This window comes from Arachis hypogaea, chromosome 18, assembly GCF_003086295.3.
Source record: "Arachis hypogaea cultivar Tifrunner chromosome 18, arahy.Tifrunner.gnm2.J5K5, whole genome shotgun sequence".
NCBI classification, from domain to species: Eukaryota; Viridiplantae; Streptophyta; class Magnoliopsida; order Fabales; family Fabaceae; genus Arachis; species Arachis hypogaea.
In genome coordinates this window covers 128,707,990-128,780,078 of record NC_092053.1, presented here as the reverse complement: position 1 = coordinate 128,780,078, position 72,089 = coordinate 128,707,990, and the positions used below count along the sequence as shown (strand labels likewise).

Here is a 72,089-nt window from a genome sequence, read left to right as displayed (position 1 = left end):
AAATATTGTTTAGGCCTACTGCCTTGTCAGTCATAATCCACGTTAGGGCCTCCTTTGTTTCAAAATCTCGAATTTTCAATATGAAGTTTTGGTATTCTTTCCAGATTTTGTAACCCACTAGAGCACAATAGTATCTTGCCCATCATTAAATAACACGTAAAAATAGCTCTTTCATCTTTCGTTAATTCTCTCATCTGTGACCAAAACCTCACCATTCTTATCCTTAATGCAATTAATGCGACCAAAATCTCATCCTTTTTTCTCTGCTCTTTGCTATCCTATACATGTCTCTTTTCCCTTCCTTCGTACCCAAAGATTGATAAAGACTCTCATAAGTTCTTGTTCTAACTTCGGTTGCTTCCACCTTTGTCTCCTTCTTAGCTGTCTTATAAAGACCACTCTTTAAAGCATTGCTTCTTAATCTTCCCACCACCACAACTTTGTTTCTTTCTCCAATACATCTAGATCTAGTTTCTCCAAGGCTTTCTTTGCACTTTTTTGACTATTTTGTCATCTCACTCTACATCTCATCTATAGTTCTATGTTTGTCACACCTTGCTTATTCTTCTATATGTCTTTGGATTTTTTTTTTGTTTCTCACTTTTCATTTGCTAGCACTTAGTCCTCAGGTTTTTTTCTTGATGTCTTTTTTCTCACCTTTCACTAAATGTGAAAATCCATGAGAAGCACCCTATGTTGTGTGGTCAATCATTCTCCTGGAGTAAATTTACTTGTCGGCCCAATCTTATATGCTATAGGGTGTTCATCTTGCTTCATAAAGCAATTGTTTGCTATAAGAAGATCGAAACTTGAAGAGAATTCTAAGATGGTTTTACCTTAATGTTGACAACCCCCGAAAACACCCCAATGGTTTCCTTCATGTTTGTCACATCCTTTCCGACATGTCAATTTAAGTCTCCACCCAAGAAAATTTTAGTTACGTCTTGCATTAAACTTTCTAGATGTTCCAAAACTATCTCATGGTGTTCGTCCAAACCTACTTATGGTGTGTGGTAATCACATGAAAGGCCTCTTCTCCCACCACAAATTTTATTGAGATGATCTGGTCGTCCACCTTTTAACATCTACCGCATCCTTCTTCTAATGTCCCTCAACGATAATGCTTACCCCATTTTTATTCTTCACCTTTCTTGTGTACCAAACCCTAAACACGGATGTAACAACCCTTTTGTCTACAACCCGACCCACTTTGTTTCTTGCAGGCACATAATATTAATCTTTCTCCGTATCTTGGTATCCACCACTCCTTAGATTTTTCTGTAAATATGCCTATATTTTCATGTTCCAAACAACAACTTTTTATTGACTTTATCTATACCTTTTTCTCTACCTTGAGCTTTGTAAACCAGCTTGTTTACCCTCGTCCAAAAAAAAAAAAAATGGGAACCCTTGCTCATTTTGCACTACACCCAGGCACCAATTCAACGGTCCTTGCTTATTTGATACTGTAATCAAGTTATACAGCATGTTGTTTCTGAGCAACGACCTAGCTCTAGTGAAATATGGTCTTTGATCTGTCATGAAGATTCGACAAAATTTTATGTTGGTTGTCGAGCGCCTAATTCAACCCTCCTCTTTTATCCGGATTTGAAACCAGTTATGTAATATAGACGGAGTTAAATTATGGACGGAAAATATATAAATACGTTAATCTGATTTTAAAATGTGTACTATGATAGAGTGATAAACAATACATTGCTCCTATTTACAGAATAATCATGAAATAATGGAAAATAAGAAAACTAATCCTGAGATATTCTTGGATATTATGGGATAAGTTATATTATAAGATATTTATCTTTATTTCCAACACTATTATCTAAAACAAAATTAAGGAACTTTTTGTGGGTGAGCCTTGGAGCAACATTTGAGTCGTTTCCATGTGACCTTGTATGGGATTCAAGCCATTAAATTAGCCATTGATGCTTACATCTTGTTAGGATACCTCCATTACACTCTTTGGGTGTGGTTCTTCCTTAGATCTTGCGTAATGCAAGATGGTTTGCACTAGGTTGCCCTTGTGGGTGAGCTGGAAGAGAGAGAAGTAGGAGAAATTACTTACATTATCCTAACACTCAACAGGTTTTTGTAAATGTGTTCTAAACATACTATAAATTGAACATGCATTTGGAAACCTCTGACTTAACTTTCGTAAAAATAGAATAAGTTACTCTTGTGCAATTGTCAATAATGAAACAAATCATTCTCCGACATAAGTATCTATGTCCTGGACCCCAAACCTTAGAATGAAAAGAATCCTTACTTACAACAGAATTTGATAACTTAGTCACATTTCAAATTCAAGCTAGAGAGAAACTCGGGTTTTGTTCCTTCCAAAATCAATGGTTTCTAGGATGTCTGATACATTACATCTTCAACCTGTAGTATTAGTCCAACTAAGTCCACATATCAATATTGACCCATATTAATTTGTCACAAACATCGCACTTTGCTATGTTGAGAATATATTAATCTTTTAACTCACAGCAAGTTGCAATATTTTGTTTCTTAAAGTTTAGCAAATGACATTCCAAATCTTGCAGGCGGTGAGGAACATGACTTTTTTTTATCACATAGTAGTAGTTCCAAAGCCTTTTATTAGAGAATCATCATCATCCCATACCACACTTTGGTCATTATTGGATGAGTTTCCTCCATGTGGATTAATTGTTAATGATGTCTAAATATGTCTGATGCCTTGAGTTCATTACAGCAGTTTCTCCAATTTAGGTGATAGGTAAGATTTAGGAGTCACATTGGGGCTTGAGGATGTGGGTTGTGTTAGGGTTTTTCAGGTTCAATCTATGTGGAAAGGAGGATTAATAAAAAGCTTGGGTTAGGCTGAGAATGATTTGAGACAAAAGGGCACTTAACACAGTATCGTCCATTGCAGAAGCAGCAGTATGTGGATTTACATGTCGTGGACAAAGGCAGCACATGCAACCTTTGTCAGGTGGTAATTATAGTTGGGCTCTGGTGAGTTGGAGTATCAAAGGGTGGCGACAGTAGTAATAAGGGTCAGTAGTGGTGAAAAGGAGAAACAAGTGGATATAAAATGAAGGTCGACAGAATACATCCTGAAGGCAGCAGTGCAAAGAAAGTTTGGGAGCGTTTATACCAACTTGAAGGAAATATGGAAGAAGCTGATCATAGAGCTTTGCAGATGATTTACAATATTATAAACAGTTAACAATTATAACTTAGTGTTTAGTATCAATCTGCTTAGCTTAAGGTACTAATACAGGCAACACTTCTATCTCATTAAATGGAAATAAATTTTTACATTAGTAAAATATACAATAATATATTATATCTAAACATGAAGTTTCACACACTGCCACTTGAGGATTTTCAGAGAAGGTAGTATGTGTATGACACAATAATTCCATGTTATGCGTTATTATGCATCTAAAGTACATTGTTTAGTACCTTTGGTGTTCAGCACAAGGTCTGTTCAAGGGTGTTTTGTTAACTGACTCAAAGGAATTGGCATATTTTGTTAATGATCTAATCCAGTAGGTCTCAGCCATATATTTTGTATCCATGTGAGGATGTGTCATCCTCTTCTTTTACACACTTTCTCTATTACCTGAAATTCTTTGTGTGAAATAACGAATACATATCTGTAAAACCTGAATGTTTTGCTTGTGTATTGATATTGTAGTTGGTGGAGCAATATAACGGTGTTTGGCACCACAGTAGAGTAAGGAGATATCTTACTTCGGAGGATTGGCCTGGTCCTGAATCCAAAGGGAAACCTTGGTATGGTTTACTTATGTTGTTAAGGAAGTATCCTGAGCATTTTGTCATTAACACCAGGTCCAAAGGCCGAGTCACCTTGGAGTTTGTTTCTCTTGTCTCTCTGCTCTCTTGAATTTTCTTCCCTGCTTGTTCTTCGGCAGTATTATATGATCTCCTGTAGTTTATCAATTAGAGAATTGCTGTCTCTTCTGTTGTGAAATATCTGGTAAAGCATCAAACTGTATAAAACTAAACTGCTATTGCTTTTTCAGTTACTGGGTCCAAAATGGTACTCTCTTTTTGCATTTGCTCTGTGTGGAGTAATATGTTTCAAATGTTGATATCCTCGTTCATAAATTAGCTGAACGGCTGCTGTTATCTCTTGCCATTTTTTACTATTATATAGTGAGGTTGACTTCAATCGTTTTTCCCATTAAAATTCCCATTTAAACATTAAATGATACTGGTCTCTCAAAATTCAGTTTAAAAATATTTTTAGTATTTAATGATTCAATTCTACGAAATAAGTTTTATTCTAGTTCATAAAATTAATTTCTTAACAATTTATGAGGTCAATTTGTTTTACTTGCTTTACCCCTGTCATCATCTCTATTATCACCACCTTCGCCCCATTTCCTTGTCCTCCTTCTGTTTCAATCCACCAAGACCTGTTCGCAAAATATCCCAACCTCATTATTTTTTGTTTTTATTTATTTCTTTCTTACTTACACAGAACTCCACTCATTCTCACTAACACGAAACAACAATAATAGATCCAAACCCTCACATACCCATCAACCCCCCCCCCCTCTTTTCTTTCCAAAATCCTGAGATCACAATCCAAGATTAAGACCAGCATCCACAAGAAGAAACTCCAGCCAGAAATCTGTTTCCAAGAGGAAGAAAAAAGCAAAGCAAACCACGCAGGAGAAGCGTAGTGAAGAACATATTTTTAGTTTTGAAACTGAAAAACACATTTGCCGGTGGTTATGCTAGTGGTGATGGTGAGTTTGTTGAGGAAAAAGAAAATAGACCTGGTGGTGATGGTAGAGCAATCAGGGGACGGTAGTGCTGGTGTCATAGAGATTGATGCAGTTGGGGCCTTGAAGGCAGTATAACTAGAAATTTGATCATTGAACCTTGGACAGGTCAAGGCTTTAAAACCGTCACATTTTCTAATTTCCAATTTTCCATAAGCCAAATATGTTTATTTAATGCGCATAATTATATATATTATATAAAAGCATGGATCATATTATTTTTATTATATTTTTTACTTTTATTATTTAATTTTTAATTTTATTATAATTTTATATATTTATTTAATTATTACTAGTTAAACCAAAGTTGTCAGAACCGAACCGGTGATCGAACCGGTGAGGTTACTGGATTACTGGTTCAACCGGTGGGTCACTGGTCGAACCGGTTAACCCGGTATAATTAAGTAATTATGTAAAATTTAATTATTTTTTCTTTATTATAAGTACTTTTATTTTGTTTTTATAAAAATAATAATTATTTTCAAATTTTAATACTTTATTAATTAATTTATATTTATTGTATTATTATATTATTATAAATAAAAACTTATATACAGTTAATTTTCATGTGAAGTTGATATTTAAAAACAGTTAGATGATTTGACAAGTTTAACTAAATATCATCTAACGATTTTCAATTATTAACTTCATATGAAGATAACTGCATGTGAGTCTTTACCTATTATTATATGCTACAAGTATTTATTGAAAAAATAAATTATGGTTAATAATTTTTTTATCTTTTTAATATATATATATATATTAATAAAATTTATAGTTAAATAAAATATAATTGATTTAAAAATGAGTGACTTTAAAATTAAAATTAATTGAATATAGTAAAATAAAAAATTGCTATATGTATTTATTATATAATTATGAAAAGAAAAAATAAGTGAGTTTATAATTATTGTTAAATAAAAATATAATTAATTTAAGAATGAGTGAGTTTATAACTAAAATTAAAATAAAATAAATAAAAGTAAACTATTTGATGAAAGATATCTATATATATTATAATTTACATATTTATTAATGAAAATCAACACAGCTTAGTGGCAAGGAGAAGTTTTGATTTTCCAGCAGATAGGGGTTCGAACCCTATATCATACATTTTGGAGATACGATATATATATAAAATATAAAGTATTTTTTAGATAAATTATAATGATATTTTGATATTTTATTGATATAAAAATATAAATTTTTTAACTGTTTTTAATATGTTCTTTTAATTATATAAAGTATTTAAAATATTTTTTGTTTTAATAAATAATAATATATATTATTTCTAAACTCATATCAAGAATATACGTAAAGAATAACTACGAATACGCGGACATGTGAAGGTATTTAGGTGTGTCCAAACGTGTTTGTAGAAAAAGTTTTTACTTTTTATAAGGACACGGTTGGACATAGCAGACACGCGTGTCGGACAACTATCGATGAGTGTCGTGTTCGAAATGTATCCGACCTGCAACACAGTAATTCAACGAAGTGTTCGTACTTTATAGCTTGTAATTTACCAGTTGAACTACTAAACAGTAACAATAATTTGATTGGGACGATTGTCGATTCACATTTGATATCTATGTTTGAAAGCACTGAAGTTGTTGATGAAGGAGATATTTTTCAAATTTAATTTTGATAACTATTTCTATAAAATATATTTTTCGTTAATCTGGGTATTATTTGCTGTCATTATTGTTAGGGTTATACTACTATGCTAAAAGGAAAATTTTTCTGCTGGTACTAAAAGTACGTGGTATGGGAGAAGAAAGAACACGTATTTAGATTGTTGCTAAAGTCTCGGACAATTTCTACATGATAACAGAGTATAATGTACGAGGATTAAGTACAATTAATCAGTTGATGAACAGAAATTCGTTAATGATGGTGATTATGGTATTGGACTTTTTTTTAGGATTCAGAAAATATTTGGGCTCACACTAAAATTTGGTTTTTTCGATTATTGAACAAAGATGAAGTGAGTAAAATATATGATGGGTTATATTGGCTATGGAGTTATAAATGAGTTTTTTTGTAAATATATTTTTGGAAATTTTTTATTGAGTTGTTAACTTTTAGTCAGTTTGACATAGTATGCCGTTCATTTTTCTTTTTATTGAGGGAGATACTAATTGTTAATTTAGATATTGAAATTGTCATGACAAAAAAAAAAAAACAAATTATAAAAAAGAATTTATTACTACTTAAGTGTATATTTAGATTGAAGTCTGTAGATAAAAAAATTGATGTTGATTAAAAGTGAGCTAGGATTAACATAATTTATGTTTAGCAAGTTTTTATATAAAAATAGATCATAGTAAATTAAATATTGTTTGGATTATATTACTCAAAATCAATTTTAGATAAAAATTATTAAAAAGACATGAATTTAAATAGTTATTTGATATTATCTTATTTTTTTATTTTAGGTATTTAAATTAATTTTATTAATCAAGTTAATAATAAAAATTAATATTTACTTATGGAATTAAAATTAGCATAAAAAATTGACAAAATATACTTTATATCAAAAACATAAATAATATATGAATAATATATAAAAATATATTTTATTAAATTAGATTATTCATGATTTATTTAATATTATTTTGGGTTATAAATTTTTTATTGGTATGATTCTATGGTTAGTTATAATTAATTTTTTATTTATTTTACTCTTTTTAGTAGGGTGAATAATTTATATTATAAAAAAATTACAATAATAAATATAATATACAACTATTACAATTACAAGTTTTAACTGAGTTAAACAAATAATAAAAAAAAATTTGTACATATAAAAAATAAAGTATAACAAAAAAAAATAAAAGACAAGAATTCATATAAGTAAAAAATAAAAATTTCATAAAAAATAATTATATACACAAAAGATGTGAGTACTAAAGAAATTACGAGAAAGAAAATAAAGTACAAAGTAAATAAAAACTAACTATAATAACTATAGAACAAAGTAATATTTATAATCTAAAATAATATTAAATAAATCATGAATAATCTATCAAATATTTTTTATAAATATTTATAATCCAAAATAACTTGGTGTGAGCCCAAATATTTTCTGGATTCTCAAAAAAAAAAGCCCAACACCATAATCACTATCATTAACGCATTTCTCTTTATCAACTGATTAATTGTACTTAGGGTCTGTTTGGATAGGTTCATAAGTGATTTTTTTAACTTTTAACTTATGAAAAAGTGTAGTATTAATGTCTAATACAATTTTTCAAAATAAAATTACAACTTTCTAAAAAATTATTTTAGTGTTTAGGAAGAAGTTAAAAAATAACTTCTCTCATAATAAAAAATTTTTTATCACTTTTCTCTTAAAATAAGTACTTTTAGAACTAAAAAATTAAACATAAAATAACTTATTTATAAATTACTTTTAATATAAATATTTATTGTGTAAACTATTTTTTTAAAAGTAACTTAATTAAGTTATTTATCCAAATTGGGTCTTAATCCTCATACATCACATTCTGCTATTATGCATGAATTGTCTGAGATTTTAGCAACAATCTAAACACGGGTCCCTTCTTTTCTTATGTCACATACTTTTAGCACCAGCAAAAAAGTTTTCCTTTCAACAGGTAGTATAACCCTTATTGTTATTGTTGGTGGTGGTCGTGGTTTTTTGTCATTGATGATGATGGTGGCGTGACGATCGAGGGATAAGGTAAGGGATGATGGCGGTGAGTGGAATAGGGGATGGTTCTTGCTGAAGATGAAGAATGTTATTGGAGGGATATAAGTAGAAAAAAAATATTAACTGTTTGTTAACTGTAAAAAGATTAATGTAATTTATAAAATTGAAACTTATTTAAGTTGTTGGTGGAAACAGGAGATTGAATCAAATTAAATGATAAAGAATATACTTAATTTTTTTTTAAATTTTCAAGGACAAAATGTAGACTTAAGTTCTACAATTTATTGTTACATTATAAATTGTGATGCTCTTTTATTTACAAAATACCACAAACTTTTAGAGCTGTCAAAATGTGTAGTGACACGTAAATTGAGTCAGTTCACTCGAAAAACTAGATGAGTTGAAATAGTAAAAATATGACTCGCATATAAATAGATTGTTTTAAATTGGATCGAATAAGTGAATGACTCAAAGAGAAAAGGATAAATAGGTCCCTAACTTTTTGTCACGCGGATATCTTCGTTCCTGACCATTGAAAAATACTTTTAAGTCCCTGACCTTCACAAAATTTGGACGGATCAGTCCCTCCATTTGAATGCCTCCGTCAGGGACTGATCCGTCCAAATGCCTCCGTCGGGGACTGATCTGTCCAAATTTTGTGAAGGTCAGGGACTTAAAAGTATTTTTCAATAGTTAGAAACAAAAATGTCCGCAGGACAAAAGATCAGTGATCTATTTGTCCTTTTCTCTAATTCAAATTAAACAATAATTCGAGTTGAGCGGGACAGAGTTGGTGGAGCCGTCAAAATGAGTTAGCTTTCTTTGCTTATAAAAATGAGTGAGTCGAACCAGTAAAAATATGACTTGTTTATGACGGGGTTATTGTGACTTGGCTCTAATAGTTCGTTTGGTCTTTTTTTTTTTTAAATAAAAAATGAAAACACTCTTGTTATTGCAATATTTATATTTCCACAATTTAAGTTTTTATCTATGTTCTGCAATATTTTTAATTGTCATTAATATTCAATTTACTAGGAATATATTTATCTTGTGCTTATTGATTAACAACGATTTGATGTATATCCTATATTTTAGAATATATTTAATATTGTTGTTCTCATACATATTTTACCTTATATATCAAACATATTTCACCTTATATATCAAATATTATTTTTGAAAAGGAACGAAATTCTTAAGATTTTTTTTTGAAAGTAAAAGAGTTCAACACATTAAAATGGAGCAAACAGTATCAAACAAACAAAAAGATAGGCAACTCCCACAAACTCCTTGAACAGAGGAACAACATCCCCACGTCATCTCCGGCATAACCATCAACAACTCTAGGGATGCACACCTCCCCACTCATCACAGCTAAGGATGGTCAACGTAATGATATCTTCTACGCCTTTCTTTTGATCCTGAAATATCCTCCTATTTCGCTCCATCCAAACATGCCAAATGATCGCACAGAAGACCTTAACCGCTGCTTTCGATCCTCTTTCCTTCGTGGCTCATCTGTCCAACTCAGGAAATGGTCCTTCATTAACCCCGGGACAACCCATAGCCGGCCAGCCATAGATAAACATGCACTCCACACCTGCCAAGCAAAATCACAGCCAAGAAACAAGTGATGGACCTGTTCAACATCCTTATTACATAAAACACAGCTCTTATCATCTTGGCTAATAATCCTGATCCGACTTAGCCGTTCTTTGGTGTTCACCCTGCCTACCAGGACGAACCAAGCAAACAGCTCAACCCTTGGTGGAACCAAACCTTTTCAGATGGTCTTTGTGAAGCTGTAACTGGTTACCCCCTCCGATAGCATTCCTTCTTGTAGCACCTGCACAAAAGAGTTAGTCGAAAAGATACAAAGTTTATCATATTTCCACACAACTCTATCCTCCCTGTTATTCGCTAGCCTCACAGGTTTCAAAGCCTCATTTAACTGACTCAGAAGGTCTAACTCCCATTGAACGAGCTCCCTCCTCCATTGGAGATTCCAAACCCACTCTAACCCATCCCAAAACCCACACTCTCCAATCACCGCCCCACATTCGTTTGAAACAGAGAAGAGCCTAAGGAATCGATCTTTCAAGGAACCACACTACAACCAAACATCCTCCCAAAACCGGGTCTTTTGGCTGTCCCCAATCTCCATTGCCAGACCTGTGATAATCTTATCCCGTAGATGTTGCTCCTGAAATTCTATATGGCATATATCCCTCTATGGGCCTCCTCTAGTAGGCAGCACTTGAGAAGACAATAACTCATTTGGCCTCAAGTTATTACAGGAGCAGATCACCTTCTTCCACAATGGGCACTCTTCCTTAGCAAAACGCCACCACCACTTAAACAATAGTGATAAGTTTCGAATCATAGCATCCCCTACTTCCAGCCCACCATATTTCTTCGAGGCCTGTACCAACTCCCATTTCACCAACGCCATTCCCTGCCTCCCATCCTCCCTACTCCATAGAAATTTTTTCTGTAGGAAAATTAGCTTCTTAGCAACTGCCTTTGGCATCTTGTACAAGCTCAGATAATACACTGGTAAAAGCTATTCAAGACTGATTTTATAAGCACCAGCTTACCCGCTTTATTTAGCACCTTAGCTTTCCAAAGGCTTAGTTTCTCCTCTACCTTATCAATTATTGGCTTCCAAGTCTTAACCAATCTCGGATTAGCTCCTAAGGGGACTCCGAGGTATTTCACAGGGAGCGTACCTTCCTTGCAGCCCCACAAACTACACATACAGCGCACCCACTGCTCTTCACAGTTGATTGGAATCAAGCTGGACTTATCGAAATTGATACTGAGCCCTGACATCAACTCAAACCATTGCAGCAGCCACTTGTAATTCTGCATCGTCTCATCGTCTGGTGGACAGAACAGAATGGTATCATCAGCAAACTGAAGGTGTGAAAGCTCCACACTATCTTGGCCAACTAGCAAAGGAGAAATACGTCCGTTCCTGACCACCTCACCAATCATCCTATGCAGTACATCGACAACTAGCACAAACAAGAAAGGAGAGAGCGGGTCACCTTGTCTCAAGTCCCTTTCCATTTTAAATGGTTTAGACGGCGAACCATTAATCAAAATCGACATCGAAACTATGGTCACACACTCCATCACCCAAGCCCTCCACCTGCGCCCAAAACCCATCTTCTCCAGCATAAGATCTACAAAGCTCCACTTGACTCTGTCATATGCCTTTTGGAAGTCTAACTTGATTATGGCTGCCTTCTTTTTTCTCCTTTTAAGCCAGTGTACCGTTTCACACGCTATGAGAGCCCCATCATGAATTTTCTTACCCTGCACAAAGGCACTCTGAGTCTCTCCTACTAGCCCAGGCATCACTGCTCTCATCCTTCTAACAAGCACTTTTGAAATGACCTTATACACACACCCAACCATACTGATAGGTCTGAGGTCTTTGATTTCCTTCGCACTAGTGAACTTAGGGGCCAACGCCACCCACGTAATATTGGAATCCACAGGTAGCCTGGAAGTCTGAAAGAACCCCGTAACAGCTCCACTAAATTCTGCCCCAATCTCCTCCCAGCACCGCTTAATGAAATTCATGTTGAACCCATCATACCCGGGTGCCTTTGAAGACTCACAATCCCACACTGCCTGCCTTATTTCCTCAGCTATCTTAGCCACCAGACCATCTCTGAACCCCAGCAAAGGAGAACTCTCCTGATGATACAGATCTTTATAAAACTCTCTTATGGCTATTTTTATTCTAGCTTGGTTCCTAACCAATCTTCCATTAACCACCAAAGCATCAATCCGATTATTCTGCCTTCTTGCCGATGCTATATTGTGGAAGTATCTTGTGTTTCTGTCCATTTCCTTTGCTTGCCGAGATCGAGACATTTGCTTCCAATGAATTTCTTTCCTCACATACCATCTCTCACAGCAGGTGACTAACGCCTTCCTTCTAGCCTCCATGGTTGCATCATACACTCCAGTACTTATTAAGTCATCAATCTTTTTTATCTCTTCCTCAAACCTCAATATCTTCTTGTCCATCTCACCAAAGTTGTTCTTGTGCCAATTTCTCAAAGGACCCGCTAGCGCCTTCAATTTGTCTATGAATTGCATCTCCCCTAGACCCCTCCAATCCTCCTTGACCATTCGGAGAAAGCCGTCATGTGTGAACCACGCGTCAAGGCTTCGAAAAGGCCAAGGACCTCCCTTCATCCGTTGCTCTTCCACAATAATAGGGCAGTGATCTGACAAGCCCCTTGGACCCCCTCTTAACCGAGTCTCAGGAAACTCTTCTAACCATTCCACACTCACCAAAGCTCTGTCTAGTCGACTGCAAGAACGACCTCGAAACCACGTGAACTTGCGATCTGTAAGCGGCAAGTCCACTAGGTGCATATCCTGTATCCACGTCTTGAAGTCCTCCGCTGACACCAGTAAGTTAACAGTCCCTTTCCATTCCTCGACAGTTACTATCTCATTAAAATCCCCTATAAAGCAGTAAGGGACTTGACATAACCCACCAATGTAACTCAACTCCCCCCACACCTATCTCTTCTCATCTCTAGTATGTGCACCATAAATCAAGACAAAAGCACAGTTGAACCTATTCTTTAGCAAAACACCTTCAACACATAACCACCTTTCCCCTTGTAGCAGTTATTCATATTAAAATACGTGTCATCCCAAATCATCAAAAGCCCCCCGGATGCACCGTCCGACCCTACATATTCCCATCCTGCCCCAGTACACCCCCAAATCCTGTCAACGTCAATCCTTGTCACAATCTGTCTCTTAGTCTCAATCAAGCCTACCAAGTTCAGGTTATGTCTATATTTTAAATCCTTCACCATTCTCAACTTCCCATCACCACGTAACCCCCTAACATTCCAAGAACAGAAAGTCATTTAGAACTAATTTTACACACCTGGCTTTTTATTTTTAGGTCTGCATCGCCGCAGCTTCGCTTTTTGTTTTGCCAATTTTTTCTTTTGTGCTATTTCCTCATTTTGAGCCTGAAGGATGGCCATGATGTCATCTTCCTCGTTGCACAGCACCGCTCCTGATTCCAAAACCAGCTCCAAGGTCTTCTTATTTTTCAACAATTGTTCCTCCAAGCACTGGGTATCCGACTCCCCCTGTTCACTCCGGTTTCCGTCTGCTCCCCTTACCCCGGCATCCCCATCAGCCACGCTCACCTCTCTCTCTTCCACAGCAGCGTGGTCGTCTCCATCCTCCTCGGCTTCCACCCTCCTCAACGCATCTTCAATCCACTCCTTCTCAACCGAATCGTTGGTTGGAGCTGTGGCTTCGTCGAACTCAAGATCCGCCACCCCGTCATGGCCTGCACTAGCTCTGCCTCCAGCCCATTCCCAGTCATCATCATCGCAGCCCAGCCTTCTCACTGGATCCGAGGCCAGCCGTCCCTCTCCGTTGACAGACGTGAAACTGGTGTCGCGCTCCCCCTCCAGGCAGCGCAAGGTGTCCCCAACGGATCCCTGCTGCGCGTTCAGCAACGCCTTGGAGGGTTGCTTAGCATGCTGCCCCTGACCCGGTTCAAGCCCAGCGGCTGAGGGATTGAGGCCCAAACCGGTGGAGCCTCCTTCCTTGCCCATAGAGCTATGCATGGCCCAATTCTTAGTGTAGCCCCCTTTTTTTGTTTTTTCCTTTCACATAGAGTTATGTCTGGCCCAATGCTTAGTGCAGCCAGCCCTTTCAGCCCTTTCTTTTATTTTTTTTTATTTTTTCCTTGTGATTAGATGAGATACCTTCCAGCCCATAATTCAACGTACAAAAATCACCAGTCACGGTTCTATCAAAATCTGCTTCATAACTGGTACAGTTGTCACACTCAAAATTAGTAAGCCCTTGAATGCCGCCGTTATTTGGATACGTTACTAATTTTCTACGATTCTGATTTTCACTGCCCTTAACCCACTCATTTAAAATATCAGCAGAAATTACTAATCTTCCCTCCTCGTCTGCCCCTCCATGGTTCACCGCCATTAACGAGACTTCATCAAGCTCGACTCCTTTTGATGAATTCAGCCGCCTTTTCTGCCACTTATCTCCCTCGGTACTCGTACTTGCTATGCTATGATTCAAATTCCCACCGGTTTTGAACCCACTATCCAAAAAACACTCACTGCCCTGCATGCCCCCCATTCCATGTCCATTCTCTTTCACCAAAACGTCAAATTTCCCGGATCTAACAGAGACATGGATCCTCTCCTGAATTGCTTCCATAACACCCGTATCAACCAATACACAACCTACAGTGAAGGAATCGCACAATTCTGTCTCTTTTGTACAGCCTACTACTGCACCCCATTTACCTCCTATCAAATTAAAAGTGTCGACTGACCATGCATGCAACGGGACTTCGTAACAGTCGAGCCACACCCTTCTGGTATCACTACGCTCCGACTCGTTCCACCTTCTCACCTTGTGAAAAATTTGCAGGAAATAATTCAACTTAAAAGTGTAAGCTTCGTCTGCATTCAGAACACTATCAAAGGTCAAGAGAACCTTAAAAGCTCCCATTTCCCGAACTTGGACTACAGAAGGCATATTCTTTGCTATTAAATCCCTCAAGTAGTTAAGATTGATCGGCTTCGTCGTAATCCCTACAAGGCTTCTCTGTAACCATTCCATATTTTCTGGCACTACGGCAACTTCCAGCATCTTAGTCTCGCCAGTCCCATAGCGCGGTTTTACAATATCCTTCGTCCGTCTCTCTTTCTCAGTTCGCAAGAAGTCTTCATCGCATATGATCCGATGTGGTTGCTGTGCCGGTGGGTCTGGTGTACGAACTTCCCGTCGTTCCTTGTCACCATTCGTTGGTCCCGACATTCTTCTGTACTTCGCCTCGCCTACAAAGATGATCTTACTTCTCAGCCTCAGGTAATTCATTTTCGCTATAGCTTTCAACACCCCTCCTTTTGTCGTGTACCGGATGAAGGCAAACATGTAAATGTCTCTTTTTTTTCCATTTTCGGGATAGATAAATATCATTGATGCGTCCAGTCCAGTTGAACAACTGAAATAGCTCTCTTTTTGATATATCTTCTGGGAGATTATCCACAAAGATGGAGAAAGACTCAGATTCTAGCCGTCGATACTCTTCCCTGTTCCAAACCCTGGGATCCTTACCATGATCCTTAGACCTACCCCTCACTGTGTTCCCTCCTCGCTCTTGCTCTCTCACTCTCTCGCATTCTCCCCTATCACGAAATTCTTAAGATTACATTTGATTTGTCATCGTAAGAAAGCAGAAAATTTTTTAGCTCTATATCTCAGATTAAGTTTTGATAATTAACAAATGATAATAAAATCTTATAATTTTCATATTCATTTCTAACGGTTTGCTTAGTTTTTGAAGTACTAGAGAAATTTTTCTAAAATAATTAATGCACAAATACCTTAGAACATAAGTATGAGTTTATAGAGTAAACTACCATTTCTATCCATAAAAGTTGAAAATGTTGACATATCTACCCATAAAAAACAGAAATTACCATTTGTACCCATAAAAAATAGTTTTTACAAGCAAAATTATCCAAACCCTAAAAAATTAAATAAAATTCCTAAACTACCCTTCTCTCCACCACTACCTCTCCACCACTACCACTATCATCTCCGCCCCCTCCTCTCTCTCTCTCAATGTTCCGCTAGGGCAAGTCTTGCAGGCTTCGATGGTGCAACCAGCTCTCCCCACCCATGGAGCATCGGGCCTTCACTCTCGAAGAGGACGACACCATAATCAGAGCTCAGGCTCGGTTCGGCAACAAGTGGGCCACCATAGCTCGACTCCTTTCTGGCAGAACCGACAATGCCATTAAGAACTACTAGAACTCTATCCTCAAACGCAAGTGCGCCTCCATGGGCCCCATCGACGATCCTCACTTTGCGCAGCCACTCAAACGCTCCGTGAGCACCAGCGCCTCCGTACCCGTGTCAACGGTGGTGGTGAGGTACTCGTTGCTGACGGTGATGGCGACGACCAAGGTGGCGGCCGTGGCCCAACTCATCCATGCCCTTCACCACTTTGAGTTCTCTATTTTTTATTTTCTTCTCTCTCCTTTCCATAACTCAATCTTCAACCTCCTTAGGCAAAGACCCGAACTTTAGCTTCAGCTCCTGCTGCATAACAAAAGCATCAACTATAGTGTTGCTGTTATTACTTAGTAGTAGTAGTAGCGGCAGTTTCGACTGGAAACCCTAATCTCCTGAGATCGTCGATTCCAATATTGGAGTTGGGAATTGGGGTTAGGGTTTGGGGTATACTAGGAGGAGGGGCAAACGGATTATGAGTCAACCTGAAGAGATTTTGCAGGTAAGAGATATTGTGGGGGCAAGGAATCTGAAGATGGTTCTATTATTGTTGATGATGGTAAAGCCCTTTTTCTGGGTTGAGAATTCGAAGAAGCAAAAGAGAGAGAGAGAGAAAAGCAAAACACAGAAGGAAAGCGAGAGAAAGAGAAAGAGGATAGAGTTGGCAGAGTTGACGGATTATGGCGGCGACGACGAGCTCAGAAAATGGAAGGAGAGAGAGAGGATGGGTTAGTGGTGGTGGTGGCAGTGGTGGGGAAAAGATGAAAACATTGAGAGAGAGAGAGAGAGAGAGAGAGAGAGAGGGGGGGGAGGGAGGAGATGATAGTGGTAGTGGTGGAGAGAAGGGTAGTTTAAGAATTTTATTTAATTTTTTAGGGTTTGGATAATGTTGCTTGTAAAAACCATTTTTTATGGGTACAAATGGTCATTTCTATTTTCTATGGGTAGATATGTCAGCGTTTTCAACTTTTATGGGTAGAAATGGTAGTTTACTTGAGTTCATATTTATCATAAAAGCTACAGATGCATTGGTATCTTTAGTAGACTTTTTCTCTTAATATCAGTCTATAAGCTAATGATTCTTATTATTTTAAGTAATCAATTCATAATTTAGTTCATATTAGTTTGAGTGTCTCCAGTCGTCAGATTTGGATATTCAATAGCTTCCCTATGTTGAAGACTCACATGAGAAGAAAGTATACGGTTAAATTCGTGGTATGTAAACCTTTATTATATTTTCCTTGTGTTGTCTTCTTTGTCCCATAATGCCCCCCGAACTTTTACTCCGCTTGTGGTGTATGTGTTTTGGGATAGTCCAATTTTTGGCAGAATAGTATTGCAATGGTGGGCCTGTTGTCTTTTCAGATGCCTTGCACCTGAGCTCTGGATCTTCTTAGTAGTAACTACCGTTTCACGTTGACCCAGCATGATTTAGTCACACAATTGCTTTTTAAGTTTCTTTTTCTCTATTGGGCTTAGGCCGCATCACATTTAGTCCAAAAAAAAAAAAAACAACGGGAATAAAATAGCCACAATGGAAACTTCAGTATGGCCAATGAGTCTTAGTTCAGATGGCATATGTCTCCCTTTCTTACTAAGAGGTTCCGGGTTCGAGCCTCATCTAATGCAAACTTGATCAACAAAAAGGGGATATCTTGTGTGTACGGGTGTGGTGTGTGTGAGTGTGTGTAATGCCTAGAATTGGGGGTTGTCCAATCCATCGACCAAAACAAAAAAAAAAAGAACTTCAACATGGTGTGACGTTGAAGTGAGACAGAAATTAGTCCGAATTTTCGGTAGGGGTGGCAAAACGGGTCGAACCCGTCAGGTCAATCTGCCAAACTCCCACTGCTAAATTTGTGGGTTTTGGTGGGGCGGGCCGGCCCGCCGGGCCAAGGATTTTTATTATTATTTTTTATTAAACAAAAGAGTGATTACTACTACAAAATTAATAATTATATAATTTTCAAACTTTTTTTCATTTTTTATTTTTATTCTTCTTTTGGTTATTAATTTTATTTATTTTATTTTACAATTTCGTATATATGCTTAAATTATGTGACTTATTTTTTAAAATAAAGATGGTTCTATTGATAAATATTATTTTGAATATTTTATTAAAGTTAGAAATTAAAAAAAAAGATAGTAAAAAATTTTATATTATAATTTGACTATTTTTATTTGTAATTAATTTTTTAATTATTATTTTTTGATTAATTTAATTAATTTTATTTTTCAAAAAAAAAAAGAGTCAAGCGGGCTAGTCCGTTGGCCCACCAATCCGCCATAAAGCAGAGTGGGCTAGCATTTTGAACTCACTTTAGTCGGTGGGGCGGGCCGGCCCGCCCCATTTATGATACGGGCCTAGGCAGGGCGGGGCAGGTAGGGGCGGACCGGCCTGCTTTGCCACCCTATTTGTCGGGTAGGGTTTTGGACTTAGCCCAAGACCCATACTGCGTACAAAAAAAATCATCATGTTATACCGTGTTATTTGCTTTCGTTTTGCAGGCCAGGGTTTTGGACAGGATCCTCACCACCATGTTCTCAAACATCGACGTCTTAGGAAAGAGTCCGCCCCTATTTGAATGGAATCCGGACTTCATCCTGGGGGTCCCGAATTAGAACAACTGGTACAAATTTATGTTATGTCAACCATAAGGTGTAGTTACATTTTCGGGTATTGCCAATTAGTTACCCTTTTTGTTTCTGGGGGAAGCCACTGGAAAAAGCTACAAGGACAAGCTGTGGATGATGTTGTGGCTTCAAATGGAGCAAATGTTCACAACCAACCCTGTTTCACAGAAGAAGGTAGTTACTGATCTTCCGCCGCGCTATATGCATGTTAGAGCGCTTCCCGTTGTGTAGAGATTTCTTACTAAATCCATCCATGTATTTTTTTTTCATGTTGCAGAGCATAGACCAATTATCCAATAAGATATAGATTGACACTGCAATAGCCAGTGAGAACGAGCATTTCAATGAGCTCCAGGATGATATCTGGCAGCGGGCTGAGGTGGATTGGAATGGCCGTAGGGCGATGGCCGCTGTGCTCCCATGACCCTGTTATCTTGTGCCCTTCATTTTGAACGTACTGGGCTGTTCATGCCCCTTTTTGTCGAGGTTAGGGTCTGCCGTCACTTTGAAGTGGTATCAAAGCATCGCTGAACAGGACTCCACTTCGACGTCGAGGCTACCCGGCCCACCTTTTTAAAATTCTATGTCCTGACGTTGAACTACTATGTATTTTGTTGCATGCATATGCACCCTATATACCATGAACTCACGTTGTTGAACATATAATCACCGAGCTAGGGATAAATTAGCGCGGGTTACCTTTTATTTTCTTTTCTATGTGTCTGGCAACGGATCCTGTAATAAACAACACAAGTAGTTTATGGATCAAGACGACCTCATAGACCTTCCCTCGGTGTTTTTTATTTTTTGTCTGATATACACCTCCGCAAAACCCGAAGAGTGCCATAATCTTCAAACTAAACAACCTACGACGAAACAAAATAAAAATGGTTGAGCACTAACGCGCGATTTTTTTTAAGGAAGATTCACCCCGCACGAGAAGGAAAACAACCCAGAGACTTACAAGCAACGCTAACTGACGTTCCCAACCGCATGTCCTACCCTACCGTATACGCCAATCGTGTAGTGTGCCACAATAGAGGGGTTACACCCACTCGCTGGATAATGTATAATGCCAGGATAATGTATAATGCCCAGCAATAATCAGAATCCCTGAACATTGTTACTCAGCTGCGACGAAGATCGCCAGTGTAAATGAATGGCATCACGTAGGCCATTTCGTCTTCGACATCGATTAACCATTTAACTCATCACCAACATAACGTTTCTAATTTTTCTAAAACAACAATATCTAGTCTAGGCTTGCATCCCAATTGCTTAACCACTTGACTCGTTTTTCATCAACATGACATTTCTAAGTATTCTAACACAACAGCAACAAGTCTTACAACCCAGAACCACACAGATAGGAGGCACACAGCACAAGCTGTGTTACCTATGCAGTTATGGTTACCCTAAATAATTTTACAGAAATAAAGCGAACCTCACACCTCATAACCTATGCATACGTCCGGATGTCAATTTAACATGTGGAATAAGTAGCAGCCAACCATGATCATTCCCAACGATGTGTTACCTCCGCCAAGATTAGTTCAATCAACTCACTCAAAATCGAAGTAGTCCTCACCTTCTTCTCCTACTACCATGCTTTTGTAAGCCACCGCTGCCTCACAACTATCAATGTTCTCCCCCAATTGTGATTCATGACACTTGCGAGAATTGTGTCCAGCCTTTCCACACATTCGACACCTCTGAACACGGCAGAACTTACCCCTAGAAGTGACAACTCTTCGTCTGCATCCTTTGTACCTTGTTCGCAATGGGTCCTGAACAGAAACCCTACTGACTTCCTCAGCAATCCCTAGCCTTTGGCGATGTTTGTCCCGCAGGGATTGGTGCTCCTTTCCCAACCTTGTTTTCACGTCCAAGTAGTCCTCGAATAATCGGCAAGAGAAGTTCACCAATTCCCTGCAATCCTCCAGCATCGCCGCGTGCATGCTCATGTATGCTGCGTCTGGAATCTCCCCAACACGTACTCTGTCACTAGTCGCACTCAGCTGTTTTGCCCTCTTTGTCCACCGATTAAGGATGAGACTTCTGGGGATAACTATCATGTTCAAATAAACCAGAACCCTAACCATGTGGACACAAGGAATCCCGAACAACTCTATGCGCTGACAAGAACAGCTGAATTAGTCGTCTTCCTGAGCCGATGACACGGCCCATGATCTCTGCTTGCAGTACATTGCAACCTCGAACAAAACACAAGCATTCGTTCTTTTGGTGAACACAACTCTCACATTGCTGGCTAGCATCAGCACCTCCCGAAACAGTTCGAAAACCTCTTTTGTATAAACTGTCGCCGCGAACTGCTCAATGGCTTCGAGTTTTGTTTTTACTATAGGTTCACCGTATGCAGACTTGTAGTCTGCCACCAATTCTCTTCTTCTCATGCATTCCAGATAGTGTTGGAAGTGCTCCACAAACTCTCTCAAATTGTACCCGTTGTGTATAAATTTTCCAATGTGCATATTCAAAGCCTCGCACCTCGATGTTGTCTTCAGTCCTGCGAAGAATTTTCCCCGGATGTGCGCATTAGATCATGAATGCTTCCTTGCATACATGTCAGCTATCCACGGATGGTTCTCTAACCCGAACTGTGCCTTGCTATATGTCCATATTCTTTCAAATTCGTCAAACTCTAGATCGCCCATCAAGCATAAACGGAATTTTCGAAGAAAATGGGGTCGTCCAACTCAGTGGCGTTTCTCAACAAATGCCAGCTACACAACTTGTGATGTGCACCGAGAAAAACTGTACTAACCGCACTCTTCATGGCAAGATCCCTGTCCGTCATGACATATTTTGGCTGTTTTTCTTTCATTGCCTCAAGAAATGACCGCAACAGCCACACATAGTTTTCTTCACTCTCGTTGCTCAAGATGGCGCAACCAAACACCACCGTCCTCATATGATGGTCCACCCGTAAGAATATTACCAACAGGCACTTGTATTTGTTATGACATACGTTGCATCAAATCCCAGGATATCCCCGAACACACTGTAGTCATAACGGCTTGTACCATCGTACCAGAAGAGATTTTCCAGCCTCTTGTCACCATCCAGCGAGTACTTCCATAACATTCCACAATCAGTAGTCCTTAAAGTTGCCAAGAACTTCAACACGGCTTCAGCATTTGTCGCACCGACCCGCCTTTGCTTCTCTATTGCATTATAGATATCCTTTATCTCGAACCCAACAGTCTCGAATCCCGTTGACTAATTGGCAAAGGCACGAAATATCATCGGCACTTGCAACCCAGCTTTCCTCATCGAATTGATTTGGTGCAAATCACTTTCCTTGACTACTCTGTGTGACCGCATCAGACCCCTAAACCTGGCATCATGTATGGCATGATTATGGTTATCGCAGAATTGTTCAATGAACCATCACCCACTAGTATCATCAACGTGCACCTTTATCCGAGTTTCACACCCGCACCGTGTGATAGGTCGAGGATCCATCTTCCTGTCTCCCTGTTGCATGTGTTTCCCATTTCGCTCTCCTTCCCACGAGCACACAAAAATCTGCCAAATGATTTCACCCTCCGCCCCTTGCTTTGTTCTGCGACCCACCTTGGACCTCCTGACCGAGAATCCCTTAATGCGACCGTATTCGTTGTAGTAGTCATAAGCTGCCTGCAAGTTTATGAACTCCGTCGTAAGGATGTCCTTCGCTGTCAGAGTTGAAAATTCAATTCCGCCAAACGACCCAATCCCGTCAACGATCCTCACTGATTCTTCTACATCTATGTCTGCATCTACGGCTGACAAATCCATCGCTTCTGCTTCCTCCACCGGCACGGTTTCGCCGCTCATCCCATCCTCCACAACCTGCAACAAACAACATACAGCATGGGTGACAACAAGCGGTGGGCCACATCAACATAAACCGGTCAATACACATTCATAAACGATGAAAATGAGCATCACACACACCTGCAGCGCATGGACTCGATCAAAATTAGATGAAAACTCGTAGCTTCGCTCCACAAACCCATTCGCCTGTAACATTTCAAATATCCCACTGAGTGAAAATTGGCATTATCAATCATAACTACGAACACATAGCTATATCACACTCCTACTAGAATAATCACGTATATATGCCGGATGTAAAATTCATTCAACTGTAGCAACCAACCCCAATTTCAACACACATTTTAGTAACTTAGAATTCCAATTCGTCTGTGTGCCGCTCTAAACGGCAACCACCAAACATTAAAAACATATAATTGTTGAAGTCACAGCAGAGGAACATGCCCCCAATTGAAACCCATTTCCAGAGCATACCCCCACCAACCTCCATCGACATTATATCGAACGGTAAATAACTCAGCGTCATCGACATAACGTACCTGCTAGTTTGGTTGCCCCGTGTGGTCAATTGCGTTCCCTTATGGCGAACCTCAAGTTGCCCAAATCTCAATCTATGTTTTCGCGCCGTTCAACCACGCGTTCGATTCCGCCTTGAAGCGGCGTCTCCTTCTAGGTGGTCCGAAGGAAGCTTCACAATGACCCCGACCCAGCTCAGCCCTACATATTAATGGAGTTTGGTGCTGGAAAAGTAATAACGAATGTTCACCTCGTCCCTCCTTTTTTCGAAATTTATCCCCTACCGCTACTTTTACCTATTTGTGAACCAACCAAAATATTTTTTATTAATTTACTTCATTACTTAGTCCATCAAAGACCAAAAAATACTTTTCTCACCGAAAAAAGCTTTCTCTAACATTAGTAATTCGTGATCACAAATAACATATCATCTAAGAAAAACTATTGGATGATACTTTATTCTCCACCTACTTGAGGGTTGAAACTTGGAACACTAGAATATTAATCAGACTAATTTTAAGTTTTTAACAACAGCCAAGGCAGGAAACTTAAAAGCCCGTCAATCAAAATCTTCTCGGTAAAAATTAACTAATTCGTGGCCATTGATAATAATAAATATATTAAATAATATTAGTGACTCATTGAACAATATTAATAATATTATTTTTATATTTTTTTATAACAAATATATTAAAAATAAGCCAATGAGTAATAGCTCAAATTGTATAATCTTCCCATACTCATCTAAGAGGTTGCGGGTTCGAGTCTTCATATCTTTAGTAAATATATATATATATATATATAAAAGAGTGTCATTATCTAAACGGAGGGAGCTCATAGCATCAATGTCCACACTCCAAGATTTTCTAATCTAATTAGATTTCAATATAGAGGAGGTTTACACGAAAGAGCAAAGAAATTAACGACCTTTTTGGATTACGCGACGAAAATAAACCACAAAAGAGAAGTGAGAAAGAACACTACCACTTTTTTAATTTTTATCTTTTTACGATCCATCCTATTCTATTCTCTCTTTCTTCTCAATCAGCACAGGCCCCCTCGCTTCAATTCTCATTGTTTTAAGAAATAATAATTAAAAAAAAAAAAAGAAAACGACGATGTCGTTTGGATCATCCCTGTTCCCTACTCCACATGCCATGCGTTTTCTCTCAAACTCAAACAGAACTTCTCAACTCCCTCTCCCTCATACCTTTCGCGTCAAGTCTTCTTCCGACGTTCCCGATTTCCTCTCCGCTGATTGGTATTTTACAAAATTACCTTCTTTCATTTATGATTTTTTATTAAATGTTTATAAGATCATTTAATTTTGCAGGTTAGAATCCCGCAAGAAACGACCCTTTGGCCCAAGATTAGATGTAAGGGCAAGGCTCAATTTCCCTTTTTCACTGATTTTAATTTTCTGTCTGTTAATGTTAAATGTTAGTATAGTATAGTGCAGAGGATGCAGTGCGTTACCAGCTAGAAGCACTCAAGTATAACGATCAGCCTCGTCAGGACTATGGGATTGAAGTCATGTACAGGGTAATTTTTCGTCTTTTCACATCGTCTTCATTTTTCTCAATTTTCTCTGGTACACCAAGCTGGCATAAATTGTTATTAGAGTGATAGAACAATTAGATCATTGAAATTTTGTAATACTGAACTTAGTTCTTGGAATAACCATGCTACCTGCACTCACTAAATCAGCTATCAGTATAAAACACATAATGAAATACAAAATAAAAATTGAAAATGACTTAAACAATACCTGTATTTATACACAAATACATAGTGGTGGATTTGGTGGCTAATTTTTTGTGTATACGTAGTAATTTTGTTCTTTGAAGATTGGAATACACGAGAGGTCTCATCCTTTAGAAACCTATGAACATGTTGCAAAATTTTCTCAATGACTTGGTTGATATATATATAAAATACTATGGACTATGAGTACATCAGAAATCAGTCACCAAAATCAGCTACCATGAACCGTTACTCTTTTTATTAAGTATGGTATGTGATCCATATGCATGGATCTCACACCCAAGGGCGGAGCCTCGTTGAGGAGAAGGGGGCAATGCCTCCTCCAAAATTTCAATTTTCTTCTTATAGATTATATATAGCTTTTAGTTTACTCCTCTGTAAAATTCTCATTTAGTCCTCTCTTCATTGCGAAATTAATTTTTAGCCCTTCCTAAAATTCAACGTAGCTCCACCCCTACTCGAGTGCGTGTGGGATGGTGTACGAGATGAACTGAATAACAAAAAAACATTTCCCTTCATTTATATTTGCTGTTTCTGCTGTTGTTATTGAATAGTTTGCTGGATTTGATCCCTTTGAAAGGTCTACATATTTTGGGCCGTTCTTCGATCTCGGTCAGGTTAGTAATTAATAGTATCATCACATTATCAGTTATGTTTAACTTGTGCATAATATACTTTATATTTCAACATTATACTTTTGTTATAGTAAACAACACATTTGTCATGTGCAGTTTGAGAGGTTCAGGCGTATTTTTCACCATTCAACTTATCGAGTGTTACTTGGTCACAAGGAAAGAAAAATCATGAGCAGCTTGTTTGTAGAGGAGGTAAAAACTTGTTTCAATTCTCAAGTGCAGATTGGCTTCGTTTTAACTTTCAAAAATTAATGTAGAATAGACCTGGTTTATACATGGTTACGTTTCTATCTTCGAAGTATCATTTTAAGAGATTAACTTCTATACACTGATTTTTACACTCCCAGCCAATGAAATTGTAGAAAATTGAGAAATCATGGTCGGTAGTTGTTGTTGTAGGAAGTTATATATAATGATTTAGAACTTTCTTACAATTATGTTGCCTGACACACCATAAAACATTTTTATACTGTAAGTGCATAGAAATTGATTCCAAATTTTGGATTATGAATTATGGGGTTGTAATGAACTATTAGTAAAAGTATTCTACTCTTGTAATTAATCATATTTTGGCCGATCCCATGTAGTGGACAAGACTGCTGTTGTATTTAATTATATATCAACAAATGTCAAGTTAGCTTAGCATGTAACACTTGTCTCTCAATACTAATATCAAATATGAATTTTTAAATAATATGAAAATTAAGCCATCAATCCAGATCTATATTAAAATCATTCTGTGCTTCTTAGATGGCATTTCATGGATTGATTTGTGTATCTAGTATCTAGAATCTGTTAATCTATGTTATCTGAATTTATTTTTTATGGTTTGATGAGCTTTGAACAGAACAAATACAAGCAGCGGGTTTGGATTCGTGGAAGTCGACCAGAGGAAGAGGAAATATTTCAATTTACTATGATTCAGGTTTGAGCATGGATCCTTCTATCAGATAATAATACTTATCCTTGCTAAGTTGCTAGGCATTTAAGGGTCTATTTGGCTTTTGTTTTCATTTCAATTTCTTTTAGTTATTATTATTAAGATTTTGTAAGGGAAAAGTGATGATATATTGATAGGAAATGAAAATAGAAACAAGATTTTATTTTTCTTGTTCTTTCTTTCCCCACGTTTTCCGTCATAAATCTTACAACAGAATACATAAAAAATGAAAACAGAAACCAAGCATAGCCTAACTGCAAAACTTCATCTCTCACTATTCAAAATAAGCAGACATATTAAGAAACAGTCATTTTAAATTCTAAGGGACAACGTTAACCTCCCCCGTGGTTTTGATTAGAGATGCGGTTGGGTATCGATTACCCTAAATTGCGTATTACTTCCTTGTTACTTTCTGATTTAACACAAGAATATGTGTGTAATGTGATTTATTCTTGTCACTGGCAGAGAGTTGGTGGTTGCTGGGATGGTTATTGGTTGACAGAGTCATTGCTTCATGATAGGGACACATTTGCTGGAGGCTTGGCATATTGATAAACCTCCAATGCAACAATCACAGTTTCATGAAAAGGTTTTCAAAGCAAGAAATGATCTTCTATCTCTATCCTAATGTGTAAAGTTTGTACATATGAATGTAACAACTTCAGCTGTTATCATATGTATGTATAGTTAGAAATGTAGTTGGTATTGGTCAACATTAACATAAACATAAACATTCTTGTACATATTGTTGAATACTGAAGTGACTTGCATATAATTAGTCGTTATACTCAAATAGACCTTCATGTATTACAGTGCACTCTTTGATACATTTTATCCGGCGTAGGGGTTTAGTCAAAGGGTGTTTGCGAGATAAGGTTTTACCAAATATTATGATTATTAATTTACATATAAATTGCGATAGTAAAAATACTGCCATACCCTATACATATAAATACTAGTAATTATTTACATGGCGATTTCTTTATAAGATGATAGTTGAAAATTATTAAATGGTTTGATATATTTAACAAAAAGTTGAATTATTTTGTTGGTTTTTATAGTTTTACTAAATTTTCAATTTGGTTCTTATACTTTTTTGTTTCAATTGATCTTTACAATATTTCTAATTTTGTAATTAAGTCATTTTTATGTATAAAACATTAAAATTAACCAAATATTTCTTTCAAAATTCATACAGTTAAAGATCTAATTGAATTTTTAATTATACATACCTTCAATTTTTTAAGAAATAATTTTTTTTTGGTTAATATGCATTTATATTTTAACTATATTTAGTTATTTACATGAAAAATCTTCGTCCGAGTATCACCATAGCATGATACTCAAAACACTATTAGGATTGGGTTAATTAACACACCACAATGGGCTTTATTATCCGGCCCACAAATCTTTTGGTGTTCGGAAAAAGTGTTTCTACAACCGGGGGGAAGTCGTGGGCCTGTTTTCATTGCCAGTCATAAGAGCTGTTTTTGTTTTAAACAAAAAAAGAAAATCTGAAATTCGAGCATCTGTTCTTCCAAAACTTCTACAGTTCTACAGAATTGTCTCACCTAAAGACTTATGATTGCTGTCAAGCTATGCGAAAAGATTGGGTTTAGAAATAAGAGAGGATCAATGCTAGAATTAGTACTGCAGTAGTGCAGTGTTAGAAAATTTTCTTTTGTTCAAGCAGTCGTGGTGCATCAACATCATATTTTAGTCTTTTGGACCTTGTTTTGCTCATGAGTCATGTTATTTTGAATACATAATTTTTTTAGTTCTTGGCCTGTCGGATTGAAGGATACCGTGAAAAATCAAAAAAAAAAAATACATAGTTTTTGTTTGGGCCTGTAATATTAAAATTTTGGATGTGTGGCTTTGGGAATTTTGATATTCAACTAAGCGTTAGTGACTAAAAAAAAAAAGGTTACTTGACACAGCATAACATTAATTTTAGTGTTATGAACTAAGTTGGGTTGGTCTACTAACTAACTCACTAAGTGTTCAAAGTTTAAACCAATTTGGGTTGGTCAAGTAGTCAGCTCACTCGTCCGCTTAAGCAAGTGTCAGAAGTTCGAATCTCACCTTATACATGCAGCAACTCATTGGCCAGCAGCAGACCTTTAAATGGAGCTCAGATTCGCGACGGATTAGTTTTTAACTTGTCGGATTGGGGGATACCATTTGGATAAACAAAAAAAAAAGTGTTCGAAGTTTAAATTCTGAAAAATACAGTAAAAAAAAATTCTAGTGCCATGGTACCGTGCAAAGGTCTTTTAAAGTTAAAAAAAATTGTAAAGTAGTAAAGTATATTTTTAATCATTTTTAAATTTATAATTTTTATTATTTATAAATTTGACCATCTTGATTCAAAAATAATTAAAAGCATTATTTATGCTTACTTTACCAACCTCGCCATTTTAAAAGAGCTTGATCCCCCACTCGAAATTAATTGGCACCACGAAATGTCAACTGCACATATTAACTATTAATTAAAAAAAAAATTGATGTCTCTATAAAAATTAGTTGTTCTTTAAGAAGTTCTCACACGATTGTAAATGATTGAGGATGAACACGAGACATAGTCAACTATATACTATCATGTCCCAATGTTGATTGTGTTCCCTAATGCAATCTTTTTAGAAGATTCCAACTTGTTAGCCATGACTATGTACAAAGGATCATAACCATCTCTCTTATTTTTCTAATCTATCATCTTATCTATCTTCTCTCTGCTTCATATTTATTGTTTTATTTTATACTTATAATAAGTCAACTTGGAGAATATAATAAGGTGCTAATGTTCCTGAAATTTGAATAAGAAAATACCGCTGTATATGTTACTTAGAGATTGGACTTTAATATTTTATTTAAAATTTAATTTTGATATAATAATAAAGAATTTTAGTAGAATAACTCCGCCAGTCGATTCGGTTTGCTAATAAAATAGATGAGTTGCCTTAGTAAAAATACGAAATATTTATAAGTGGATTTGAGTCGAACATATACGAGTTGACTCATTTAATTTTTTTAATATATAAATTGTACTGTTACTGTAATATTAATTTTTCTAAATTTTCATATTTTAGTTGGTTTATTTTTAAAAATATATAAATGTATAATAAAATTTTTTGAGTTATATGAATTTTAGTAGAATTTAATTTTGATGTAATTTTAGTGTAAAATAATTTCGGGATGCTACACATCCATGTAACTATATAATCAAGTTGGCCCAACACAAAAAAAAAACCCAATACCATTAATGAAACATGAAATACACGGCCCAATACATACGAAATCGCCCAACACTTCTTCTCTCTCACGCTTCTTCTTCTTCTTCTTCTTCTTCTTCTCCTCACGCTCGTTTACGCATGGAGCGTCTTCTTCTTCTTCGCCTTCTTCTTCGCATTCCTCCTTCTCCTCCTTTTTCGCGTTCCTTCTTCTTCACGTGTTTTCTCCTTATCGTCATTCTTTTGTTGTTGTTGCTGCTGTATTTTTTTGTCTTTTCCTCCTTCTCTCTCTGGTGAAGAAGCAGTAGAAGGTGAGGAAGAAGAGTTTTGAATAGTGCAGAATGAACCGAACACAGTACTCATGGTGAACCGAACATAATACAATTGTATACTACTGAGTGAACAAAACATAATCCATTATATAAAATCAAATTCAAATAGCTTTCTGCAGAATGAACCGAACACAGTACTCATGGTGAACCGAACATAATACAATTGTATAGTACTGAGTGAACAAAACATAATCCATTATATAAAATCAAATTCAAATAACTCTGCCTATAATTTACATATTATCAATTCAATTCAATTCAATTCATTACACCTCCGTCCATTTAATTCAATTCAAATTAGCAATTGCATTCCGTTCAATTCGATTCAAAATTGAATAATCCAAACTTTGTCAGTTTGATTCGTTTCAGAAGAGTAATCCAAATCGCTCTCCTGTTTACCAAAAAATTATGAACCCCTAAACACTAAAACTAGAACCCTTAACACTGAACCCTGAACCCATAAACCCTAAATCCCTAAAACCCTAAAACCTAAACCATAAACCCTAAACCCAAACCCTGAACTCTGAACCCTGAACGCTAAACCCTAAACCCTAAACCCGAACCCTGAACACTGAACTCTAAACCCTAAATACTAAACCCTAAATTCTAAACCCTGAATCCTACCGTAACCCCTAAAACCCTAAACCATGAACCCTAAACCCTAGACCCCTAGACCCCTAAACCCTAAACCCTCAACCATGAACACGGTGAACCGAAATTAATACACGGGACGAACCGAAAGTTTGAAACACACTGAACCCTGAACCCATAAATGCTAAACCCTAAAACCCTAAACCCTGAAACCCTATCGTCATTCTTTTGTTGTTGTTGCTGCTGTATTTTTTTATCTTTTTCTCTTTCTCTCTCTGGTGAAGAAGCAGTAGAAGGTGAGGAAGAAGAGTTTTGAATAGTGCAGAATGAACCGAATACAGTACTCATGGTGAACCGAACACAATACTCATGGTGAACCAAAATCTTAGTTATGGTGAACTGAAATCTTAATTACGGTGAAACAATTATATAGTGCTTAGGGAAGAAAACAGAACATATTAGTCTAATTTTTGTTAGACTCCTTTCTGCGGACCGAACCGAAAATATGAAAGTGATGAACCACCTCTTTAGTACCTTACTGAACCGAAAAGTTACTCACAATTACTGACACTCACAATTACTCACAGTTACATATTATCAATTCAATTGAATTCAATTCAGATGTAGATCACCTCAGTCCATTCAATTCACTTCAAATAAAATTAAAAATTTTATTCCATTAAATTCGATTCAGAATTCAATAATCCAAACATCATTAAATTGATGCGTTTGAGAAGAATCATCAAAATCACACTCATTCAACTGATTTGAAGTTAATTCATTCATTGTTTCAATTCAAAAGTGCAGATCGAAAAAAAAAACGAAGAAGAAGATGAACGACGAAGATAATTGCGTTGAATCAATCCAGATCCATAATGCAAAGAAGAAAAACGCGAAAGAGGAGAACAACGAATTTAATTAGGTTGAAGAATAAGAAGGAGAAGAAGAAGAACATGAAGAAGAACGCGAAAGAGGTTTACATTGTATAAAAAAGTTTACGTTGAGAAACGTTGATAACGCAAAATGTCTTATAAAAATACTATTCGCACACTAAAATCAGCCACTATATATTTATATATTTTTATACATATATAAATATAATACAGATTAACTGCCCAGCATATCCTTCATGCGCCAAACAAAACATTACAAAACACACCCAATCCATCCCATTCACTGTGTTAACCAATTCTTCTTCTAAAGCTACCAAATTAAAAAATTTTGTCAAAAAATTGTAAAGGATTCTCTCGCATTATTCATGATCTTGTTACATGGAAGTTGGAACCATTCATTCAAACCCATAAAGAACCTCATCACCTTTTCTTTCACTATCTTCTCCTTGTCGCAACTACGCTTGTTCTTATAATGTGTTTTCAATTCAATTCAAAGCACACCGAACTTGATTAAATATTCTATCACAGTTCATGTTTCTTGTTTCAAGGTGTAGATTTCTTCTTTAATATATGAAAGTATGAACTGGTCATGAGAGAATAAAGTTCTTTAAAATCTCTCTACGCATCAATTGCATTAGGCAAGTTATCGATGCCTATGCACAATCCAAGTATCTTTCTCAGTTTCATTGAATAATTTTGTGTGGTAATTAATCTATAGCAACAAAAATCATATTTCTGCTACTACTGCTTTGAGTCAACGTCTTTGTAGAAATTATCTGTGACAGAAAAAGGATCCTTTTTCTTTTTTCCTTCTGAGCCTTGATCATTCCCCCACTATAAACTCAAGATGAGCAAAGCGGAAGCAGCGGAGGCCTCAACCTTGCTCATAAGAGGGAAAAAAACATTTATCATAATTAAGCTAACTCATATACTATAATTAGATTATAATCAAACACGTTTTAAATCATAATACAAAATCCGGATAATCAAACAAGCTCATGGTAATAATCATATTCAATAATAAAAATCAAAGTTTCATACAATAATCAAACTATATTCAAACACGGTCTAAATTAAATTATAGAACAAAATCTTGTAAAAAAAATCTCAGCATGTCAAATCCAAGAAAAGGTAATTTTTAAATTAAATGTAAATGTCCCACACAAGACACAAGCAACAATAGTTGAAAATTTAAATTTGCCAAATGATTTTAGGATCACAAAAACAAGCAATTATTGACAAAAAATTTAATACTAACTGTTACGGCCCTGGATTCCCGCGGGTCAACCCGACCCGAGCTCCACCCGACCCGACTACACGCCTCTCAACCGACCCGGATACGCGTCCCGTACGGCTCTCTCACAGCTATGGGACAGCGTCCTTGGGAATATGGGCCTGCCCTCCAGAGGGGCCCAATACTGACATGTATATAAGGGGAAGACTGGCTCTTCCCCCAAGGTACGTCACGTCCCTACACCACCTTCATTCTGCCTGCACGTATTCTGACAAGAGCGTTGGAGTGTCTTTGCAGGTGGCACCCCCCTTCACACGAAGTGCTCGGGACCTCGCGCCCTCGGACTGGAAGACCGTGACCAGACGAGCCCCTTCCTTCATCCCTGATCCTGACCTGAACCGTCCGGTAACCGACCAACCGAACATTAGCGCCGTCTGTGGGGACCTCGTCCATGGACTTCGTACTAGTCCAGACTGGGACCGGCAGCGAGGCCGCGCCTCCCGTGCTTGGGGGAGGTGCCGTTTCGACAGAAACTCGACAACAGCAGAGGTCGCCCCCAAGGGACGCGACACAGACTCACGAAAGACGCCCCTTCGGAGGAACTGGCGACAACCACGCCAGGATAATGCAAGAGTTGCGCCATAGGATGCAAGACTTAGAACGCCGGCTAGCCGAAAGAGAACGCGACCAACGCACCCCGGAGCAGAGCCCCACCCGCTCCCGTTCAAGGAGCCGCTCAAGGCGCTCACCCAGCCCCCAATACGAGTCGGAGAGCACCGGGGGACGGGGACGAGCCAGAAGAAGAAGTCGGGACCCCATCATTTACGCCCGACACGAGAGACGGCGTGTGTCGAACAGAGGCGAAGAGGACGCCCGTCGGGAGAATGACGAGCCGGGGAGAACTACCCGGGGACCAGTGATAATAGGAGCGACCCCTTTCCACCGTTCCGTACTCGAGGTCCGGCTGCCGAAACACTTCGACAAGCCAACGGACATGAAGTATGATGGAACACAAGATCCCCTGGAACATTTGACGGCCTTTGAGGCCAGAATGAACCTGGAAGGGGTAGGAGACGAGGTCAGATGTCGCGCCTTCCCGGTCACCTTGGTGGGCCCAGCGATACGGTGGTTCAACAACCTCCCGCAGGGCTCGGTGACTCAATTCTCCGACATCAGCCACGCCTTCTTGGCTCAATTCACGACCAGGATTGTCAAAGCCAAACACCCAATCAATTTGCTAGGGGTGACACAGAGACCCGGAGAGCCGACCAGGAAATACCTGGACCGTTTCAATGATGAGTGCCTGGAGATTGACGGTCTAACGGACTCGGTGGCAAGCCTGTGCTTGACGAACGGACTCTCGAATGAGGACTTCAGGAAACACCTTACCACAAAGCCCGTTTGGACAATGCAAGAGATCCAGTGCGTGGCCAAAGAGTACATCAACGACGAAGAAGTCAGCCGGGTCGTGGCTGCCAATAAACGGCAGCCCGCCTACAACCAAGCACGGCACTATGAAGGCAGAGAAAGACCAAAGGAACACGCCAGGGATGGCGGTCCGAGTAAAACACCCAAACCGTTCCCCCGAGTTGGGAAGTTCACCAATTATACCCCCTCACGGCACCAATCACCGAAGTTTACCAACAGATAGCGAAAAAGGGGATACTGTCAAAGCCCCGACCTCTGAAGGACAGGACGGGAGGAAACAAGAACATCTACTGCGAGTACCACAAGGGTTACGGACACAAGACCCAAGACTGCTTCAACCTAAAAGATGCCCTGGAACAAGCTATCAGGGACGGGAAACTTGCCGACTTCTCCCACCTTATCCGGGAACCAAGGAGGCGCAACCGGGACCACGATAGCGAAGACAGATCCCGGTCGACAAGGCGACGGCAGGAACCAGAGGGTGACGACCACGGCCTTACAGTGGTAAACGTGGTAACGTCCAGAAATACCGCCCCAAGGTCAAAGTCAGTACAGAAAAAAGACGCCAAAGTCCTAGCAGTCTCCACCTCGACTGTTAGAAGTTTCCGAGGTATCCCACCCATCTCCTTCGGCCCGGAGGACCAATGGTTTAACGAGACACCGGAAAGTCCGCCCATGGTCATCACGGCCAGGGTCGGAACGGGCCTCGTCAAACGAATCCTGGTAGATACGGGGGAAGACTCGAACATCATGTTTCGAAACGTTTTCGATGTCCTGGGACTGAGGGACGCCGACCTGACGACCCACCAGCACGGTGTGGTAGGGTTGGGGGACCACTTCATCAAGCCGGATGGAATCATCTCACTCCCGACCTCTGTAGGACAGGGGCAAAAACGACGAACAGTCATGGTGGACTTCGTGATATTACGAGACTCCACGGCCTATAACATTATTCTGGGGAGAAAAACCATCAACGACCTCGGGGCGGCCATTAGCACAAAGCTGCTGGTGATGAAGTTTGTCACCGATGACGGATCCGTAGGATCCATCAAAGGCGACTTGGAAACGGCGGTCGCTTGCGACCATGCCAGTCTCTCTCTCAGGAAAAAGTCCAAAGAAGCATCTGGGGTCTTCCTTGCTGACCTGGACGCCAGGATAGACGACAAACCCAGACCAGAGCCAGAAGGAGACTTGGAAAAGTTCAGGGTCGGCGAGGAGGACGATAAGTTCACATTCATAAACAAGAACCTCCCCCACGAGATGAAGGAGCCTTTGATGGAAATGATCAGGGCTAATGCCGACCTCTTCGCCTGGACGCCTGCCGATATGCCCGGAATAGATCCCCAGCTCGTATCGCATCATCTGGCCGTTAAGGCGGGAACCAAGCCAGTGGCCCAGAGGAGGAGAAAAATGTCCCAAGAAAGGGCAGAAGAGGTAGCCAGGCAGACGGCCAGCCTCCTGGAAGCAGGATTCATCCGAGAACTGGACTACTCGACCTGGTTGTCGAACGTGGTCCTGGTTAAAAAGTACAATGGGGGATGGAGAATGTGCGTGGACTACTCTGACCTGAACAAGGCGTGTCCCAAGGATTGATACCCCCTGCCTAACATCGACGCACTCGTCGACGCAGCGGCGGGGTACCGGTATCTGAGCTTCATGGATGCCTACTCAGGATACAATCAGATACCGATGCACCGACCCGACGAAGAAAAAACGGCGTTCATAACGCCAGGGGGAATCTATTGTTACAAGGTAATGCCTTTTGGCCTGAAAAACGCTGGGGCCACGTACCAAAGGCTGATGAATAGGATATTTAGTGAACTTATAGGCAAAACAGTAGAAGTCTACATGGATGACATACTCGCAAAGACCACACGACCCGACGACCTCCTGAGCGATCTTGATGGCGTTTTTTCCTCCCTACGGCAACACGGCATGAGGCTTAATCCGCTCAAGTGCGCGTTTGCCATGGAGGCCGGAAAGTTCCTGGGATTCATGATTACTCAAAGAGGAGTGGAAGCCAACCCCGAGAAGTGTCGAGCAGTTCTCCAGATGAAGAGCCCGGGTTGTATCAAAGACGTCCAACGACTTGCCGGGAGGTTAACGGCTTTATCCCGATTCCTCGGCGCGTCAGCAGCAAGAGCTCTGCCTTTCTTCAATCTAATGAAAAAAGGAATGACGTTCGAATGGACCCCAGCATGCGAAGAGGCATTCAACCACTTCAAGTGATCTTAGCGGCACCACCGGTCCTCGGAAAACCCAAGGCCGGAGAACCGCTCTACCTCTACTTATTAGTAACCGAGGAAGCACTTGCCACAGTGCTCGTTAGAGAAGAAGGGAAGACCCAACAACCCGTTTACTTCGTGAGCAGGGTCCTCCAAGGACCAGAATTGAAATACAGCAAACTGGAAAAACTGGCGCTGGCGCTCCTAGTCTCTTTCCGAAGGTTAAGACAATACTTCCAGAGCCATCGTATAGTTGTAAGGACGGATCAGGCGATTCGCCAAGTACTGCAAAAACCTGACTTGGCCGGTAGGATGATGACCTGGGCCATCGAGCTCTCCCAATATGACCTACAATATGAACCCCGACATGCAATCAAAGCCCAGGCAATGGCAGACTTTCTGGTAGAAGTGACGGGGGACCCCCCCGAGGAAACGGGCACACGGTGGAGGCTCCACGTTGACGGGGCCTTCAACCAAACGTCCGGGGGAGCAGGGGTCATCTTAGAAAGCCCTGCAGGGGTCATCTATGAGCAATCGACTAAGTTCGAGTTTCCAGTGTCGAACAACCAAGCAGAATATGAAGCTCTCTTGGGCGGACTGATACTAGCTCGGGAAGTCGGAGCGACAAAGGTCGAAGTATGCAGCGACTCACAAGTTGTCACCTCACAGGTGAACGGAAGCTACCAAGCCCGGGACTCCCTCCTGCAAAAATACTTGGAAAAGGTTAAAGAAATAACGAGCCAGTTCCAGGAGGTCATCGTCCAACACGTCCCAAGAGAAAGGAACACACGGGCGGACCTCCTGTCTAAGCTGGCGAGCACAAAGCCAGGGTCGGGTAACCGGTCCCTTATCCAAGGCATGGTGAAGGAACCGACGGTCGCCCTCCACTTGACGAAGTCGAGCCCCTCATGGCTAGACCCCATCACCAACTTCTTGGAACTCGGCAAGTTGCCTGAAGATGAGAAAGCAGCCAAAGCCTTAAGAAGGGAGGCGGCTAGATACGCAATCATACAGGGACAACTATTCAAAAAGGGACTCAGCCAGCCCCTATTGAAGTGTTTGCACCCCGACCAGACGGACTATGTGCTTAGAGAAGTCCACGAGGGGTGTTGCGGACACCATATCGGGGGCAAAGCCCTAGCAAGGAAGCTCATCCGAGCAGGATACTACTGGCCGACAATGATGAAGGACTCAAAGGAATTTGTCAAAAAATGCATAAAGTGTCAACAAAACGCCAACTTCCACAAGGCACCGGCCTCCGAGCTAAACTCTCTGACGACTACTCGACCTTTCGCACAATGGGGAGTCGACCTCCTGGGGCCTTTCCCGGTCGGCTCAGGACAAGTCAAATACCTCATTGTCGCCATTGACTACTACACCAAATGGGTGGAGGCTGAACCGCTGGCTACGATATCGTCCTCCAACTGTCGGAAGTTCATGTGGAGGCAGGTGATAACCTGTTTCGGTATCCCGGAGGTCATCATCTCAGACAACGGGACCCAGTTCACGGACAAGAAGTTCATGGAGTTCCTCTCTGGCCTAGGGATAAAGCAGAAGTTCTCCTCGGTAGAACATCCCCAAACAAACGGGCAGGTAGAAGCTGCAAACAAGGTCATCCTTCTTGGTCTAAAGAAGCGCCTAGACAATAAGAAAGGAACATGGGCTGACGAACTCGCCTCCGTCCTATGGTCTTACCGGACAACTGAGCAAAGCGCTACGGGGGAAACTCCCTTTCGCCTAACATACGAGGTCGATGCGGTAATACCAGTCGAAATCGGCGAACCAAGCCCCCGACTACTACTCGCGGGCATGAGCGAAGCGGTCGAAAAGGACCTGATTGAGGAAACAAGGGAGATGGCTCACCTATCAGAAACGGCGCTGAAACAAAGAATAGCCCTGTGTTACAACGCAAAAGTCCTCAAACGAGATTTTGAGGAAAGGGACCTCGTCCTGCGACGCAACGACATCGGCATCCCGACCCCAGGTGAAGGCAAGCTGGCGGTAAATTGGGAAGGTCCCTACAGGGTAAGGGAGGTACTCGGCAAAGGTGCTTACTGTAAATCATGTTGCTTGTATGCGAAGTTTGTATTCGTAGGTTTTGATGAATGACAAACCAACAAAAGACATGAAAGACAAACCAACAAACAACTTGAATGAACAAGCATGTTGAAAGATCAACCAACATTCAACGTTGAGGAATGAAGAGTTGAAAGCAACACAACAACAACAAGAAACTCAAGTCCACAACATTTGAAGACAAGTATAGTGTCTTAGGACTTAGGTAACTTCTTGTTAAGAACCAATTGCTAAATCTCTCAACACACACTCACAAAATGTTTTGATGCACATCTTGCAATTCGATGCTAGCCAAATGGTTTAAAAACTTGTTTTCAAAGGTATAAAAGCATAGGAATTGACTCCAACAAGTTTGAGATCAATCCTAAGCATTTTGAAGTGATTTTAAGCCATTCTTTAAGGTTTGCATCGATGCAAAGATGTTTGCATCGATGCAACCTAGCTGAAAATTCAAATTTCAGCTTCAAAGACACATTTGCATCGATGCAAAGTGTTATGCATCGATGCAAATGATTCAAAAACATAAAAAACGGCTAGTTTTAACAAAACGGCTCCATCCCATTAACTCCCCAACGTTTCTAAGGTTTGGGGAGTCTATAAATAGATGGATTGAAGCCTTATTTCATACACTTGAGTATTTGCAAACTATCTTGTTCATATTCTTTCATTTTACACATTTTTTAAGGTGTTATAATACACAATTTGAGAGAGCAATATCAATTGGTTCAATAGTGCTAAACTTGTAATCATACACTCTTCTAGAGTGTACTCATTTCATCTCAACAATTCTTTGAGAATTGTTTTCTTGTAACACTTTGTAAATTGGAGTGTGATCTCCAAGGTTGAGTCAAGAGTTATAAACACTATAGTCGGTGAGGATACCAAAGAAGTATACTAAGTACTCAAGGCAAATCTTAGAGAAGGAATCTCTAAGTGGAGTGGGTTAGTATACGAGTGGTGATCATATACCGTGAGGTGTTAGAAACTAAGGACTCGGATTGTAAAAGGTTTTGCGCGAGCACCTTGAAGCTTGGCAATAGTGGAACTTCTCAATAGCGATTGAGAAAGAAAGTGGACGTAGGACAAGGATTGTGCCGAACCACTCTAAATAGCGTTTGCATCTCTCCAAACTCATCTCTTTAATATTATTGTCTTTTACCTTTGAGCAAATAAATTGTGATCGAAAAGTAGCTTCGTAAGTACTTAAGGAATGGCTTAAGTCCGATTGGTGAAAAGCTTGATCAATTTATTTGAGTTGGTGTCTATTGGAAAGTAAAAGCTCCTTATAAATGCTTAGCAATTGAGTTAAGCTCTTGGAAAAATACTAGTACAATAACACTTTTGTATATTGTCTTTAACTTTCGCAAAAAGATTCATTGTTGTTGCAATACTCAATTCACCCCCCCTCTTGAGTAATTGTGCATAGGTTCTACAAGTGGCATCAGAGCTTAACCCTTTGAAAGACTTAACCGTTTAAGGGAAAAGATCATGGCAAGCACAAGCTTTAACAACAACAACACTAGTGAAGGTAACTCAACCGCTAGACCTCCTCTTTTTAGCGGAACAAATTACTCTTATTGGAAAAATAAGATGAGAATTTGGATCCGTTCTCAAGATGTGAGAATTTGAAAAGTGATTGAGAATGGAAATCACATTCCAACAAAGACAACAAGCGCTAAAGAAGGAGAAGTCTCCGTCTTAAAGCAAGTACCGAAAGGAGAAAATGAATATAGTGACGATGATTGGAAGAAAGTGGCAATGAATGATAAAGCCATCAACTTCATTCATTGTGCACTTAACGAGCATGATTATATGAAGATCTCTACATGTGAAACCGCTAAAGAGATTTGGGATAAACTCCAAATCACACGAAGGAACCGACCACGTTAAAGAATCAAAGGTATTTATGTTGGTTCATGAATGGGAAAATTTTAAAATGAAAGATGAAGAGAGCATTGAAGAAGCTCTTGAAAGACTCTCCAAGATCTTCAACAACCTAAGCATGCTTGGCACAAAATACAATGATAAACAAATTGTGACCAAGGTGCTTACAAGCCTTACACCAAAATGGAACTCCAAAGTGAACGCCATTGTGGAAGGAAGGCTCTATGATCAACTTACATTTGATCAACTACGAGGTAATCTTCTCACCTATGAAATGACTATGCTAAATAGACAAAAAGGTGAAGAAAGCAAGAAGAAAAGTCTCGCCCTTAAAACAACATCACTACAAGAAGAGAGTGATGATAATGAAGAAGAAGGAGATGAAGAATTTGCACTCTTATTAAAAAGATTCAATAAGTTTGCAATGAAGAAAAACTTCAAGAGCAAAACAAAGGTACCAAAATGCTATGAGTGTGGAGAAGTTGGACACATTAAACCCAATTGTCCAAAACTTCAAAAGGAGGACAAAAACAAGAAATTTAAGAAGAAGGAGAAAGCATACATATCATGGGAGAACGAGGATGAATCCGACTCCGATGACGACGAGGTTGCAAATCTTTGCTTAATGGCAAGCGAAGAAAAGGTTAGTAATGACAACTCCACTTCTTTTAATTTACAAGATGAATATGATGCCTTACTTGAGGTGTACACAAAACTTACCCAAGATTATTCTCTCCTAAAGAAAAAGAATATGGATCTTTTAAAACAAAATGAGATGTTGAAAAATGAGAATATCAATCTTGGAAAAGATAAGTGTAGCACAAGTAGTGATCCATACAAATCTTGTAAAATGCATGAAAATGAAATTACAAATCTTAAGAACACTTTAGCTAAGTTCAATGAATCTTCAAAGAACTTAGATAAAATGTTGAAAAACCAAAAGCATGTTCATAATAAGGAAGGTTTAGGTTTTGAAAAAGGAAAATTTAAAAATACTAAAACTCCTATTAGGCAACCGCAAGCCCAAAAGGCAAGCATGCCTAAAAGGAATGAAGCCTTTAAACATCCTCCTCAACATGCTTCATTTAGAAATTATAATCACAATGCATATAGATCAAAAGATGTTGCATTTAGAAAACAACCTAGGCAACCATTTAGAAACATGCATAGGATGCATAATCCAAATGTCATATGTCATTATTGTAATAAAGTAGGTCATATAGCACCCGTATGCTTTACTAGAATTAAACATATAAACTTTCGTAGTCAAGATACGAGATGGGCACCTTATGGGCATTATGCTCATACTAACCATCAAGGACCCAAATTCACTTGGGTACCTAAATCCCAATTTTAATTGTTTTGTAGGTACGTGTTGGAGCTAAGGATACAAATTGGTATGTTGATAGTGGATGCTCCAAACACATGACCGGCGATGAATCAAAATTCACCGCAATAGAACCTACAAACAAAGGAAACGTGATCTATGGAGACAACAACACCGGCAAAGTAATCGGCGTTGGAAAAGTTGGTAAAAATTCTTCTACCTCCATAGATAATGTTATACTTGTCAAAGGTCTCAAACATAATCTCATTAGTGTTAGCCAACTTTGTGACAAAGGAAACTTAGTCACCTTTGATTCAAAATGTTGTTTGATAAAAAGGCAAGACACTAATGAAATTGTGCTAATTGGACACCGTGTTGACAATGTATACATGATTAATCTAGATGAAGTTTCCTCAAATGATGTGAAATGCCTTGTTAGTAAAAATGATGAAACTTGGTTATGGCATCGTAGAGTAGCTCATGCTAACATGGACCATCTTAGCAAGTTGGTCTCTAAAGAGTTAGTAATTGGCTTACCAAAGCTACGTTTTGAAAAAGACGTCCTTTGCGACGCATGTCAAAAGGGAAAACAAGTAAAGGCCTCTTTTAAATCCAAAAACATTGTTTCAACAACAAGGCCATTACAACTTTTGCACATGGATTTATTTGGTCCTTCTAGGACTATGAGCTTTGGTGACAATTACTATGCTTTAGTTATTGTTGATGATTACTCTCGATTTACATGGACCTTGTTCCTAGCAAACAAGAGTGATGCATTTCGAGCATTCAAAAGATTAGCCAAAGTTATTCAAAATGAAAAGAATTTGCATATATCATCTATTAGAAGTGATCATGGTGGAGAATTTGAAAACAATCTTTTTGAAACTTTTTGTGAAGAAAATGGCATTGAGCATAATTTTTCCTCTCCTAGAACACCACAACAAAATGGTGTGGTTGAAAGGAAAAATCATCATTTAGAAGAAATGGCGAGAACTATGCTCAATGAGGCTAATATTCCTAAGTACTTTTGGGCGGATGCGGTTAGTACCGCGTGTTATGTTATGAATAGGATTATCATTCGACCTATTCTTAAGAAAACACCGTACGAATTGTACAAAGGAAGAAAGCCAAATATTTCCCACCTTCACGTCTTTGGCTGTAAATGCTTTATTCTAAATAATGGAAAAGATAACTTAGGCAAATTTGATGCTAAGGCTGATGAAGGAATCTTCTTAGGCTACTCTTTAACTAGCAAAGCTTTTAGAGTATATAATAAACGCATCATGACTATGGAAGAAAGTATTCATGTCGCTTTTGATGAAACTAACCATTGTTGTGCTAGAAAAGATTTTGATGAAAATGCAGAAAACTTTGATTCACTAAATTTGAATGGTGAAGACAAAGAAAAAGATTTAAATGAAGCCTCTACAAGCTCAACAAAGGATAGTGTTCAAGTTGAAGAAATTGAACCATCAAACGCACAAATAAATGCACTTCCAAAGGACTGGCGTACTTCAAAGGATCATCCTCTAGACAACGTCATTGGAAAAGAAGGAACTTTCGTTGGCCAAACCAAATATTGCAAGGAATTGCTCAAAAGATTTGGAATGGACAATGCTAAGGCAATGGACACACCAATGAGCACTACTTGCTACCTTGACAAAGATGAACAAGCCATTGTTTTGTAGGTTTATGAGTTGATCTTGAGGAAGATTGAAAAATTTGAAGATTATAAACAATGGAGGATCAACAAATTGAAGTTTATAATGGTTTAATTGATATTTCCTTCATAATTTTGTTTAATGATTAATGCTTGTATGCTTATTTGGTGAATAACTCAAAATAGGCTTGGTACCCCTATTTTAAGTTAATGTGCATGCTTTAATATATTTCACTTATTTAGGGGGAATTATGCATGCTTATATATAAAAAGAGGGGAATATCTCATCCTTGAAATTAATAGAGATATTGAACCTAAAAAAAAAAAATTCATTGTTTTATGCATGCTTCTATGACACATTTCAAACTCCTTTCTTTTTGATAATGTCAAAAGGGGGAAGAAAAGTTTGAGGATATTTGAAATTTTGAACTTTTGAAAAAGAAGAAGTTTGAGGATTTAAAAAAATAAGTTTGCGAAACAATGATTTCAAAAAGACTTCCGCTAAGCAAAAAAAACTTTTGATATCTAAATCGTTTTCTTTGAAAAACGCCCTTTAAGGGAACAAATGCACATATTTAGGGGGAACTCCTGCAAAATTTTTGAAAGAAGTCTTCTCCAAAGTTTTCTATAAAACAAAGTGCATTATTGTTGCTTTCAAAATCATTTATAAATGCATATCCTCAAAATTGGTTTGTCATTATCAAAAAGGGGGAAATTGTAAATCATGTTGCTTGTATGCGAAGTTTGTATTTGTAGGTTTTGATGAATGACAAACCAACAAAAGACATGAAAGACAAACCAACAAACAACTTGAATGAACAAGCATGTTGAAAGATCAACCAACATTCAACGTTGAGGAATGAAGAGTTGAAAGCAACACAACAACAACAAGAAACTCAAGTCCACAACATTTGAAGACAAGTATAGTGTCTTAGGACTTAGGTAACTTCTTGTTAAGAACCAATTGCTAAATCTCTCAACACACACTCACAAAATGTTTTGATGCACATCTTGCAATTCGATGCTAGCCAAATGGTTTAAAAACTTGTTTTCAAAGGTATAAAAGCATAGGAATTGACTCCAACAAGTTTGAGATCAATCCTAAGCATTTTGAAGTGATTTTAAGCCATTCTTTAAGGTTTGCATCGATGCACACTCATCTTGCATCGATGCAAAACATGCAACGACTTGTTGCATCGATGCAAAGATGTTTGCATCGATGCAACCTAGCTGAAAATTCAAATTTCAGCTTCAAAGACACATTTGCATCGATGCAAAGTGTTATGCATCGATGCAAATGATTCAAAAACATAAAAAACGGCTAGTTTTAACAAAACGGCTCCATCCCATTAACTCCCCAACGTTTCTAAGGTTTGGGGAGTCTATAAATAGATGGATTGAAGCCTTATTTCATACACTTGAGTATTTGCAAACTATCTTGTTCATATTCTTTCATTTTACACATTTTTTAAGGTGTTATAATACACAATTTGAGAGAGCAATATCAATTGGTTCAATAGTGCTAAACTTGTAATCATACACTCTTCTAGAGTGTACTCATTTCATCTCAACAATTCTTTGAGAATTGTTTTCTTGTAACACTTTGTAAATTGGAGTGTGATCTCCAAGGTTGAGTCAAGAGTTATAAACACTATAGTCGGTGAGGATACCAAAGAAGTATACTAAGTACTCAAGGCAAATCTTAGAGAAGGAATCTCTAAGTGGAGTGGGTTAGTATACGAGTGGTGATCATATACCGTGAGGTGTTAGAAACTAAGGACTCGGATTGTAAAAGGTTTTGCGCGAGCACCTTGAAGCTTGGCAATAGTGGAACTTCTCAATAGCGATTGAGAAAGAAAGTGGACGTAGGACAAGGATTGTGCCGAACCACTCTAAATAGCGTTTGCATCTCTCCAAACTCATCTCTTCAATATTATTGTCTTTTACCTTTGAGCAAATAAATTGTGATCGAAAAGTAGCTTCGTAAGTACTTAAGGAATGGCTTAAGTCCGATTGGTGAAAAGCTTGATCAATTTATTTGAGTTGGTGTCTATTGGAAAGTAAAAGCTCCTTATAAATGCTTAGCAATTGAGTTAAGCTCTTGGAAAAATACTAGTACAATAACACTTTTGTATATTGTCTTTAACTTTCGCAAAAAGATTCATTGTTGTTGCAATACTCAATTCACCCCCCCCTCTTGAGTAATTGTGCATAGGTTCTACACTTACAAGCTAGAAAGACTCGACGGCAAGGAAGTACCCAGAACATGGAATACAGGTAGCCTAAGAAGGTTCTACTCATGACCAGACGACTCGCCGACCTGAGAACCCAAACAAATTGTAAATACTCACCTTGTTCGCATGATGATCTGTCTTTTTATTTTATCAAATGCTCGCCATATTGATTAATTTGTTTAGCTAACGACTAACTCATACTTGTCAAAAATTTTCGTACTTGTCCACTACTTTCTTACGTGCGCCGCGCACGAGCGCCCCCTAAAACGGCAGACCGGGACTGATCACCCCGGGGGCCATCTTCCTCATGGCCAAAGCCAACTACGACGACAACACGACCACGGCGATCCAAGCCATAACAAACATAAAACGGGAAAACGGGCGCGAGCCCACCCCCGAAAGAAACAACGACAACAAATATAGCAAACGGCAACCCGGCCAAACGACTGAATAAGTATAACTTACAAAGAGTCAAAACAAAAAACGAGCAATAAGTAGTTCAGCAAATGCGTTACAAAATATCCTAAGTTACAAGACCTCACTTCCTCGGCATGTCAACAATCTTTCCGTCCTGGATAGTCTTGAAAACGCCAATTGACGACGTGTCGAAATCAGGAGCTGCGATCTTTAGCTGAGCCTTCAGGGCGTCTTCGGTCATCGAAATGGCGTTCTTCCCTTGCTCCTTGGTCACCTTAAGCTTCTTCTTAAGCTCTGCGGCTTCGGCTTTAGCGGTTTTCGCCTCTGAGACGGCCTGCTCCCGCTCTTTCTCCAAGGCGGCAACCCGACCCTGAGCGGCATTCAGCTGACCCTCCAAGGTCATCTCACGTTCAAGAAGCCGGGCCACGGTCTCATCGGACGCCTTCAACCTCTCCGCAACAAATGACGCTTTCTCCTCAGCAGCGCTAAGCTTTCCCCCCATCTCGGACAGCTGACCCTGGAGGAGTTCAACTTGGGCCTTGAAGTTATTGTTCGCCTTAACAGAGGACTCGATCTTCCTCCGGAGCGCCTCCATCCCCGATAACTCGAATTCAGCCTTCCGAGCTATCACGGCCCCACGAAGCAAGGTGCGGTACATCCACCTCGCCTGCCTGGACAGCTCGGTCTCGTGAAAATGCTCCTCGGTCCCGGGTATCAACTGTGAGTCAATAAATTTGGTAGCATCAAAGTTCCTTTCCATTATGGTAAGGGCCCCTTCCGGGCTGGAAGACATCCTTTGCTTCTTGGGAGTATGGATGAGCTCCACGTCACTATCCGGCTGGGGGGTGAGAGACGCGTGCCCTCCAGCGGGCCCTTCCTCACGAGTAGAGGAAGCCTGGACCCCTTCAGCCTGTTTCCCCGACACGTCGGCATCCTGGGGAGAAGGCACAGCCTGATTCTCCTTCTCCCCTGAAGGACCCTCCGACTTACCGGCGTCCTTCTCTTCGGCATTCTCGTCGTCACTTGCTTCAAAAAAGGTCTTCATCAGATTCTCAAGACCAGTCACGGTGGCAGACATTTCCACTGCAACAAATAACAGGCGCATTAGTCGTTAGATCGGGAAAAGAAAAACAACAACAAAGAAACATAGGCAAACAAAGAAGACAACTCACGAATATAGCTCCTGGCAGCCTCCCGTTCACCCATAAGGAGATGAGGGTTCACGGGGTTCTTTTCAAAAATGGCAAAAAGTACGTCAGCTATTTGCTTATCTACAGACGACAACCTCTTGTACGTCACCTTGATGAAAGGATTCGACCCCGCACCAAAACTCCAATAAGTCTGGATAAGGCGCTCCCCCTCTAATGACAACCAAAAGGGGTGACGACCTTTGACGGGACGAACTTTGAAGTACTTATCTTTAAAACCATGGTAGGAGTCCTCAAAAAGGCCAAATATTCTCCTACCCTGGGCGGAACGGAAAGAAAGAAACCCTTTCCTCGCCTTCCCCTGTTTGGAATGGTTGGTAAGGTTGAAATAGAAGAGGAAGACGTCCACCGACACCGGCAGCTCCAGGTGCTCGCAAACCATTTCGAAGCAGCGGATCGAAGCCCAGCTGTTCGGATGAAGCTGAGAAGGGGGGACGGATATCCGGTTCAGCAGCGCCATTTGAAAGTCGGAGAACGGTATCCGAACGCCAACTTGTGTGAACATGGACTTGTAAAACCAAATCCAATCGGAGACACGAGGAGAGTGGAAGTTGAGTTCATAAATACGCTCATGGGGTGCAGGGACAATGGCCTCGTAGTTGGCCTCCTCGTCAGTCCCCCCACACAAGTAGCCGGCTTGCCGGAACTCAGTCAACTCCTCCAAGTCCATTTGGTTGGGCGAGCTCCTTATATCGTCAGTCACCCAGGCGTACGGGTCGTAGGCCGCGCCAGATCCAGAAGACCGGGAAACGATGCGAGGCATACCTACATCGGGGTACCACTCCGTTAGACTATGAGGTCGGGAGTCCATAGAAACCCAGAAACTACGCCTTTTCAAACTCAGATCATGGCCAAGAACAGTTAAAAACTACGCCTATCACGTAAATCACCTAAAACCTACCCAGGAATGGTACCCCTCCCTTAATTCGTCTACCCCACCATTGGAAGGCCATTCGGCTAAAGTAAACTAAGCATGCAACAATCGCAAACAACAACTACGCAGCAGTAAAACATAGCATAAACACAAGGGAAGAGGAAGCAGAAATTACCTGAATTGGTTGCAGGAACTTGAGAGGAAAAAGAAGGCACGAGAGGGCTCGAACAGGGAATTTTGGATATCAGGGAGAGAGGAAAGTGAAAATGGCAAGGGTAGGAGGAAAAGAGAAAGAAACTGTTTAAAAACCACCACAAGGAGCGCGAAAAGAGATAGGGGCAAAATGGTCTTTACGCACGGGGTTTTAACTCATTATGAGCATTTAATGCTCAGCACGAAGAACGAAGCGGCGAACGAACGCCTCAGCAGACCAAGGGACACGCGCACAAGAAACGCGCCTCCCCCACGGTCAGCCGACTCGGCGACAACACACGAACAAGGACATCACGCACCACCGATCGCCTCACGACCATCACTGGCGCGTCGGGGCACTGTTACGGCCCTGGATTCCCGCGGGTCAACCCGACCCGAGCTCCACCCGGCCCGACTACACGCCTCTCAACCGACCCGGACACGCATCCCGTACGGCTCTCTCACAGCTATGAGACAGCGTCCTTGGGAATATGGGCCTGCCCTCCAGAGGGGCCCAATACTGACATGTATATAAGGGGAAGACTGGCTCTTCCCCCAAGGTACGTCACGTCCCTACACCACCTTTATTCTGCCTGCACGTATTCTGACAAGAGCGTCGGAGTGTCTTTGCAGGTGGCACCCCCCTTCACACGAAGTGCTCGGGACCTCGCGCCCTCGGACTGGAAGACCGTGACCAGACGAGCCCCTTCCTTCATCCCTGATCCTGACCTGAACCATCCGGTAACCGACCAACCGAACACTAACAAATTGAGATGATAACACATTGATAGTTTATCAAATTCAAGAATCCAAATAAAAAATTAAATTCATGCAATAATCAAATTATAAAAACATAAAGAGAAGAAAGTAGAATATACTATAACACATTGATTAATTAAATTATAAAAACATAAAGAAAAGAAAGTAGAATATGCTATAACACATTGATCAATAATAATGTTTTAATATTACTGCGTCAGCCGGGAGTCGAACCCGGATCTATTGCTTGGAAGGCAATTATCCTAACCGTTGGACTACTGACGCTTTCAATGTACGGCCAAAGAACTTGATATTTTATATGTTGATTATTTGCAATCAATTTCAAGAATAACCATGCTCTTTTGACTCTTTTCTGATCGATCTTTATTTTATAGTAGTAATCATTAGCAAAACATAGAAAGATGTATGAAAAATTAATTTTTTCAAAGATTAGGTTGAACAAACAAATTCAAACAAGGTATAGAAGAGTGAACATTCTAAAGCCAATCAGTAGTTTTATTTGCGCCGTTTATTTTCTGTGTTTGAATCCCTAAAAAGAAAAGAATTTGTAAAGGGATAAATCGAGAGAATGATTATTATTGGATCAATAATTTGCATTGTACATTGGTGCCATTAAGTTATATATTATGATTACTTTATTTTTTTACACAGTTTTTTACTGTCTTAGTTTTTTTTTTTTTTTACGATTTTTTTTATTTTTATTGTAGTTATTCTCTTATCCTTTGTATATATATAATTTTGATGCCTTAGAGACTTTATTTTTGAAAACTTTGAGAAATAGGATGTTGCTGTTTTAAATTTTAAAATTTTATCATATTCTGTTTGAGCTGGTCAGCCTAAATTTTGCAAGTTGTGACTAATTCTCTTTTGTATATACATATATATTTTGTTTACTTTTATTATTATTTTGTGTATCTTGAAACTATTTACAAGGTATTATATACTATGCTTTGTATCTTTCGTGTTAACACATTTTAATTATCGGATGTGAACGCTTTACGCTTTTTAATTTCGCTTTATGCGACTTTGAACTTTTATTCTTTTATTGGGCTTCTAGTTATACTATTTCTTGATTATATACTATTTTATAGAATTTTAGAACTGTCGTGATACTTTATCGCATTTGCAAGAGTTGAATATTTTTTTTTTCTGATAGATAAAAGTTGTAAAATAACTGGTGTGTTAGAGGCCAAAATTTAAAATTTCATTTATACTTAGTTATTAATTTCTATTAAATATTAAATGGCAGAGTAAATAGAATCATATATATATAGTCTACTTTTTAAGATTTAAATTGAGATGTAATAATGATTTATTGTTTTTATTTTTAAGATATATAAATTTTTTTTTTTTAATCTTTTATGAGTTATTACCTAATTCTTAAATTTTTCTCTTGACGACTTCTCATTTTTTGCTAGACTTAAAAGTTCATTACGAGCACTCTGTTAGATGGTCAAATCTCTCCTTATAGATAATATTTTATTAATATAAATGTTTCGGTCTAATCTGTTTAATAAGAAAAAATCTTTGAATTTATTACGTCGCTTTTAGGGCAATTTACGCATCTAAATTGTTTGACCCCAATATTACGCAAATACATTGTTTCCAAATTTAATACGCAAATGCATTGTTTCACTATTTTATGTAAACCGCTACTGGCAGTAGCGGTTTACAGATGTGCATAAACCGCTACAACCAGCCGCGGTTTATGTGTGTGAGTGTAAACCGCTGCTGCCAGCAGCGGTTTACGTGCGTGTGTATGTGAGTGTAAACCGCTACTGGTAGTAGCGGTTTACGTGCATGTGTGTGTGAGTGTAAACCGCTACTGCCAGTAGCGGTTTACGTGTATGTGTGTATACTATTTAAATAATATTATAAATAAAAAATTTAATTTATCATTTCACAATATAATTTAAAAAATATAAATATGCATGTAATAAATTTTTTATTTGTATTTATTATTAGAAGTGAGACCAAATTACAAATAAAAAATACAGTCTTCAAAGTATTGAATTATATAAAGCAAGACTAATTTTTTTTATTCTCATCTCTTTTAAAATTTATAAATAATAAAATAATTTATTTTTAGCCAAAAGTTTACTAAATTATATATTTTACTCTTTAAAAATCACTTCATTCTCTTTTATTTATATCAACCATACAAAGGAGATTAGAGAGTTTGGAAAATGGGTTGTGTTCTTTGCTGCTGATTTGCATTTGAGGTTCTAGCTAAATGATTTTTTTTATTTGTGCAACTTTGTTGTCTTATCAAAGAGTGAGTACTCATAGAGTACTAAAATATATAAACTAAGACTAAATTTTTTTTTATCTTCATCCCTTCTAAAACTCATGAATGATAAAATAATTTATTTTTAGTAAAAAATTCACTAAAGCATACACTTTTTCTTTAAAAATTACTTCATTTTTTATCCATATAAATCATATGATTGCAAAAAATATATACTCCGTTTTCTTTCTCTCAATTTTTTTGTAACTTAATTTAGCATAAACAAACATTTTTTCTAATCAACATTTTTTCTAATCAACGTAAACCGTAGAGAAACACAGAAACCGCTAAATTAAGTTACAAAAAAATTGAGAGAAAGAAAACGGAGTATATATTTTTTGCAATCATATAATTTATATGGATAAAAAATGAAGTAATTTTTAAAGAAAAAGTGTATGCTTTAGTGAATTTTTTACTAAAAATAAATTATTTTATCATTTATGAGTTTTAGAAGGGATGAAGATAAAAAAAATTTAGTCTTAGTTTATATATTTTAGTACTCTGTAAGTACTCACTCTTTGATTTGCTATTTAATCTCATTTTAATAATAAATATAAATAAAAAATTTATTACATGCATATTTATATTTTTTATTTATAATATTATTTAAATAGTATACACACATACACGTAAACCGCTACTGACAGTAGCGGTTTACACTCACACACTCACACACATAAACCGCTACTGCCAGTAGCGGTTTACATAAAATAGTGAAATAATGCATTTGTGTATTAAATTTGAAAACAATGTATTTACGTAATATTGAGGGTCAAACAATTTAGATGCGTAAATTGCCCTCGCTTTTATAAATGACAAGGTGTTCATTTCAGTTTTCTTGAAACAAGTGTCTGCGGTAAGAAAATCAAAGATGGAAGAAAATTCCAAAATAGTTTTACTAATTGTGTTCACTGTACTATTCTAAAACCATAACTACTCTAATGCTATGTTTGTTTGAGAAGAAACTGCAAGAAAAAAAAGGAGGAAAGAAAATAGAAAAAAATAACTATTTTTTATTATTTGATTGAGAAGAAAAAATTAGAGAAAAAAAAAATAAATGAAAAAAATTTGTGGGGTTTCCAACATTAAAAAGAAAATAAAAAAAATTAATGTTTTTCTCTCTACTTCCAATACTATCCATTTACTTTTTTAATATATTTTATAATATAAGAGTAAAATTATCTTTTTATAACATTTCTTTTCTTTTTATTTTTCTTCCATCCAAACACATCTAAAAAAAATAAAAATTCACTTAATTTCTTTCCTTTTCTTTCTTTCTTTTCTATTTCCTTTCTCTCTATTTTTTTCCTTTCAACTAATGTAAGCGGATATAGATTTTTTCCTATATCGCTTACATTCGTTTTTCCATATCCGCTTGAATTTCATCCAAAAAAAATCTTGTCTCACAACAGTATTTAAAAATATTAGTAATACTAGATATATATTAAAATTATTTATCAAAATCAACTATTAGTATAAAAAAATACATATTAAAATATAAAATATATATTAAAAATAATTTAAATAATATATATTTATATTTAAATATATAATAATTAATTTTAATATACAAATAACATTTTTTAAAAATGATACACACAAAAATGGTATATATATAACATTCTTCCATTAGAATAAATGTAGACCATACATATATTTATTACTAAAGAAAGAAACTAATTAACCTTCAAAGCTTACAACGAAGAATAAAATTACTAATGCTTTTAATAATTTTAAAAAGTTTAATTTATTCTAGTTGTTTAATTTAATCATTGAATCTCCTGCTTGTTGTTTCTTCTAAGTTTATTGGATTTTAAACTAACCTATTATAAGAATGAAACAAAACCATATGCAGCCATATGAACTTTGTCTTATATATTACACTAACCACCAAATTAGACTCATTTCATTATTATGTTTTTTTGTTGCATCTCTTGTGGCAGTTAGCATATCAACGAATTATTACCTATGTATGTATGCTATGGAATATGCTATATTGTCAGTGTAACTAAGTATTCTTTAAAAATTGTCTATTATTCAGTCTTTAAAAAAAAAATTAAAAAACAAGTAATTTTTCATAAAATATAAATAACTTCTTATAAAAATAAATATTTAAATTAATTAAATAATATTATTTAAATTAAAAGACTGACTAAAGACTAAAAATTTAAAGAACAAGTAGTATTTGTTCTATATTATTATGCTATGGAATATGCTATATATCATCACAAACTCTTCATGACTTCATCTCTGCATGCCGCCACCATAGCTGACTTTATAAATATGTATCTTGGAAAAATTGAAGTTGGAGAAAAGAATATAATTTAATTTATTTTGATAGATAATTCAAAGTGAAGGTATATATCATAAAATTTAACAAACACCTAATGATGTGAAATGGGAAGAAAAAAAAAATGAATTTGCCCACCAAGAAGAGAGGGGGGGTGGTTAAAAGGTTTAGATACATTTATAATCAGATTTTATTTGGGATAAAATATATTTATAGTCATATTTATAGCTTTATGTGTGTAGTAACTAATTCTTTTAGAAAATGAATGAAACAAAAGCTTAGCCTTTTTTTTAGTGAGATTTAAACTCAAAACCTCTAAGTGAATAGTGTTGTTTAATTAGAATCAACGGTGAGCGTCTATTAAATTACGGTACTAATGTTTCCATCAAAAGAAATAAAATAAAGAGTTAATTAGAGAATAATTTTTAAAATTTTAGATACTAAATTTTAACTTTAAATCTTTTAAAAGAATTATAAAAATAATTGTATGAAAAAATATTATAAATAAAATTAACTAATTAAAAATTAGTTCTTTGTATTTATTCTAAAATAAAATACGTCATTACTGATGTATTTACAATTTGAATTGTTTCTAATCATGTCATATTTTAACATATAATAAAAGCATATTCATTTAGAACTCAAGGAACTGAATCCTGTATTCCAGTTTTGTCTTACTCTCCAAGTCTTAAAAAAATGACTTAGCTGCCCAAATCGTTCAACTATTATTTATTGGTTCAATTTTTCAGTGGAAAAGTATGAACAAAAAACAAATAATATTTCTTAGGTCATGCCTCAAATAGGAAATAAACAAAAGCACGGTTTTGTCTTTGTTCCGAACCAAAAAGTACACTGTTGTTTGTTCTTTACGATATAAATTGTTTTCTTAATTCAATTATCGCTCCATACTTATCTCAAATTGAATTAATCCAATTTAAATAAGTACTACGCTAGACTTAATTATATTAGAGAGAGAGAACAAAAGTTCTTAAATACTTTTGAAGGAATCATTTTAGAATTTCTTCCCTGAGATGCCACCTACCATTTTGTAAGGGTGAAGATGATGGTGATGTAAAGTATAAAATAAGAATTTTTTTAAGGAGGAATGTCCATTGTGGAAAAAGGTGGTATGCTCATGTAACAACCTGAATCCAAATGAGCTCCTGTCCACCCAAGCCTTACCGGTTAAGGGAGGTCCGTGGAAGGATATCTGTCAATTACAAGGCATGGATCAACAAGTTAGACAGAAGTTAATCACAGGGTTGTCTATGGAGGTTGGCGATGGGAGAGGCACGAGATTCTGGGAGGATGTCTGGCTAATGGGAGGATCCTTGAAAGATCGTTTTCCACGACTCTTCTCGATTTCAAACCAAAGGGGATCAGTGATTGGGAACTGTGGGTTTTGGGATGGGCTTGAGTGGAATTGGAACTTTCTATGGAGGCGAGATTTGTTCCAATGGGAGTTGGATATGCTAAACCAGCTGCATGATACATTAAGGCTGGTTAAACTTGCATATGGTAGAGAGGATAGAGTGGTTTGGAAATATGATAATCAAGGTGTTTTTTCAACTAACTCCTTTGTGCAGGTGCTGCAAGCGGAATTGGCCCCAGAGGAAGTCACAAGCTATAGCTTCACCAAGTCTATTTGGAAAGGTCTAGTGCCTCCAAGAGTGGAATTGTTTGTCTGGTTTGCTTTGACTGGCAGGATCAACACTAAAGAGAGGCTAGGGCGGCTTGGAATCATCAACCAACAAGATAACATTTGTGCTTTGTGTAATGAAGGTGTTGAAAATGGGCACCACTTGTTTCTTGTCTGTAGATTTTCTTGGCAGGTTTGGTGTGCTTGGATGTCTTATGTTGGTAGGCAATGGTCTTACCCGGGTACGTTAAAGGAGCATTTTCTAAGCTGGACCGAGTTACATACTAGGAAGGAGGAGTGCAAGAGGTGGATGGTGTGCTTTTGTGCTATAATTTGGAACATTTGGTTGGAAAGGAACAGAAGAATTTTCCAGAATAAAGGTAGTAGGATTGAGGAGATAATCAACATGTGCTTTATGAATTACAGGGAGTGGATTGGTGTAGATCCCTTTTGTTGTTGATGGCTATGCCGGAGATGACAATGGGTTATCCTTGTTCTTAGTTAGGTGGTTGTCTTCCTTTGTTCGTTTATTTTTATTTGGTTGTCTTCCTTTGTTCGTTAATGCTCCACTTGTAGTGTTGAGCTTTCTTTCAAAAAAAAAAAGAATTTTTCTGAAAATATTTTTCATAAGAATCGGATAAAACTAGTTTTTGGCTTCTAGATATGTATATGAGGGAATCTTTAGTCTATAAAAAAGGGAAAAAAATGTCTAGATTAAGGGTATTGAGTTAGTTTCTACCAGCAAATTTTGAGGTTAGTAAAAAACGAAAATAAAGTTGTTTTGATGTTGTTTTATGTCTCAAAATATATCACAATAAGGATAATATCCTAAATAGGTTTTGAAATTTTCAACTTGTTTCAATTAAGTTTTTTACTTTTTAAAATGATTAAATATATCTCTCACATTTAAAAATGTGAGTTTTTGTTAGTCTAAATATCATCTGCTGTCATCAGCTGTTTTAGCGTTGTTAATGTGTGCAACTAAATGCTAACTTGACAGTGTGCTACAAGATGATGTGGACAAATAATAAATTTAACTCAAATTAGTATCCTAAATTTGTTTAAAACACTCAAAGTAGTCCATAAATAATTATAAAATCTTAGCTCTCAAATCTTCATCATCATTTGTTCTTCCTCCTCTTTCTTAGATGCCCCAAATTTAGACCTGCTCTTTTCACTTTTGCCACTCGCAAACCTGAACTCCCCCTTACGCCTCTTCTCCTTCTTTCCACTTCCACCCTCCTTCTTCCCCTTCTTCCTCTTCCTCCTTTCTTCCAATCCCTCCCTCGCGAGCCTCGCCCCGCCTTTATACTCCTCCTCTACAACCTTGTCTTCGAACTCCGGCGCCACCAACTATCTCTCAGTGTCGCCCTTCTTGATGAGCCTGTTCCTGAACTTCAACGTGGACGAATCATTATGGTAAACTAGAGTCTGCGAGCGTTGGCGACGTCGCCAATCGTCATCGTCCCCTTTGTCCTCGTAATCATCGAGGAGCACATTGTCGTGGTGGGGCTCAAGATCGGATTGAATATCGTCGTAATCTATCAAGGACTTTCCGTCCTCATCGTGGTACCTGAAAAAGCGGGTCCTCTGCCTTTCGCTCTCGATTGGACCATAAAGGAAGAAAACCTTTTTAGAAAACCTTTCCATTTATGATATTTTTTCTAGGAGGGAAACCAGTTGTGGCATCAGCGTCAAATTAGATAACGGTTTTGGGAGCGGAGCTATTAGCGCTAACGGAGCACTGGAAATGGACTTGAAAACGGTTCGGTGTGGGTTGGAGAGAAGCAGAAGGTGGTGGAAGGAGAAGAGAGGAAGCAATTGGAATGACAGGGTGAGAGAGTGGGAGAAGAGACGAATAATGAAGATGAGGAGAAGGACAATCTATCTATTCTTAATATATAAAAGTAGATACATAAGTTTATCCATATTACTTTTAAGACATCTTTCTTCTCCTACTAATGCCATGTCAGCAATATCGCTTACTTGACAAAATTTTAGAATCAACCACTCAATTTTTGCCAAATCATCTATTATTTTCAAATTAGCAAAAAAAAATACAAAAAACAATACAATAATTACCAACCACAATAATTTGAAATTAATAGCGGCTAACCAAATTTGTAACTTACAAAGACATTAAATCCATATTTCTATATTTATTATATCTTACGGTTGTAAACAATACAATAAATTTATAATTCTAATTATTAATTTATTAATTTCTATAAATAACTCATTCAATGTAATAAACATCCATATTACAAATGTCATAATAATATTATTAATCATAATAAATTTTACTTTACAAATATTCAAATTTCATACAATTTGAACTACTTATATAAGTCTCTTATTACTATTCCTTCAAATAACATCAAATTTAGCACAAAAAATTTATTTTCAAACTATACACCATCTCAAACTTACTCAATGGAGATAATTATGTTGAATGTAAAAAGTGTAAGAAGAAAGCATATGAAAAAGGAGATAACTACATTTGTGGCACATGTAATCAAACACCACATTATCCAACAATAAGGTAACTCTATATATTTTTTATAATCCCATCTATCAAATTATTAGTTACTAACTCAATACTTATTTTAGGTTCGAAATTCAATTAAAGGTTTTAGATCAAAGTGGTATAACATCTTTTGTACTATTTGATGGCGAAGCAAAAAAATTGTTGGGTACAACTATTTCAAATCTAATGGCACTCTAGAAAAGTAATAACATTGAAACACCACCTTAATTGAAAAATTTGTGCAACCTCACTTATATTTGAAGTCAATGTAAATGATTTTAATCTTAAAGAATGTTCTAAACAATACACTCTTACCAAGACATTTGTTCCAACAAAAAATACTGAATCTCAACACTCATTACAACAAATAAAACAGGTAATACTAAAAAAAATCACTTATTTTAGTTATTTTAGACATCATTTTTATTTCTAATTTAAATTATTCATTGATTATAGGAACTAACTTCGCCAACACTAATATCATTAGACGAAGATCACATACTCATTAAGAGATTAAGGAGAAAGAAAACTATATAAATTCAAGATACATATTCGGAAGAAGAACATACTTACAAAGATGGAACAAACAACATAATAGAAAGTGCATATAACTCAACAATTCATAAAGAACATGTCTTCAGAAGAACCTACACAGAAAGAAGAAAGTAACAACTACAACAACCAATAATAAAAAGAGGACGAGCGCTACATAAGAAGACTAAGTTCATCAACTAAAACAAATGCAAAAATCAAACCATCAAATAAAAATGTCATTTTGTCATACAACTCTAATATCCAAATCTTTTGTACTACAAATTATTTTAAATAAAATACCTTTTAAATTTAACTTTAGTTTACACATTTAATTTAATTCTACAAAATATAATAATTTTTAATATTTATTATATACTATCATTAATTTATCGCCTCGCGCAGATCTCATTCTAATATAGAATAAAGGAGGAAGAACAAATAATGAAAATGAAGATTTGAGAGTTAGGGCTTTATAATTACGCAAGGACCAATTTGAGTGTTTTTAAACAAATTTGGAATACTAATTTGAGTTAAATTCTTTTTTTGTCTATATCACCTTGCAGCAAACTATCAAGTTGGCCCTTAACTGCACACATTAGCAACGTTAAAACAGCTGATGACATTTGGACTAACCAAGACTCGCGTTCCTAAGAGTGAGAGATATATTTGATCATTTAAAAAAAACAAAGGACTTAATTGAAGTAAGTTGAAATTTGGGACATTATTTCTATAACAATATGAACTATATGTTAGACATTATTAGTTATACCAATTATGAGATATATTTTTAAAATATACGAAAAATTATGTTTAAAATATTATATTTTTTTTATAAAATTGTGATTTATTTAAAAGTTATAATTTATTAAAAGATTATGACTTATTGAATAGTTGTAACTCACTAAAAAGTTGTATCTTTTTAAAAAGATGTTTCTCTTTAATATAATGAGTATACTGATACATGAACTTAGTCCTATAGATAGGATGTGAGAATGGCAAAACAAAATACACTAATCCTTACAACAATTTTTTTTATTCATTTTTATTTTTTTCATCTCAATACTTTTTTGTGTGTAGAAAAAAGAATAGAAAATATCATTTTGTAAAATATTATTGGGGTAAGATTTGACTATGTGAATGCAAAAATAAGTTAAGTATTTTTTATTGTATCTTGCAAAAATTTGTCAATAATCCAATTTACACGTTATAATAGATTAGTGGGGACAAACTAAGCGTAAAAAAATATGACACACATTAAAGAGCTGCGCTATAATATTCTCTAATCTTTTTTGTTGTAGATTGTGTTATACCTTTCTCATCTCCAAAGACTTCAACAAATTAAATCCCAAGTATCTCAATCCAATAACTTACAATCTTTAGGCTTAATCTCACCATGAAACACAAAAAATGGCTATTGCATCAATTAAGGAAACGACTTCAGATTTTGCCAAATTAAAAAAAATTGACGGTGAAAACTGGTGAAAGCTATTGCACTCTAGACAAAATAAGGAGTCCAGCACTCTTTAAAAGTTAACCTATTATCAAAAGTGATCAGGTAAATTAAATTTGTTTATTATTGTTATTATTTTTTTGTCATGGGCTGAACAAACAAACCGCACTAACAAAAAAAACTAATTCGCTCGTTTAACACAGGACTATCTTTACACCAAAAAAGTACTCAGAAAAATTTGATCGAATTCCTCCGTTACTTTGTTATTGTTGATGTGATGTCTTCAAACATTTTCACTGTTTTGTTTGCTAGCAGGTGCTTCCACTATTGTTCTGTCTAGCCAACGCTCTTGAACCCACCTCATTCCATCTCTACCATAAATGGATCTTCAAAGTCCGAAAAATTGCTGTCATAGAAAAGGAAGACTCTGTCTGTAGCCGCTAGGGGTGCACAAGATCCGGTCCGGCCCGAAGACCCGGACCGGACCCGATGACTTCGGGGCTAATTTGGCCCGGCTTCGTTATGGTCCGGTTAGACCCAAGGTTTCAATAGATGGCCCCGGTTATTTATTAAATCGGGCTCGGGCCAAGCCTCGGGTCACCCGGCCCCGGCCCGTTGGACCCGTGTAGTTGTTTGCTACTTATTATTTTATTGTTATCGGTTGGTATGACACTATAAATTATTATTATTATTATTATTATTATTATGTTAATCTTGTGTTGGTTGTTAACTTTGTTTTAATTGTCTTTTGAACATTGAATGTTTAATGTGTAATTGATATAATTATTATTATGAAACTTTAAATTATTATTATTAGATTCTAAATTATTATTATGCGAATGTTGCATTGTTATGGAATAATTATTTTTCAAAATTTAGAGGTTCAAAAGATGTAGAATCTAATTTTTGGTGATATCGTGATAAAGTTGATCAAGACCCGGAATTCACCCGGTCTAGACCCGGCTTAAGTGTGGCCCGAAAGTAACACGATTTCATCGGGTCTAGGGTCGGGTAAGGGTCTCATAAATAGACCCGGTCATTATTTAGGGTCGGGTTCGGATCACGGCGAACCCGGCTTCACCCGGCCCCATGTGCACCCCTAGTAGCCGCTGCTGGTTGGCTAACTGCAAACGTAAAACTGATTTTGTAGAAGAACCCGGTCTCCATGAAGGCGTCATGATTCTCAGATGACGACGCAGTCAAAGCACAAAATACATGACAATTATAACAAGTCCATTATCTTTTATTTCAAATTATCCTCAAGGTGTACGTAATAGAATGAAAAATTAAAATACAATTTTTATTAAACAATTATTTGTATTATTTTTTATTAATTTATTCAAAGAATAATTAAATTTTGAAGCTAATTGGTATAAAATATTACAGATATAAAACTAAGAAAAATTTTTATTTGTATAAGAATGAGCCAAATAAATAATTATTCTATTTAATATATAATTAAGAGTATTTCTTTCTTTGCCAACGAGTTATAGTTCAAATGACATAGTGTCTATATTCACCTAAGAGTTGGTAAAAAAACAAAAGAATACTTCTTTTTTTATTAACTTTTTTAAACATTAATTATTTATTTTACATACAATATAAAAATAAATGAATATAATATTTATTAAATAGATGGAGTTACTTAAAATTTTTTTATTGTCATAATATTTGAATTAAAGAAAAGAAAGTATTATTTTAAGAAAAACTAATAATATATTTTTAATAATATTCTTAATACAAAATAATAAATTTTAAATATTTTTTAAATAATATATATTAACTAAAATAATATAATTATAAATATAGTAAAATGACATATTTCAATAAAAAAATTGTTAATAAAAAATTATATGAATTTTTGTTTCGCACAAAATAAAATTATTATATGTTTATTTGTTTTTTACGTTGTATATATATATTTTTAATTAAATTAATATAATACAAAATCTTTTATCATTCTGTTCATATTTAATGTTTTAATTTTATTTCTCACAAAATAAAATTATATATATAACACAAAATTTTTTATCATTATGTTTATATTTAATATTATAATTTTATTTCACATAAAATAAAATTTATTTAAATTTTAATATTATATACATAATATATATATAACACAAAATTTTTTATCATTGTGTTTATATTTGACATTATAATTTTATTTCACACAAAACAAAATTTATTTAAATTTTAATATTATATACATAATATATATTTTATTATTTTTTTTAAGATTCTAATATATCTTTTTTTTCTAGATTTAGTACATGAATTTTTAACTTATTTTTTATGTATTATTTATTTTAATTCTAAAGTCCAATAACTTTTTTTTGTACAGACATGTTTTTAATATTTATATACTATTTTTTTATTTTGAACTTCAGCCCAATATCTGAGACTTATAAAAAAAAAATCTAAAACTTAGTAAAAAAAATGATTAACCTGATTAACAGGTTACTTTTTTAAATCCAGACCATTCAAATAAAATATAATAAATGAAGAATTCAGATTTAACAAATTCACAAGGTGTGCAGCATTCCATACTTAATAAGGAGCGTTTAAGGATGAGCCGTAAAAACTTCATATGATGGTAAAAGAAGATACATTTCTTTCTCATAATATTAAAAGTTGCATATGTTCTTATCACACCAAAATCTCTAGAAGTTGAAGAGGAAACTATTGTGAAAATCCGATTAAGGCAAAGTGGAACAATGATGATTATATATGTATTGGGCACACTTTTAATGGTACGACTAGCACATTGTTTGATATCTATCAAAATGTTGGAAGTACAAAAGAATTATGGGATAAATTGGAAGTAAAATATATGACTGAAGACGTAACAAGAAATTTTTTGTCACTCACTTTAATAATTGTAAGATGGTAGATTTGTTATGGAACAACTACATGAATTAAACGTATATTAAATAACTTTAAGCAATATAACATACATATAAATGCTCTTTAATTATTGACAAACTTTTTCCATTATAAAAAGAATTAATAAAAAAAGTATGAAATATAAAAAGAATGGTAATTGAATAATCACGTCGTCTTGAAGAAGAATATCATAAACAATATTAAAGAATAAAGTGCTTATGAGAATGTTCATATAATAGAGGAAGAAAAGTCCAACAAATCCACAAATAAAGGCATTGAGATTTTAATAAATCTCATGACGGTAATAATGATAACATCAGAAAGGATAAAAATAAAAGGAATTATTATTATTGTGAAAAATTAGGATATTTCAAGAAAGAATGTTGTCTCTTAAAAAAAAAAGTATTTACTCTCATTGATGTAAATTATGTACTAGAAATTAGAAAGAATTTAATTTGTGTATTATTACTTAATAAATATGCGTTTAAATTTATATTTAAAAGAGACAAATGTATTCTTTCTAATGGTAGAATGTTTATTGGTAAATGATATTTATGTGAAAATATGTTTAAAGTTGAATAATAATAATAATAATAATAATAATAATAATAATAATAATAATAATAATAATAATAATAATAATAATAATAATAATAATAATGTTATTTTTGTTTATGTTGTTGAGTCTTTTGGTTTAACATGCGAAATATGATGTTATTTCAAAATCAATTAAAAAAAGTTAGATACATACACAATTTATATGCTAACTAAAATAACAAGATTTCATTTTTCAAAGAGTAGAAATAATTCTAAAATATTAGAATTAGTCCATTTTAATGTATGTGATTTGTATGATTGGTCTTCTATATAAATGAAAATAAATATTTTGTAATTTTTATTATGATTTTATTAGATATTATTATATATATATTTAATGCATTGTAAAGTTAAAATTTTATGTAAATTAAAATTTTTTAAAAGAAACAATAAACCATACTTTATAGTAAGCTTTTTGTTCTAAAAGAGTTAAAAAATATCAATTAGATAAGATATAAATAAGATCATATATTAAGAAGTGTTTGGATTTTACTTTTGGTGGGAGTGTTGTTTCTTGCGGATCTAAGAAATAGACTTGTAAAACGAACTCTAAGAAATAGACTTGTAAAACGAACCCTACCATAGCTGCAAAATTTGTTGCTTTGGTTGCAGCCAAGAAAGAAGTAATGACTTAAAGATTTGTTACATGAAATTTTGGTTTGGCCAAAATGGATGAAACAGATCTCTATACATTATGATGTCAAGTAATATTATCAAAGGCTTACAATCAAATTTGTAATAAAAAGTTTAGACCATATTGAAATAAGACATAATTATGTTAAAGATTTTATTGGCAATAGAGTTATTTCTATAAATTTTATAAGGTCGGAATAAAATATTATAGATTTTTTGATAAAAACATTGTCAAGAAATTTGGTATTTAGAACATTAAAAAGGATGAAACTAAATTCTATATCTTAAATAATTATCAATACTAGAAATTTAACTCAGATTTGAGTATCATCAAATCTTGAATTCAATATAATAAAATACACTATTAAAATAATTACAAATATTTATATATAATAAGTTTTATAACAATAATATTTATCCATTCCAAGATGAAAAGTACTTGAAACCATAACAAGACAAAAAACAGATTGAATTTTATTTTTAATAGACTTATAGCAAGTATATAATTATTAAAATATTTAATTATGTGATATTTTTATCAGAGTTTACTTATATGTGTCTGTAAACTGAAGCCGACTGTTAGAATTAAGAGCTTATTCTTAATAAAAAAAATACAAGGCACAAAGTCATGTATTATACTAAATATGTGACATAATAAAATATAAAATCAAATGATACTATGATTTTATATTTAATCATTCCAGAACTATAATTCCAAGCTTAGTATGAGTGGTTGAAAAACCACTACAATCTTAAACACTTTGATACATTTTACAACAAATTCTCAATATTCATTAAAAAAAAAATTAATACAAGTCCTTTAAAAATAAGAATAGCTTACCTTGCATTTCTTTGAACGTTTGAGATTGAAAATATTTTAACTTCTTAAAAGGATTTGGGACAAAATTAAATATATACAACAAGCTAAGAAAACAAATTAAAAGTAAAAAAGATACTAAATCTAAATAAAGAGATATGACATGTTATTGTCTAAGTGGACAAAAAATATTTATTACAAGGAGAAAGATCATCATCGGACCAACTAAGATTTCAAATAAGGATGACCCTCAAATAATTTCGTGGCTTTTTTATTCAAATAAACAAAAAAATAATTAATTCCTAAAATACGCATAAAAAAAAAAGTGGAATAAAAATGCGCATGGACATTTCAAGGCCAGTACACACGAAATGGGTTTACACCCCAATTCATGGGCAGCACACACAAAATGGAGGAACATGGCAGAGCAGTGGAGTGCGGCACGGGAAAAACGAGGACTAACACCAACTCAAGCCTGGCGACCACGAGCTGGAGCACCTCGGGCATGGCGACCGCGAATTGGAGCAATTCACCCGAGGCACCCACGAATTGGTGAAACTCAGCGGCGACGGGTATGACTTGGACCATGTCCCTTCTAGCATCCACGAAATGCAGGGGAATCTGCAAATTTCAGTATTCCCCAAGACCGGACGAGCATGCAGTGGTCCAAAGGGGAGGCCATAGGGTAGAAGGGTTGAGTTTGCGTCAATATAATAGGGGGGAAGGGGAGGGGACCAACACATCGAAGGAGTTGTGGAGTTAGTTTGTTTAAAAAATTGGTGGATGGGAAAAAAATTGTGATGTTGTGGAGAAAAATAAATTAAAAATGAGTGGTAGTGGAGTTAATAATGAAGAAAATCGTCCAGCAAGTCTTTGGGCAACTCGAGTTTTAGCAGCATGACACCCCTCCCTCCTATAATAGGCTGTCGAGCCATTACCAAAGTGCCACGGGTAGACATCCTTTTCCGTGAGGAGACATACTCAAGGAAAGTGCTCTAGAGGTCGAATTTTGACGCCGTTTTTTGCAACAACCTCTAGAAAAATAAGATCTTTCCATCCCCCAAATTTGGTGAATTTACACCGTGTGAATTTTTTTTGCCAATTTTTTAACAGACTGGATGAAACTTATATTGCAGCTTTGATCTGACTCTACGATCTTATATTCTGTACTTCTAGAATGTTGTAGTTCTTAACAGCAAGCATCGCTTTTTCTCTATCGGCAAACTTCAGCTCAATCTCCAGCTCCATCTCACCAGACAAAGTATAGTTGCTCGGTCTGTCTTCTGCGGTTCTAGAGTTTATTGCTCCTAGATTTAAAGACAGATAGTGGCCGAGAATGCCGCTGAAAATACCCCACTAGCCGTGACACCCACCAGTTCGACACGAATTGGGAGAATCCTTTCCCCATAAAGCGGTTGAGTTTCAGGAACAACTTCTGCTTTGTCACCGCTATCATTCTCAATCTCATCTTCATCAGACGTGTTTGCAGTTGCATCACTAGCACCTTTTGGAGATGCAACATGCATGCTATGGGAGGGACATGCATGGTGATTTTCTGTGTTTTGATCTGGCATCACAAATGCATTAAAAGTGGGACTACGAGCCCCACTAATTTCCTGAAAGGGAATGAATTCATCCGCTCCATAATTTCTAATTACCTCCACATTATTCGAACTAGAAGAGCTACTACCAACATCTTGAAGAGTCACACAAAGTTTCATGGAATAGATGCTTCTAATGCTACGATGATAAGAAAACATCATCGCCACATGCTGGTCAGATTTAATCTGCATTTTTGATACGCAAACGAGTTTGCTAACGCAACTGACATCCTATAAGCCAACTTGGTGATTTTTTTTTTCCAACCATACCAGTATTCATCAAAATCAAATTTTTCAGTTGTTGAAACGATGTTTGTGGTGGAATCATTATCTACAGTGGATCATCACAAACAAATGTGACATCTTCAGATGTATGCGAGATATCTCCATTCGAATATATGATGATATAGATGTTCTCAGCAGCCATAGATAAAGCAAAATGCAAACACCAAACTTTTCGAAGAAGGTTTTTAAGGGTGAAGAAGAGTAATGGAGAGAATAGACGACGGGTGCCTTGAAAATATGGTTACAAACTGGTATCCAACCGTGTTTATATAGCTAATTTCTGTAGCCATTTCACGTCCAGTGCACCCTATTTGACCATTTCATTTATAGTACCAATGAAAGGGTGGCCAATTCGTGGGAGCTGCACTAGAGGTGGCCATTTCATTTGTGAATGCCAGGAACAAATTGGATCCTGATCTGTGCACTCCCTATTTTGTGTATGATGCCTTAGACATGATGCCCATTTCGTGTCCGCCAGAGGAGAAATGGTTCCTCTATTTCGTGTGTGCTACCCATGAGTTGGGGTGTAAACCCATTTCATGTGTGTTGGTCTTGAAATGGCCATGTGCATTTTTGTCCCACTTTTTTTTTTCATGTATATTTTGAGAATTAATAATCATTTTTATTTGTTTATTTGAATAAAAAAATCTAATTTAATTGTTCTATTCACATTCAATTCTCAACCTTGATATTTGCATATCTTTTCACAGAAAAATACTTTTGACTTTTTTTATATTTTTATTTACGTAAGATCGATTTTAATGGCTTAATCTATAATTTATTGGCTAAATCAGTAAACTAGTAAATTAATAACCTAACCGATTCGATCACCGATTCAATTCTAATAACTATGCATTAACATAATTTTTGGGTGAAGCAAAGGATAGGGCACATGTATTTGGGTGCATTTATAATGCAACAATGGACATATATATAATGTAGTTGGATAGCAATAACAATACATACGATCATATATATAAATCAATAACCAACAATATATAGTATTAGCTTATTGAAAAGACGCAAATAATATTATAATGGCCTTGGGAAAAGTTCAACAATTTATTAGAGTTCAACTTTTTATTTTTTATCTTTTTGGTACTCAGAGTTCAACTTATAGAAATGATATTGTTGTGTTATAAAATTATTTTTCTAAAATATTTAAGTTAATAAAAAAATACATAAATAATTGTATTTTTTAACACGTTTATTATTCACGTAAGATATTTTTTTGAATTTTTATTTGTCTAATGTTAAAATATTCTTTTAGAGTCAATAAAAATGAATTTTAAATTTTTTAATCATACAATTTTAATATTATATCATGATATTACTTTTTTAAAAAATTTAAATTGATAAGAGATATATAAATAATTATATTTTTAATATGTTGTATGGACAATAAAATCAGTAAAAACAAGAAAGAAAAAAAATCTCTAAAAGATCATCTAACATTTTTTGTTTATGAATCAATATATGTACACATAAAAGTTAAAAAGTAAAAAATAAATTGATGATATAAATAAGAATTTAATTAATTTGTTAGGATATATTTTAAAAATATAATAATAAAATTTTTTAATATTTTTTATATATTAAATATATTAAAAATATAAAAAATTAATTTTATAATAATTTATAAAAAAAAATTATGATATATTTAACTTATGTCTTTAGAGTATAAATTAACAAAATCTTATAAATAAATATAATGAATATGGACCGACAGATCTTCTCTCCGGATCCATGGGGATTTTGGAACACATGGGATTGTTTGAAACCTTAGAATTAGATCCACACAACTCATCTGTTGGGTTTTCGGGTCACACATTGAATCCACATCCTATAATGCAACATTGCATCATAATAGCAATTCTCTTACAGGTAGGTTGATATATTAATAATAATATTACAGGCCACCCAACTATATAGTTTTTTAATATTGAATTCTTCATCATAATAATGATAATGCAAAGTCAAATATATTAATGCTGGTCTACAAATATTTATCATTTTCTAATCATCATCACATACTCCTTTAATTATTTGTAGGTATTAATTGTTATGATAAAATTGACGACAATGTAGTAAGATTGTCGCAAATAATAAGGTACTGATGTTTCTTATTTTTCATACCGTATTTATTTTTGTTGCTTGCAAGATTATATTTATTGGGCTAACGTTAACGCGTGCTGCTGATCTACAACGTTACGTAATAATAAAATAATAAAAATTTAGTTAACATATATTTTAAAGGTACATGATAAATTTATAATTAATAAAAAATTTTAATTTTTTTTTATTTAATAGATATGAAATAAGAATTTAAATTTTATTATTTAATTTAATTAGATTTAATTCTTCAAAATTTAGGTGTAATATTTTTTTTTAGTTTTAATAAAAACTTTTTAATTTATAATCTTATCATATATCTTTAATTAGAACACAAGATAGATATATCTAAATATAATAATAATAAGTCAAAACTATGAATGTGTTTGGTTAAGAAAATTATGCATGACCCAAATTCGATGATGTGCTGTTCAGCAATATTGTGCTGCTGCATGTTTTCGGACTTTTCAACTTAATTGTCACCATGTTTAGATCCAATTATCTAAATTTAAAATTTTAAAAACAAAGTATTTTTATACAGTAAATAAAATATCTTAGGAAATTTTGATTAAATTATTTTGGATAAAAAAATCCAGACAAATCAATTTTGACTGAACCGCATTATTTTAAGGTTAAAAAATTTCTCATAAAACATAAATAGAACCCCTTCAGCAAATAAAATATGTTTGTGTAATAAAAATATGTTTGTGTAATAAACGGACTTAAACCCGTCGGATCGGTCTGCATAATTCGCTAAAAAAGGTGGGATGCATTGGAAAATTAGGACCGTCAAATAACAAAAGTCCGTCTAACTCGCACCGCTTAAACCGCGGATTTTGGCTGGCGGGGCGAGCTTTCCCACCGGACTTAGTATTTTTTGGCAACGGGTATTTTTACAATTTTTTTTGCCAAAACTCAACTTCCCCAACCCAACTTACAAGAGAATGAAGATGAAAATTGAGTATTTTGGATTATGTTTATTTTGTTTTAGAGACTATTTATAATTATGTTTTGGATTATGTTTATTTTGCTTTGGGAACAATATTTATAATTACAAAGACTTTAATGTTTGTGAATATAAAAATTATAATTTGTTTATACTTTTAGAAATTATAATAGCTAAAAGTAAAAAATAGAAGAAATTTTTTTATACCTTTATATATATTATTTAACAGTTAAAAATAACAAAAAAAGATATTTGGCGGGCTGGAATTCTGAGACCACCTCACTAGGCGGGGCGGGCGGGGCGGACCAGTCTGTCAAAGGGCAAGTTTCTAGCGGAGCGGGCTTCCCCTCTTGCCACCCCTAATTATAAAAAGACACTACACAACAATTCTGGCAGATAGCGGCGGAAATTTTGCGGCGGTTTTATAAAACCGTTGCAAAACAATAACCTGCGGCACATATAGCGGCGATTATTGGTTGGGCTGCAATCAAAACTACATTTAGTGGCAATTTTTCTCGAACTGTCGCTATATTTCAATCAGGTTTGTATTTAGCGGCGTCTTTTTGAAAACCGCCGCTATATGTACCGTTGGGTGAGTTATTGTTTTACATTTTGCGGCGGTTTTGTTTAAATCGCCGCAAAATGCGTATTACCACATATTGCAATGTTTTCTTTAGTAATCATCTCGTATAATCTAGTTAAGTAAACACTACTATCTTAAGTTACATATGTTTAAATCATTGTTACTTAAACTCGTAATACTTTTTTTACATTCGTTTTACGTAAAAAAAATTCACAAGTTAAATAAGCTATATATGTTAACTCATGTGAACAAATTTACCAATAAAATTTTCTTGTTTACTTTATTGGCATTTAAATTTGCATTCAAACATAGACGTAAAAAAAGAAAATAAAATCATACTGTGAACTAATTAAAAATCAAACATTTTCTAAAAATAATAATTATAAATATTTTCTATAAAATATTAAAAATAATAATTAAAAATATTTTCTACAAGTCATTAAAAATTAAAAAATTTATAATTTTACCAAAATTATAATTTTAAATTTTAAATTTTTTATTTTAATGATTTGTTGAGTATTTATTAAAATAAAAATTTAAATTTTTTTAAATAACAATCTTAACTTATATTCATAGATATAAGAATTCATAATAACTAAATTCAAAATTAATTAATGTTTTATCAAAATTAAATACTAAATAGAATAAAAATATTTTTATATGAAAACTAATCAATCATCTGCATATTATCGTGGTTAATAGATTCAATAATGCTAACTGATCAATAAAATATAATATTTTTGGCAAATGTTTCACTAATTTTAAATATTAAAGACTAAATTCTAAATCTTAATAAATATTTTTAGAAAATATTTTATTTTTAATAATTTATAAAAAATATTTATAATTATTATTATTTTTTATTTATGATTGAATGTACTCTTTATTGAATTCATTATGGATATTATTAAATGTACTCTTTATTGTACTCTTTATATATGCTTGGATCATATATAAATAGATGTAAATTAATTCGATCTACTATGGTCCAAAATTAATTCGAAGCAGACCCATTCGAATTACTAGGGACGTCATAGCGTGCATAATTCGAATCACCCTGATTCGAACTACCCTAAGACTACATGCAAGCATAATTTAAATTGGACAATTTCGAATTACAAGCATTACTACTAATTCGAATGATACTGATTCGAATTACATAAGAACGTACTTTTGGGAGATCCTGGTAATGTTTTTTATTTTGGTAGAATTGTGTAATTTAGGTCCTCTATTTAATTTAATTGTGCATTATTTTACCCAATATATATATAAGGTGCCTATAATAACTATGATTAGATATAAAGTATACAACAAAAAATTGTGTGGCAATCAAATATGTTCATATGATATATATATTTATTAACGCTATATACATCGAAGAGACATTTGGCTTGGTGGTAACATGACATTGTTAAAGCTTTTCCTTCTTCCAGGTTCCAAGTTCGAGCCTTACTTTCTTCGTTTGTGGAAGGCTTTACATAGTTGATATTCTACAGTGACGGTTGGATCACCGGATGGTCCGGTTCGAAACAAATGCTGTTTTCGTTTATTTGCTATTTAGTGGCGGTTGCAAACTGCCGCAAAATTGAAAAACTTTTAGCGGCGGTTATTCCAGCGTTAGCTAAAACCACCGCGAAATATTTTGCGGCGGTTCAAAACCGCCGCTAAGTGTCGGAT

General features: G+C 36.0%; 5 protein-coding genes and 1 non-coding gene across 6 annotated transcripts in view; 4 read left to right on the top strand and 2 right to left on the bottom strand.

Moving 5' to 3' along the window:
• LOC112771172 (FHA domain-containing protein FHA2) overlaps positions 1-4,183 on the top strand; it is a 12,403-nt gene extending 8,220 nt beyond the window's left edge. The window contains exon 3 of the mRNA XM_025815819.3: positions 3,686-4,183. Coding sequence (XP_025671604.1) covers positions 3,686-3,895 — 210 coding nt within the window. The 3' untranslated portion in view covers positions 3,896-4,183. The remainder of the gene's footprint in view (positions 1-3,685) is intronic.
• Positions 4,184-21,098: 16,915 nt separating this feature from the next.
• Positions 21,099-23,311, bottom strand: LOC140181487 (protein FAR1-RELATED SEQUENCE 5-like). The gene is made up of 6 exons (XM_072225099.1): positions 23,270-23,311; positions 22,906-22,971; positions 22,384-22,800; positions 21,935-22,185; positions 21,712-21,872; positions 21,099-21,472 (listed from the first exon to the last, which is right to left on the bottom strand). Exons 1-6 carry the CDS (start codon positions 23,309-23,311, stop codon positions 21,099-21,101), a joined length of 1,311 nt encoding a protein of 436 aa, XP_072081200.1.
• An 807-nt stretch (positions 23,312-24,118) lies between these two features.
• Positions 24,119-27,433, top strand: LOC112772667 (uncharacterized). Its single transcript, XM_025817637.3, has 7 exons — positions 24,119-24,562; positions 24,635-24,677; positions 24,751-24,843; positions 25,620-25,682; positions 25,797-25,892; positions 26,548-26,625; positions 27,106-27,433. Exons 1-7 carry the CDS (start codon positions 24,420-24,422, stop codon positions 27,190-27,192), a joined length of 603 nt encoding a protein of 200 aa, XP_025673422.1. The 5' UTR covers positions 24,119-24,419; the 3' UTR covers positions 27,193-27,433.
• Positions 27,434-35,254: 7,821 nt separating this feature from the next.
• Positions 35,255-35,941, top strand: LOC140181486 (uncharacterized). Its single transcript, XM_072225098.1, has one exon. It carries the CDS (start codon positions 35,255-35,257, stop codon positions 35,939-35,941), a length of 687 nt encoding a protein of 228 aa, XP_072081199.1.
• A 593-nt stretch (positions 35,942-36,534) lies between these two features.
• Positions 36,535-45,823, top strand: LOC140181485 (uncharacterized). Its single transcript, XM_072225097.1, has 3 exons — positions 36,535-37,575; positions 38,023-38,645; positions 45,736-45,823. The coding sequence occupies exons 1-3, from the start codon at positions 36,535-36,537 to the stop codon at positions 45,821-45,823; spliced, it is 1,752 nt and encodes a 583-aa protein (XP_072081198.1).
• Positions 45,824-49,417: 3,594 nt separating this feature from the next.
• Positions 49,418-49,489, bottom strand: TRNAG-UCC (transfer RNA glycine (anticodon UCC)). Its single transcript has one exon. It is a non-coding gene; the product is annotated as a tRNA-Gly (tRNA).
• Between the last annotated feature and the right edge of the window lie 22,600 nt (positions 49,490-72,089).

Excerpts from the sequence above, each read along its gene's own strand:
- LOC140181487 (XM_072225099.1), bottom strand. The coding sequence starts at position 23,311 with ATGACGCTGAGTTATTTACCGTTCGATATAATGTCGATGGAG. Across the intron at positions 21,873-21,934 it reads ATCCTGGGATTTGATGCAAC|GACGGTGGTGTTTGGTTGCG; the intron begins GTATGTCATAAC and ends CCATCATATGAG. Across the intron at positions 21,473-21,711 it reads GGTTAGTACAGTTTTTCTCG|GACTGAAGACAACATCGAGG; the intron begins GTGCACATCACA and ends AATTCTTCGCAG.
- LOC112772667 (XM_025817637.3), top strand. The coding sequence starts at position 24,420 with ATGTCGTTTGGATCATCCCTGTTCCCTACTCCACATGCCATGCGTTTT. Across the intron at positions 24,678-24,750 it reads CCTTTGGCCCAAGATTAGAT|TATAGTGCAGAGGATGCAGT; the intron begins GTAAGGGCAAGG and ends ATGTTAGTATAG. Across the intron at positions 25,893-26,547 it reads GCAGCTTGTTTGTAGAGGAG|AACAAATACAAGCAGCGGGT; the intron begins GTAAAAACTTGT and ends AGCTTTGAACAG.
- LOC140181486 (XM_072225098.1), top strand. The coding sequence starts at position 35,255 with ATGGTGGACTTCGTGATATTACGAGACTCCACGGCCTATAACATTATT.
- LOC140181485 (XM_072225097.1), top strand. The coding sequence starts at position 36,535 with ATGGACCCCAGCATGCGAAGAGGCATTCAACCACTTCAAGTGATCTTA. Across the intron at positions 37,576-38,022 it reads GAAGGGAGGCGGCTAGATAC|GTGATAACCTGTTTCGGTAT; the intron begins GCAATCATACAG and ends ATGTGGAGGCAG. Across the intron at positions 38,646-45,735 it reads TACTGTAAATCATGTTGCTT|GTTCTACACTTACAAGCTAG; the intron begins GTATGCGAAGTT and ends AATTGTGCATAG.